The sequence below is a fragment of the Oncorhynchus mykiss genome, chromosome 3 (assembly GCF_057628025.1).
Source record: "Oncorhynchus mykiss isolate SJ-2025 chromosome 3, ASM5762802v1, whole genome shotgun sequence".
Taxonomy (NCBI): domain Eukaryota; kingdom Metazoa; phylum Chordata; class Actinopteri; order Salmoniformes; family Salmonidae; genus Oncorhynchus; species Oncorhynchus mykiss.
In genome coordinates, this window is record NC_143024.1 from 20,258,778 (window position 1) to 20,330,000 (window position 71,223).

The 71,223-nt window shown below is 45.4% G+C and overlaps 4 protein-coding genes and 1 pseudogene across 8 annotated transcripts in view; 2 read left to right on the forward strand and 3 right to left on the reverse strand.

Annotated features, from left to right (window-relative positions):
• Positions 1–588: 588 nt before the first annotated feature.
• Positions 589–13,314, forward strand: LOC149984445 (small ribosomal subunit protein mS29-like). Its single transcript, XM_090224160.1, has 12 exons — positions 589–857; positions 7,553–7,666; positions 7,755–7,856; positions 7,926–8,034; positions 9,662–9,754; positions 9,846–9,976; positions 11,394–11,474; positions 11,915–12,079; positions 12,261–12,320; positions 12,407–12,499; positions 12,709–12,823; positions 12,907–13,314. The coding sequence occupies exons 1-12, from the start codon at positions 825–827 to the stop codon at positions 12,990–12,992; spliced, it is 1,182 nt and encodes a 393-aa protein (XP_090080286.1). The 5' UTR covers positions 589–824; the 3' UTR covers positions 12,993–13,314.
• Positions 13,315–13,438: 124 nt separating this feature from the next.
• On the reverse strand, positions 13,439–23,777 carry LOC100136250 (lectin). The gene is given in 3 exon segments (NM_001124514.1): positions 13,439–13,918; positions 23,363–23,456; positions 23,745–23,777. Coding segments are annotated over 2 exon segments (336 nt in total). The 5' UTR covers positions 23,453–23,456; positions 23,745–23,777; the 3' UTR covers positions 13,439–13,672.
• A 23,592-nt stretch (positions 23,778–47,369) lies between these two features.
• On the reverse strand, positions 47,370–55,490 carry LOC110520856 (E3 ubiquitin-protein ligase RNF115). Of its 2 annotated transcripts, none has more exons than XM_021598297.3 (9): positions 55,326–55,490; positions 54,019–54,077; positions 53,812–53,866; positions 53,313–53,623; positions 53,091–53,159; positions 52,726–52,798; positions 52,338–52,431; positions 48,492–48,607; positions 47,370–48,410 (listed from the first exon to the last, which is right to left on the reverse strand). In XM_021598297.3, the coding sequence occupies exons 1-9, from the start codon at positions 55,401–55,403 to the stop codon at positions 48,291–48,293; spliced, it is 975 nt and encodes a 324-aa protein (XP_021453972.1). In that variant the 5' UTR covers positions 55,404–55,490; the 3' UTR covers positions 47,370–48,290. The 2 variants fall into 2 exon arrangements, with proteins under 2 accessions (XP_021453972.1, XP_021453971.1); XM_021598296.3 differs by having other exon boundaries at positions 53,313–53,626; positions 55,326–55,488.
• Positions 55,491–55,523: 33 nt separating this feature from the next.
• Positions 55,524–61,361, forward strand: LOC110520813 (DNA-directed RNA polymerase III subunit RPC3-like; annotated as a pseudogene). Its single transcript, XR_016494921.1, has 8 exons — positions 55,524–55,633; positions 55,819–55,957; positions 56,024–56,285; positions 56,367–56,580; positions 56,671–56,747; positions 56,902–57,038; positions 59,063–59,212; positions 61,204–61,361. The product of XR_016494921.1 is annotated as a DNA-directed RNA polymerase III subunit RPC3-like (transcript).
• A 236-nt stretch (positions 61,362–61,597) lies between these two features.
• Positions 61,598–71,223, reverse strand: part of LOC110520814 (integrin alpha-10) — a 63,335-nt gene continuing 53,709 nt past the window's right edge. Inside the window, exons 18-30 of one of the 3 annotated variants that reach the window (XM_090224170.1) lie at positions 70,615–70,725; positions 70,394–70,479; positions 69,993–70,134; positions 69,566–69,658; positions 68,226–68,302; positions 67,946–68,035; positions 67,767–67,851; positions 67,446–67,559; positions 67,250–67,357; positions 66,996–67,109; positions 66,811–66,906; positions 63,598–63,711; positions 61,598–63,472 (exon numbers count right to left, since the gene is read on the reverse strand). In XM_090224170.1, coding sequence (XP_090080296.1) covers positions 63,422–63,472; positions 63,598–63,711; positions 66,811–66,906; positions 66,996–67,109; positions 67,250–67,357; positions 67,446–67,559; positions 67,767–67,851; positions 67,946–68,035; positions 68,226–68,302; positions 69,566–69,658; positions 69,993–70,134; positions 70,394–70,479; positions 70,615–70,725 — 1,281 coding nt within the window. In that variant the 3' untranslated portion in view covers positions 61,598–63,421. Of the gene's footprint in view, positions 63,473–63,597; positions 63,712–66,810; positions 66,907–66,995; positions 67,110–67,249; positions 67,358–67,445; positions 67,560–67,766; positions 67,852–67,945; positions 68,036–68,225; positions 68,303–68,758; positions 68,910–68,996; positions 69,659–69,992; positions 70,135–70,393; positions 70,480–70,614; positions 70,726–71,223 lie in introns of those variants that run through there. The other 2 variants (XR_016492579.1, XR_016492580.1) reach the window with 2 other exon arrangements.

The window sequence follows — 71,223 nt, forward strand, 5'->3', positions numbered from 1 at the left end:
CTAGTATGAGCTATACACTATGGTGCAATGCATCAGATTATTGTTTATTAAATGTGTTAATGTGTTTGTACCTGTCCCTATTCAAATAAACCAGAAAATACCACATTCACCATTATAAAGCAGTTAAGTTCTGCCACGGTTTGAGGAAAGAAAGATAGTTGGGGAAATCCCATGTCTAGAGAATCCTGTAGTAGTCTATCAGTTTTTCTGTGATGAAAATAAATCTGTTATTGAACGTTTTCCTGCAATGGTTCCTCATTCTCAAAGTGTCACTTTCTCCTCAACGTGCCAAGGCATTACTTTAGGACTCAGGAGTGAGGAAAGGACTTGGTAAGAAAGGGCCTTAAACCTACCCTTTCTGTAACAGACGCTTAAAACTAGCGTGTGTTAATTGATAGAATGCTTCAGATTGTTTATTCAATGTGTCAATGTTGGAAGAATAGGCATGACTCCCACTCACAATGGTTCTCTGGAAGGTTTTTACTCAACACCCCTCTATGGAAGTCATTAGACATTAGAAGTTAAAGGAGGATGTTTCTCAGTAATCGCCCACATTTCTTTATCATTCCATAACATCAGGAAGTAGTCAGTACCATGGAATAACTGAAGACGAGTAGGCGGCCAGTATGTTGCAATAAGCCTTAGGGAATTATTAACAGAACGGTGTTTCTGAAGAATTTATGTGTGATTCCCCACCCATCTTAAAGTGTCAATCCGCAGTTGAAACAATAACCAAACGTCTTCCCTGGCCCTGTTTTGGTAAAAAGCTGAGGGATAGGGCTGGATAAATGTAACCACTCTTAAATTTACAGACAGAGCTATGGATGCAAGGACTGACCGTCCAGGATATCAAAATGGTAAGTTATAGTGTTTGTGTACTTTTACTATGTTTACAAACATTGGAGTAAAAACAAGCTTTTATTTTGTGTTCGGATGATTGGGTAGGACAGTTGTAAAATAGCACCGGAGAAGAAGGCCGTCGTTTTACGTGTCCCCAACCAATTGTGTTTTTTTTATTTGCGTTTTTAACTTGTTTTTTTACTTATAATGTACATAATGTTGCCGCTACCGTCTCTTATGATCGAAAATAACTTCTGGACATCAGGACTGTGATTACTCACCACAGACTGGCAGAATCCTTTTTTTCCTTTAATGAGTCTGACGAGCATAATGCAAACGATATACTGCTTTCTCGGGAACAGAAAACGTTTGACCTCTGTCATTGCCAACAAAGGGTTTATAACAAAGTATTGAGATAAACTTTTGTTTTTGACCAAATACTTATGTTTGGTCCTCCTTTTCCTGAAGTCCACAATCATCTCTTTAGTCTTGGTTACGTTGAGAGATAGGTTGTTATTCTGGCACCACCCGGCCAGGTCTCTGACCTCCTCCCTATAGGCTGTCTCGTTGTTGTCGGGGATCAGGCCTACCACTGTTGTGATGTCTGCAAACTTGATAATGGTGTTGGAGTCGTGCCTGGCCACGCAGTCGTGGGTGAACAGGGAGTACAGGAGGGGACTGAGCACGCATCCCTGAGGGGCTCGTGTTGAGGATCAGTGTGGCAGATGTGTCGTTACCTCCCTTTACCTCCTGGGGGCGGCCCGTCAGGAAGTCCAGGATCCAGTTGCAGAGGGAGGTGTTTAGCTTATTGATGAGCTCTGAAGGCACTATGGCGTTGAATGCTGAGCTATAGTCAATGAATAGCATTCTCACATACAGTGGGGCAAAAAAGTATTTAGTCAACCACCAATTGTGCAAGTTCTCCCACTTAAAAAGATGAGAGATGCCTGTAATTTTCTTCATAGGTACACTTCAACTATGACAGACAAAATGAGAAGAAAAAATACAGAAAATCACATTGTAGGATTTTTAATGAATTTATTTGCAAATTATGGTGGAAAATAAGTATTTGGTCAATAACAAAAGTTTATCTCAATACTTTGTTATATACCCTTTGTTGGCAATGACAGAGGTCAAACGTTTTCTGTAAGTCTTCACAAGGTTTTCACACACTGTTGCTGGTATTTTGGCCCATTCCTCCATGCAGATCTCCTCTAGAGCAGTGATGTTTTGGGGCTGTTGCTGGGCAACACGGACTTTCAACTCCCTCCAAAGATTTTCTATGGGGTTGAGATCTGGAGACTGACTAGGCCACTCCAGGACCTTGAAATGCTTCTTACGAAGCCACTCCTTCGTTACCCGGTGGTGTGTTTGGGATCATTGTCATGCTGAAAGACCCAGCCACGTTTCATCTTCAATGCCCTTGCTGATGGAAGGAGGTTTTCCCTCAATATCTCACGATACATGGCCCCATTCATTCTTTCCTTTACACGGATCAGTTGTCCTGGTCCCTTTGCGGAAAAACAGCCCCAAAGCATGATGTTTCCACCCCCATGCTTCACAGTAGGTATGGTGTTCTTTGGAAGCAACTCAGCATTCTTTGTCCTCCAAACACGACGAGTTGAGTTTTTACCAAAAAGTTCTTTTTTGGTTTCATCTGACCATAGGATATTCTCCCAATCTTCTTCTGGATCATCCAAATGCACTCTAGCAAACTTCAGACGGGCCTGGACATGTACTGGCTTAAGCAGGGGGACACGTCTGGCACTGCAGGATTTGAGTCCCTGTCGGCGTAGTGTGTTACTGATTGTAGGCTTTGTTACTTTGGTCCCAGCTCTCTGCAGGTCATTCACTAGGTCCCCCCGTGGGGTTCTGGGATTTTTGCTCACCGTTCTTGTGATCATTTTGACCCCACGGGGTGAGATCTTGCGTGGAGCCCCAGATCGGGGGAGATTATCAGTGGTCTTGTATGTCTTCCATTTCCTAATAACTGCTCCCACAGTTGATTTCTTCAAACCAAGCTGCTTACCTATTGCAGATTCAGTCTTCCCAGCCTGGTGCAGGTCTACAATTTTGTTTCTGGTGTCCTTTGACAGCTCTTTGGTCTTTGCCATAGTGGAGTTTGGAGTGTGAGTGTTTGAGGTTGTGGACAGGTGTCTTTTTATACTGATAACAAGTTCAAACAGGTGCCATTAATACAGGTAACGAGTGGAGAACAGAGGAGCCTCTTAAAGAAGAAGTTACAGGTCTGTGAGAGCCAGAAATCGTGCATTTTCCACCATAATTTGCAAATAATTTCATTAAAAATTCTACAATGTGATTTTCTGGATTTTTTTCCCCTAATTTTGTCTGTCATAGTTGAAGTGTACCTATGATGAAAATTACAGGCCTCTCATCTTTTTAAGTGGGAGAACTTGCACAATTGGTGGCTGACTAAATACTTTTTTAGCCCCACTGTATGAGATGAGTAATGTAGGGTATGTAAACATGATATTAAGTAGCATTGTTTAAAGTGGTTAGTGATATATTTTACATCAATTTCCATTATTAAAGTGGCTGTAGTTGAGTCAGTGTGTTGGCAGCAGCCACTCAATGTTAGTGGTGGCTGTTTAACAGTCTGATGGCCTTGAAATAGAAGCTGTTTTTCAGTCTCTCGGTCCCTGCTTTGATGCACCTGTACTGACCTCGCCTTCTGGATGATAGCGGGGTGAACAGGCAGTGGCTCGGGTGGTTGTTGTCCTTGATGATCTTTATGGCCTTCCTGTGACATCGGGTGGTTTAGGTGTCCTGGAGGGCAGGTAGTTTGCCCCCGGTGATGCGTTGTGCAGACCTCACTACCCACTGGAGAGCCTTATGGTTGTGGGCGGAGCAGTTGCCGTACCAGGCGGTGATACAGCCCGACAGGATGCTCTCGATTGTGCATCTGTAGAAGTTTGTGAGTGCTTTTGTTGACAAGCCAAATTTCTTCAGCCTCCTGAGGTTGAAGAGGCGCCTTCTTCACGACGCTGTCTCTGTGGGTGGACCAAATCAGTTTGTCCGTGATGTGTACGCCGAGGAACTTAACTTACTAACCTCTCCACTACTGTCCCGTCGATGTGGATAGGGGGGTGCTCCCTCTGCTATTTCCTGAAGTCCACAATCATCTCCTTTGTTTTGTTGACGTTGAGTGTGAGGTTATTTTCCTGACACCACACTCCGAGGGCCCTCACCTCCTCCCTGTAGGCCGTCTCGTCGTTGTTGGTAATCAAGCATACCACTGTAGTGTCGTCCGCAAACTTGATGATTGAGTTGGAGGCATGCATGGCCACACAGTCGTGGGTGAACAGGGAGTACAGGAGAGGTCTCAGAGCGCACCCTTGTGGGGCCCCAGTGTTGAGGATCAGCGGGGTGGAGATGTTACCTACCCTCACCACCTGTTGGTGGCCCGTCAGGAAGTCGAGTACCCAGTTGCGCAGGGTCTCGAGCTTGATGACGAGTTTGGAGGGTACTATGGTGTTAAATGCTGAGCTGTAGTCGATGAACAGCATTCTCACATAGGTATTCCTCTTGTCCAGATGGGTTAGGGCAGTGTGGTTGCGATTGCATCGTCTGTGGACCTATTTGGGCGGTAAGCAAATTGGAGTGGGTCTAGGGTGTCAGGTAGGGTGGAGGTGATATGGTCCTTGACTAGTCTCTCAAAGCACTTCATGATGACGGAACTGAGTCATTTAGCTCAGTTACCTTAGTTTTCTTGAGAACAGGGACAATGGTGGCCCTCTTGAAGCATGTGGGAACAGCAGACTGGGATAAGGCTCGATTAAATATGTCCGTAAACACACCAGCCAACTGGTCTGCGCATGTTCTGAGGACGTGGCTGGGGATGCCGTCTGTTCCTACAGCCTTGCGAGGGTTAACACGTTTAATGTTTAACTCACATCGGCTGCAGTGAAGGAGATTCCGCAGGTTTTGGTTGCGGGCTGTGTCAGTAGCACTGTATTGTCCTCAAAGCGGGCAAAAAAGTGATTTAGTCTGTCTGGGAGCAAGACATCCTGGTCTGCGACGGGGCTGGTTTTCTTTTTGTAATCCGTGATTGACTGTAGACCCTGCCACATACCTCTTGTGTCTGAGCCGTTGAATTGCGACTCTACTTTGACTCTATACTGGCGCTTAGCTTGTTTGATTGCCTTGTGGAGGGAATAGCTACACTGTTTGTATTCGGTCATGTTTCCGGTCACCTTGCCCTGGTTAAAAGCAGTGGTTCGCGCTTTCAGTTTCACGCGAATACTGCCATCAATCCACGGTTTCTTTTTTGGGAATGTTTTAATCGTTGCTATGGGTACGACATCGTCAATGCACTTTCTAATGAACTCGCTCACCGAACCGGCGTATTCGTCAATGTTGTTGTTGGACGCAATACGGAACATATCCCAATCCACGTGATCGAAGCAGTCTTGAAGCGTGGAATCAGATTGGTCGGACCAGCGTTGAACAGACCTGAGCGCGGGAGCTTCTTGTTTTAGTTTCTGTCTGTAGGCAGGGAGCAACAAAATGGAGTAGTGGTCAGCTTTTCCGAAAGGAGGTGGGGGGAGGGCCTTATATGCGTTGCGGAAGTTAGAATAACAATGATCCAGGGTTTTACCAGCCTTGGTTGCGCAATCGATATGCTGATACAATTTAGGGAGTCTTTTCAGATTAGCCTTGTTAAAATCCCCAGCTACAATGAATGCAGCCTCAGGATATGTGGTTTCCAGTTTGCATAGAGTCAAATAAAGTTTGTTCAGGGCCATCGATGTGTCTGCTTGGGGGGGAATACGGCTGTGATTATAATCGAAGAGAATTCCCTTGGTAGGTAATGCGGTCGACATTTGATTGTGAGGAATTCTAAGTCAGGTGAACGGAAGGACTTGAGTTCCTGTATGTTGTTATGATCACACTCGTTAATCATAAGGCATACCCCTCTTCTTACCAGAAAGATGCTTATTTCTATCGGCGCGATGTCTGAAGAAACCAGCTAGGTTCACCGACTCCGTTAGCGTCTCTCGAGTGAGCCATGTTTCTGTGAAGCAAAGAACGTTAGTCTCTGATGTCTCTCTGGAATGCTACCCTTGCTCGGATTTCATCAACCTTGTTGTCAAGAGACTGGACATTGGCGAGTAGTATGCTAGGGAGTGGTGAGTGATTTGCCCGTTTCCGGAGCCTGACCAGAAGACCGCCTCGTTTGCCTCTTTTACGACGTCGTTGTTTTGGGTCGCCGGCTGGCATCCAATCCATTGTCCTGGGTGGAAGGCAGAACACAGGATACGCTTCGGGAAAGTCATATTCCTGGTTGTAATGATGGTGAGTTGCTCTTATATTTAGTAGTTCCTCCCGACTGTATGTAATAAAACCTAAGATTACCTGGGGTACCAATACCAATACTGCATAGTTTCCTAGGAACGCGAAACAAGGCGGCCATCTCTGTCGGCACCGGTAAAGCACCGCCTTATCTCAGCTCACTGGTCACCATAGCAGCACCCACCCATAGCACGCGCTCCAGCAGGTATATCTCACTGGTCATCCCCAAAGCTAATTCCTCCTTTGGCCGCCTTTCCTTACAGTTTTCTGCTGCCAATGACTGGAATGAACTGCAAAAATCACTGAAGCTGGAGACCCATATCTCCCTCACTAACTTTAAGCACCAGCTATCAGAGCAGATCACTGCATCTGTAAATAGCCCATCCAGCTACCTCATCCCCAATACTGTTATTTATTTTGCTCCTTTGTACCCCAGTATCTCTACTTGCACACTCATTTTCTGCACATTTATCACTCCAGTGTTTAATTTCTATATTGTAATTATTTCTCCACCATAGCCTATTTATTGCCTTACCTCCCTTATCCTACCTCGTTTGCACACACTGTATATATACTTTTTTCTATTGTATAATTGACTGCATGTTTGTTTATTCCATGTGTAACTCTGTTGTTTGTGTCGCACTGCTTGGCTTTATCTTGGCCAGGTCACAGTTGAAAATGAGAACTTCTTCTCAACTAGCCTAACTGGTTAAATAAAAATATACAGCAGTGGAGGCCGCTGAGGGGAGGCCGGTTCATAATAATGACTGGAAAGGAGCTAATGGAATGGCATTAAACACATGGAAACCATGTTTTATTTATTTGATACCATTCCACTTATTCCATTCCAGCCATTACCACGAGCCTGTCCTCCCCAATTAAGGTGCCACCATCCTCCTGTGGTGTACAGTATGTGTATATTTTGCATTTGTTAAATTATTTTGATGTGATATAAAAGTAAAGGGCTTTATTTTTCTAGTATCGCATTTGAGAATCGATTGGCGCTTAGAGGTTTTGACTGCCAGAGCCAGTCTACCTCTGAAAATAACAGAAGGTCCTTGGACCTTAAGGAGTAACGGGGAGGTTAGGCTCCTTAAGAGGACATCTTGAGCTAGTGCTAGCTATGAATATTTATTAACATTTAAGATGCATTGGGATGTCAGTTTCCATGTGATCAATGCATTTTGAAAAGTCAGCGCTACATATACAGTACATGTCTTTCTGGAGATGTCTTTCTGGTACTAGTAAAAATGTGTTTTGTGCTTCACCACTGTACTGTAGTTCATTCTAACGGTCCTAAATTCTAGAACACTGCTGTGCTTAGGCGTACACGTTTTGGACTATGATAGACGCTCTACACCTGCCTCTTACCTGTGGAATGTGATGATGTCACGGACAGGTAGCGCAGGTGCGGCCGCTCCATGGCAGTGGGTGTGGCCAGCAGCAGGTGGCGGTTGGCATGGAGATGAGACCGGAGACATTCTCCATCTTCAGAACACAGGAGAACGACCCGGTAGGTGGAATAATCAACCACACTTTATTCTGTAGCATGTGGTAATAAGTGTGGAGGGTACTGATGTTTCATCTCCCTCTGTCCCCAGGCCTGTCAGTCAGAACAGCACCTAGGGCAGTACTACACTGTGCCCCCCTCCCACTTCCACACTGTCTTCCCCCATGGCCTGCCTCCACGATACCAACAACAGGTAGTGTGTGTGTGTGTGTGTGTGTGTGTGTGTGTTACAGTATGACTGACTGTCTGTACCCATGTCCAGGTGAAGACGTTTAACGAGGGCTGTGTGATGGTGAGGCAGCCAGCTCTGGAGCTGATATCTCACCTGAAAAGAGCTGACTACAGCAAGCCCACCCTGCGCTACCTACTCTGTATCCTACCCTACCTAATATACCTGATCACACCTCAGTGTACCTTTACACATTTAATATACAGTCGTGGCCAAAACATTTGAGAATGACACAGATATTAATTTCCACAAAGTTTGCTGCTTCAGTGTCTTCAGATATTTTTGTCATATGTTGCTATGGAATACTGAAGTATAATTACAAGCATTTCATAAGTGTCAAACGCTTTTATTGACAATTACCAGAAGTTGATGCAAAGAGTCAATATTTGCAGTGTTGACCCTTCTTTTTCAAGACCTCTGAAATCTGCCCTGGCTTGCTGTCAATTAACTTCTGGGCCACATCCTGACTGATGGCAGCCCATTCTTGCATAATCAATGCTTGGAGTTTGTCCGAATTTGTGGGGTTTTGTTTGTCCACCTGCCTCTTGAGGATTGACCACAAGTTCTCAATGGGATTAAGGTCTGGGGAGTTTCCTGGCAATGGACCCAAAATATCAATGTTTTGTTCCCTGAGCCACTTAGTTATCACTTTTGCCTTATGGCAAGGTGCTCCATCATGTTGGAAAAGGCATTGTTCATCACCAAACTGTTCCTGGATGGTTGGGAGAAGTTGCTCTCGGAGGATGTGTTGGTACCATTCTTCATTCATAGCTGTGTTCTTAGGCAAAATTGTGAGTGAGCCCACTCCCTTGGCTGAGAAGCAACCCCACACATGAATGGTCTCAGGATGCTTTACGGTTGGCATGACACAGGACTGATGGTAGCGCTCACCTTGTCTTCTCCGGACAAGCTTTTTTTCCGGATGTCCCAAACAATCGGAAAGGGGATTCATCAGAGAAAATGACCTTTTGCAGAATATCAGTCTGTCCATGATGTTTTTCCTGAAGAGAAGTGGCTTCTTTGCTGCCCTTCTTGACACCAGGCCATCCTCCAAAAGTCTTCGCCTCACTGTGCGTGCAGATACACACACGCCTGCTGCCATTCCTGAGCAAGCTCTGTACTGGTGGTGCCCCGATCCCGCAGCTGAATCAACTTTAGGAGATGGTCCGGGCGCTTGCTGGACTTTCTTGGGTGCCCAGAAGCCTTCTTCACAACAATTGAACCGCTCTCCTTGAAGTTCTTGATGATCCGATAAATGGTTGATTTAGGTGCAATATTACTGGCAGCAATATCCTTGCCTGTGAAGCCCTTTTTGTGCAAAGCAATGATGACGGCACGTGTTTCCTTGCAGGTAAGCATCTGTTATTTGAACTCAATCAACATAACAGAGTGATCTTCAGCCTTGTCCTCGTCAACACTCACACCTGTGTTAACGAGAGAATCACTAACATTATGTCAGCTGGTCCTTTTGTGGCAGGGCTGAAATGCAGTGGAAATGTTTTTTTGGGGATTCATTTAATTTGCATTGCAAAGAGGGACTTTGCAATTAATTGCAGTTCATCTGATCACTCTTCATAACATTCTGGAGTATATGCAAATTGCCATGCCATCATACAAACTGAGGCAGCAAACTTTGTGGAAATGAATGTGTCATTCTCAAAACTTTTGGCCACGACTGTACACAGTCATCCCTGTACCTCTCTATGACCTGTGTTGTCTACCTGTATTGTGTTGAATTATGTTGGTGTTGACCTTGACTGGTTGTGTAGATGGGGTGAAGGGCAGAGGGAAGACCATGTCTCTCTGTCAAACTGTCCACTACTGCTCCACACAAGGATGGCTAGTACTACACATACCAGATGGTGAGTAACACACACACACCCCGACGTGGCATACACACAGACACACAAAATAATGATGATGATGATGATGATAATAATCTCCTCTCTATAGCCCACCTGTGGGTGAAGAACTGTAAGGAGCTGTTGCCCTCCTCCTACCACGCCTCCCGCTTTGACCAGCCAATACAGGCCTCCAACTGGCTACGCAACTTCAGAACCACCAATGAACACTTCCTCTCCAAGGTAGCCCCTCCTCCTCAGATAGATAGTGGGCGCCAGGTACAGTGCCTGTCAAAAGTTTGGACACACGGTGTGCAAAACTGTCAAGGCTTTGCACACCGTACAAACCCAAAAAGCTGTAATCACTTTTTGGGTTACTACATGATTCCATATGTTATTACATAGTTTTGATGTCTTCACTATTATTCTACAATGTGGAAAATAGTAAAATAAAGAAAGAAAGAAACCCTGGAATGAGTAGGTGTGTCCAAACCTTTGACTGGCACTGTATGTGTTGCCTGTAGGAACACATCTAGGATCAGTTTACCATCCCCTAATCCTAACATTAGAAGTAAGATACAGTGCCTTCAGAAACTATTCACACACCTAGACTTTTTCCACATTTTGTTGTTACAAAGCCGGATTAAAATTGATTTAATTGTTGTTTTTTGTCAACGATCTACACAAGTTCTCAAAGTGGAAGAAACATTTTATTTTTTTAATTCATGGAAAATAAAAAAATTAATATTTTGATTTGAGTTAATACATGTCAATCACATTTGGCAGCAATTACAGCTGTGAGTCTTTCTGGGTAAGTCTCAGAGCTTTGCATACCTGGATTGTACCATATTTGCCTAATATTTAAAAAAGGAACATTCAACGTCATCTTTGTAAGCAATTCCAGTGTATATGAAACTTTGTTTGTTTCACAGTGTCGGTTTCTTTTTATCCTAAAAAAACTCCAGAGGCCTTGCCGATGACAAGTATACCCATAACATGATGCAGCCACCACCACTCTTGAAAATATGACATGATACTCAGTGATGTGTTTGTTGTGTTGGATTTACCCCAAACAACACTTTGCATTCAGGACAAAAAGTTAATTTCATACCACATTTTTTCAGTATTACTTTAGTGCCTTATTGCAAACAGGATGGCTTCCTTCTTTTCACTCTATCAATTATGTTAGTATTGTGAAATAACTACTATGTTGATCCATCCTCCGTTATCTCCTATCACAGCCTTTAAACTCAAACTTTATTTAAATCACGATTCGCCTCATGGTGAAATCCCTGAGCGGTTCCTGCCTCTCCGGAAACTATGTTAGGATTGCCGCCTGTATCGTTGTGGGTTTAATTTTACACTTTGGATGGTGCATCAATAATAGCTCCACCATACTCAAAGGGATATTCAATGTCTGTTTTATTTGTATATTTACCCAACTACCAATAGGTGCCCTTTGTGAACCACAGGAAAAGCACCATGGCCTTTGGTTGAATCTGTGCTTGAAATTCATTGTTTGACTTAGGAACCTTACTGATAATTGTGTGTGTGGGGTACAGAGATGTCATTTTAAATACTATTGCACACAGTTGTTAAGCATATTTTTACTCCTTGAGGCATCCTGTATTCGTGACTGTGTCTCCCCTTGTTGTTTTAGATCAAGTTGAGGCAGCGGTACGTGTGGACTAAAAGAGAGAGCACTGAGGAGGGACGGCCACTAGGGGAGCTGGTGGACATGGTGAGTCCAGTGTCAACGTGCCCTTTATTAAGGCGTCAGCATCCTTCAGTTTGGCCGAACGAGTGTGCTCGCATGCTCCCTTAAGACCTTCACTTGAAAAATGAGTGTTAATAGTGCTGTTTGTCCATTTTTGAGATGCCGTAGTCAGAATTAATCTAAAATAACTTAATCTGTTATGACGTTTTTGCCAAGGCGATCTTAGTCATGCAATTTTATATTTAACTAAGATGTATTGTGCAGTATTTTTCAATAAAAAAATGTGCATGAAAACAAGTAATCTCTTGTTGAATGACAACAAAGACTTTATTGCAGAATCCCTACTGTTTTCATGTGGAAGCCTTGCGTCTGGGCTCCAGTTCTGAAACATAATTGGTTCAGTGCACTTCTCTTAAGAATCTCATACCACGTATCATTGTTAAGCTGTGCTTTTTTCTCCCCAGGGAGTGTCTCGTGTGAAGAGCAGCAGTGATGTGGTGGGGGCAGTTCTAAAGGAGCTGAGGCTACAGGCTGGGGGGACAGAGGGGGGCTTCAGGCTGGCTGTGGCTGTTGATGGAGTCAACGGTCTCTGGGGAAGGACCACGCTCAAGAAGGAGGACAAGAGCCCTGTACTAATACACCTATACATTCATTCACCTCACTGTGGATCTATAAAAAATGTTGATTTCTATTGCTTCCATTTTTGCCTTTGTAATTTCTGTGTAAAGATTGCTTACTTGACTGACCTTTCTCTCCCCTGTCACTTTTCCCTTCTCTCTCTACTTTTTCTGTGTCTCTCCTCTCTGCCAGGTGGCTCCAGAGGAGTTGACGTTGGTTCATAACTTGAGGAAGATGATCAACAATGACTGGGTGAGAACTGCATGGTGGTTATCCTCTGTGTAATAGACATTAGACAATTGTGATTTACACCTCTGTTCCTCTCTCTCTCTCCTCAGTGTGGAGGGGCGGTCATCGCCACGCTGTCTCAGACAGGATCTCTCTACGCTCCAAGCTCTGCCTACCTGCCCCAGGAGCTGCTGGGAGAGGCAGTGGTCATGATTACACCCTGGTTAATGTTGTTGTATGTCCAGTCCAAAAACTACCTCTAACCCTTGGTGTCTATTGATCTGGGCTAACAAGGGAATGATGTAGATGTTTTTGGACAAGACCCTTCTGATGTGTTTATTTGACTGATGATGCATATAGAAACAGAAGTTCACATATTAAAAACATCTATCCTCTGTTCCTCCTACAGGAGGGCTTTGACAGCATGGACCCATTTATCCCAGTACCAGTCTCCCTCTACAGTGAGAAGGAGTTTGAGAGCTGTTACCTCTACTACCTGGACCGCCACTGGCTACAACACCCACACAGTAAGAGATATTCACTTTCACCACTGTTTGTGATGGTTTAGATTATGACATGTTGAACTGATTGAGAGATTTCTCTCTATAAGGTCAGACAGAGGAAGGGAAGAAAGAACTGATCTTCCTCAGCAACAGAAACCCTTCTGTACTGGAGAGACTGTGTGCCTTCCTGTAACATCACACATGGGCCCACACCCTCCCACTCACCCATAGAGATAGGACTCATCTTTATATCTGTGACAGCATGGGCAGTGCCATTGAGGCTATAACCCATAGGAATCCCCACTCAGTTGACTACTTTGACCACTTTAAAATGGCGGAAGCCCTCGATGGTGCTGCCCATGCGACATCAAGGCCACTAGCATTCTCTATGGGACAAACGCCAACAGACTCATACATGGATTATAACGTTGCAGTTGTGTATGTGTCCCTCCATAAATGATTCTGTTGTGATGCATGATAGTGTCTTTCATAATAAAAATATACATAAACAGTCAGATCTCATGTTCTCTTTTATATGAGCCAATACAGCCATTTTCTTCATGAAAAGTTAGTGATATTTGTCTTTTGAATATAGAGAGTACCTGACACAATGCACATAATTACAACACAAATGACTACTTTAAGTCAATACAGTTTTATTTGACCAAATCAAAGGGTTAAAAAGCCTCAAGGCTTTTGAATACAGTTTAGTGGTAGATGTAGACAGGTATGGTCAAGTGAAGCTGTTACTCTGCCTCATTACTAGTGTCCTCACGAGAGCACCAGACCATATTTCTGGGACTGTAGAGCATCAGGGCACCTTCGTCAGGGAGGGTGAGGTGACCTCTTTGTGCATTGTTGGGCTGGTCGATGTTACGATGTCCAGATCACCTCTCGGTCTCTATAGAGCTCCAGGGTACCTTTGTCAGTGAGGGTGAGGTGGCCTCTTTGTGTATTGTTGCAACGGCCAGTGTTACTTGCCCAAATGGGATGGTCCTGTTTGGTGTAGATGACCAGGTTTCCATCCTGTTGGAGGATGAGCCTCTGAGCATCTTTGTTCACAGTGTTTGATGCCCAGACAACCCGACCCCAACCGTAGAGCACAAAGTTGCCATCGGTCTGCAAAGAGAAAATTAATTTGCATATAAACATGTTAGACAGATGACCACTGTACTGCTGTGCATTCCTTTCATCCACTTAAATGATTACTTAAAGTTTAGGGTGAAAAATATTTGCCAAATTATTTTTCAATATTCGCGGCAAGTGTTCGTCAGCTAAAACAAAATATTAGGGGTGTGCATTTATTCCATTCGATACGTATCTAGATACTTGGTCTGCGATATGATACAGGAATGATACGTTTTCATTTGAATCAATTCGATGCGGTTTTGATTAGAGAATGAATCAATGCGATTTGGTTTGATGCGATGTAAATCGATGCACTAAGATTTTAATTTCCCATTCTAAATTAAAATCTGCAATTCGTAACATATCAGAATGTATAATGGACATCCACAAATGAATACACACATTAGGAAACGTAACATATCAATGGTGACCCGTCAGAGGGCAGAGCCTGTTTTGCATGTTATTTTGGCATTAATACGTGTCACATATCAGTTTGCAAACAATGTCAAAAATAAAATTAAGTTAATAAATCCGCATACAAACATGGTCTCTTTTTTTGCTTTCTTGAGTAAGGCAGCTTCAAAATGCAGGTGCTTCAGCATAGCTCATTGCTTTCTGTGGTGGTGGGACAGCCATTGGAAAATACAGAGCTTAGGGATTGGTAATGTATTCTAGTTGTGCAGTGATTGGCTCAATGTTCTGTCACTCATTGGGACACCACATAAACGCAAAATATACATTGAGACCTCAAATTCAAGTCCCATGGGTGCTGCCATAGTTACATTAGAAGTGCCCATCCAAGAAGGCTCAAGGTCGTTGGCCACAGATAAATAGTTAAATCACGTTATATCTACCGTAGATTTGATTGGACTGATCATGTCAACAAGCATGACAAGCAGTCATTTTCATGAATCATGGTGACAGTCTGCTGGCAAATCCTTTTCAATCCTTGTCATATGAAGAGAAATTATAGATAAAATGTATTGCTGCTCATCGACCATAAACATTACAAGTTGGAAAATGCAAATTCAACAATGAGTGGTTGCAAAGCAATCATTAGCCTGCTATTCAGTAGAGAGGGTGTTTGGTCCAAGTCTGGGTTTAAGGGTCTCTATTCCAGGCTTAAAAGGATAAACATTCAACACCATGGGCCAGAAAAGTTTGAATATATTGGCCATGATGTCAATCCAGCATGCCTTCTGCCGCATTCAAAACAACTGGAAACTTGGAAATCTCAGACTTTAATGAGTTCAAGACAACAGGGAACTCTGGAAAAAAAAAACAAGCTCAGACTGGGAAAATACATTTTTGAAGTTGTGAACTCTGGCCTCTTTCTAGAGCTCCGACCTGAAGATCACTGACGTCATGATTCAACCTTGTTTCCCCCCCCCCCCCCCCCCCCGAGTTCCCAATTGTCTTGAAAGCACCATAAATCCAGGAAATGCCAGACTGATGAAAAATTTGCCCACAAGGACCGCCGCGCCACCTTCCTGTTCAAGTGAGCACGGCACAACAAGGGGAGTCCAAAAATGTCTTGTTTGCAGCTGCATAAATTATGTAATATGACAGGGAGATATGTATACTGTAGCTAAGAAAGTACTACTATGTGTATTTTGTGTAGTAAGCTGTTAGTAGCCTATGTGCCTCACCCTAATAATTTGGTCCCTTCCCCCCCTACTGTTCTGACTTGGTGGTGCCCATGTAGCCTATTTTAGAGTAATGTAATCATTGAATATTGTAAGAGCTTTCATTGTCTGCTTATATGCCCCCTTTATCCTATGGTACTGACTTGGTGTACAGGGAGAATGCTGTAAGAACGGCCCATGTTCTGAATTCTGTCGCTGTACATTTCAAAAGTGCTGAACAAATAGCTATTGAGTGGGGTGGTAGATGCCTAGTCTCTATTGCTCAGCTCAGGTGCCTATATAGACATACATCATTTACACACACGCACACACACAGAACCCAGGTCCTGCGTGTCCTCAGGCACTCATTTGTTGACTTCGAAAAAGCCTTGGTTTCATGCATGTTATCAGAAGCCGCCTCCCTACATTTGTTTTACTCACTGCTTTAGCACACTCCACCAACCCTGATGTCCTTGCCGTGTCTGAATTCTGAGATTTCCATACCAAACTACAACATTTTCCATCAAGATAGAACTGCCAAAGGGGGAGGAGTTGCAATCTACTGCAGAGATAGCTTGCAAAGTTCTGTCATACTTTCCAGGTCTACGCCCAAACAGTTTGAACTTCTAATTCTAAAAATGAATCCCTCCAGAATTAAGTCTCTCACTGTTGCCTCCTGTTATAGACCCCCCTCAGCTCCCAGCTGTGCTCTGGACACCATATGTGAATTGATTGCCCCTCCTCTTCAGAGTTCGTTCTGTTATGTGACCTAAACTGGGATATGCTTAACATCCCATCAGTCCTACAATCTAAGCTAGATGCCCTCAATCTCACAAATTATCAAGGAACCCACTAGGTACAACCCTAAATCCAAAAACATGTGCACCCTCATAGACATTATCCTGACCAACTTGCCCTCCAAATACACCTCTGCTGTTTTCAATCAGGATCTCAGCTATCACTGCCTCATTGCCTGTATCCGCTATGGGTCCACAGTCAAACGACCACCCCTCATCACTGTCAAACGCTCCCTAAAACACTTCTACGAGCAGGCCTTTCTAATCGACCTGGCCAAGGTATCCTGGAAGGATATTGACCTCATCCCGTCAGTCGAGGATGCCTGGTCGTTCTTTAAAAGTAATTTCCTCACCATCTTAAATAAGCATGCCCCTTTCAAAAAAAGGTAGAACTCCAGACTTGACTGCCCTCGACCAGCACAAAAACATCCTGTGGCGGACTGCACTAGCATCGAATAGTCCACGCAATATGCAACTGTTCAGGGAAGTCAGGAACCAATACACGCAGTCAGTCAGGAAAGCAAAGGCTAGCTTTTTCAAACAGAAACTCCAAAAAGTTTTGGGACACTAAAGTCCATGGAAAACGAGAGCACCTCCTCCCAGCTGCCCACTGCACTGAGGCTAGGTAACACGGTCACCACCGATAAATCCATGATAATAGAAAATTTAAATAAGCATTTCTCTACAGCTGGCCACGCTTTCCTCCTGGCTACCAGCTCCGCAACCCCCGCAGCTACTTGCCCGAGCCTCCCCAGCTTGTCCTTCACCCAAATCCAGATAACAGATGTTCTGAAAGAGCTGCTAAACCTGGACCCGTACAAATCAGCTGGGCTAGACAATCTGGACCCTCTTTCTAAAATGATCTGCCGCCATTGTTGCAACCCCTATTACCAGTCTGTTCAACCACTCTTTCGTATCGTCCGAGATCCCTAAATATTGGAAAGCTGCCGTGGTCCGAGATCCCTAAATATTGGAAAGCTGCCGTGGTCCTCCCCCTCTTCAAAGGAGGTGACACTCTAGACCAAAACTGTTATAGACCTATATCCATCCTGCCCTGCCTGTTGTCCGGAACTCTGGCAGTCTCTATGGGGGTGCCACAGGGTTCAATTCTCGGGCCGACTCTTTTCTCTGTATATATCAACGATGACGCTCTTGCTGCGGGTGATTCCCTGATCCACCTCTACGCAGACGACTCCATTCTGTATACATCTGGCCCTTCTTTGGACACTTAACTAACCTCCAAACGAGCTTCAATGCCAGACAACACTCCTTCCGTGGCCTCCAACTGCTCTTAAACGCTAGTAAATCAAAATGCATGCTTTTCAAACGTTCGCTGCCCGCACCCACCCGCACGACTAGCATCACTACTCTGGGCGGTTCTGACTTAGGAATTTGTAGTTGTCCACATTCTAGGTGTCTGGCTAGACTGTAAACTCTCCTTCCAGACGTATATCAAACATCTCCAATCTAAAATGAAATCTAGAATCAGCTTTATATTTCGCAACAAAGCCGCCTTCACTCACACCGCCAAACTTACCCTCGTAAAACTGACTATCCAATACTCTACTCAGCAAACTGGATGCAGTCTATCACAGTGCCATCCGTTTTGTTACCAAGGCCCCATATACCACCCACCACTGCAACCTGTATGCTCTAGTCGGCTGGCCCTCGCTACATATTCGTCGCCTGACCCACTGGCTCTGGCTCGTCGCCTGACCCATCACAGTGCCACTTTATTTAACTCTTTGCAAACTGGAAACCATTCATCCGGAGGCTGCATTCATTGTAGCTGGGGATTTTAACAAGGCTAATCTGAAAACAAGACTCCCTAAATTTTATCAGCATATCGATTGCGCAACCAGGGGTGGAAAGACCTTGGATCATTGTTACTCTAACTTCCGCGACGCATATAAGGCCCTGCCCCGCCCCCCTTTCGGAAAAGCTGACCACGACTCCATTTTGTTGATCCCTGCCTACAGACAGAAACTAAAACAAGAGGCTCCCATGCTGAGGTCTGTCCAACGCTGGTCCGACCAAGCTGACTCCACACTCCAAGACTGCTTCCACCACGTGGACTGGGACATGTTTCGTATTGCGTCAGACAACAACATTGACGAATACGCTGATTCGGTGTGTGAGTTCATTAGAACGTGCATTGAAGATGTCGTTCCCATAGCAACGATTAAAACATTCCCTAACCAGAAACCGTGGATTGATGGCAGCATTCGCGTGAAACTGAAAGCGCAAACCACTGCTTTTAATCAGGGCAAGGTGTCTGGTAACATGACCGAATACAAACAGTGCAGCTATTCCCTCCGCAAGGCTATCAAACAAGCTAAGCGTCAGTACAGAGACAAAGTAGAATCTCAATTCAACGGCTCAGACACAAGAGGCATGTGGCAGGGTCTACAGTCAATCACGGACTACAGGAAGAAATCCAGCCCAGTCACGGACCAGGATGTCCTGCTCCCAGGCAGACTAAATAACTTTTTTGCCCGCTTTGAGGACAATACAGTGCCACTGACACGGCCTGCAACGAAAACATGCGGTCTCTCCTTCACTGCAGCCGAGGTGAGTAAGACATTTAAACGGGTTAACCCTCGCAAGGCTGCAGGCCCAGACGGCATCCCCAGACGCGCCCTCAGAGCATGCGCAGACCAGCTGGCCGGTGTGTTTACGGACATATTCAATCAATCCCTATACCAGTCTGCTGTTCCCACATGCTTCAAGAGGGCCACCATTGTTCCTGTTCCCAAGAAAGCTAAGGTAACTGAGCTAAACGACTACCGCCCCGTAGCACTCACTTCCGTCATCATGAAGTGCTTTGAGAGACTAGTCAAGGACCATATCACCTCCACCCTACCTGACACCCTAGACCCACTCCAATTTGCTTACCGCCCAAATAGGTCCACAGACGATGCAATCTCAACCACACTGCACACCGCCCTAACCCATCTGGACAAGAGGAATACCTATGTGAGAATGCTGTTCATTGACTACAGCTCGGCATTCAACACCATAGTACCCTCCAAGCTCGTCATCAAGCTCGAGACCCTGGGTCTCGACCCCGCCCTGTGCAACTGGGTACTGGACTTCCTGACGGGCCGCCCCCAGGTGGTGAGGGTAGGCAACAACATCTCCTCCCCGCTGATCCTCAACACTGGGGCCCCACAAGGGTGCGTTCTGAGCCCTCTCCTGTACTCCCTGTTCACCCACGACTGCGTGGCCACGCACGCCTCCAACTCAATCATCAAGTTTGCGGACGACACAACAGTGGTAGGCTTGATTACCAACAACGACGAGACGGCCTACAGGGAGGAGGTGAGGGCCCTCGGAGTGTGGTGTCAGGAAAATAACCTCACACTCAACGTCAACAAAACTAAGGAGATGATTGTGGACTTCAGGAAACAGCAGAGAAACACCCCCCTATCCACATCGATGGAACAGTAGTGGAGAGGGTAGCAAGTTTTAAGTTCCTCGGCATACACATCACAAACAAACTGAATTGGTCCACTCACACAGACAGCATTGTGAAGAAGGCGCAGCAGCGCCTCTTCAGCCTCAGGAGGCTGAAGAAATTCGGCTTGTCACCAAAAGCACTCACAAACTTCTACAGATGCACAATCGAGAGCATCCTGGCGGGCTGTATCACCGCCTGGTACGGCAACTGCTCCGCCCTCAACCGTAAGGCTCTCCAGAGGGTGGTGAGGTCTGCACAACGCATCACCGGGGGCAAACTACCTGCCCTCCAGGACACCTACACCACCCGATGTCACAGGAAGGCCATAAAGATCATCAAGAACATCAACCACCCGAGCCACTGCCTGTTCACCCCGCTATCATCCAGAAGGCGAGGTCAGTACAGGTGCATCAAAGCTGGGACCGAGAGACTGAAAAACAGCTTCTATCTCAAGGCCATCAGACTGTTAAACAGCCACCACTAACATTGAGTGGCTGCTGCCAACACACTGACACTGACTCAACTCCAGCCACTTTAATAATGGGAATTGATGGGAAATGATGTAAATATATCACTAGCCACTTTAAACAATGCTACCTTATATAATGTTACTTACCCTACATTATTCATCTCATATGCATACGTATATACTGTACTCTATATCATCGACTGTATCCTTATGTAATACATGTATCACTAGCCACTTTAACTATGCCACTTTGTTTACATACTCATCTCATATGTATATACTGTACTCGATACCATCTACTGTATCTTGCCTATGCTGCTCTGTACCATCACTCATTCATATATCCTTATGTACATATTCTTTATCCCCTTACACTGTGTACAAGACAGTAGTTTTGGAATTGTTAGTTAGATTACTTGTTGGTTATTACTGCATTGTCGGAACTAGAAGCACAAGCATTTCGCTACACTCGCATTAACATATGCTAACCATGTGTATGTGACAAATAAAATTTGATTTGATTTGATTTGTTACCAAGGCCCCATATACCACCCACCACTGCAACCTGTATGCTCTAGTCGGCTGGCCCTCGCTACATATTCGTCGCCAGACCCACTGGCTCCAGGTCATCTATAAGTCTATGCTAGGTAAAGCTCTGCCTTATCTCAGCTTACTGGTCACGATAACACCCATCCGTAGCACGCGCTCCAGCAGGTATATCTCACTGGTCATCCCCAAAGCCAACACCTACTTTGGCCACTTTTCCTTCCAGTTCTCTGCTGCCAGTGACTGGAATGAATTGCAAAATAAATAAATCATTTAAAATAATAATTTAAAAGTCGCTGAAGCTGGAGACTTATTTCCCTCACTAACTTTAGTTGCTTTAGTTAATAAATATATATTTTGTTACTCCTTATCTCCACGTTGTCTCCCTTTTGTTACCGGCTTTGAGCCGGTTCGTGACAGTTCTAAACTAGCCTACCTGGTTAAATAAAGGTGAAATAAAAACATCTATCTCATGATCTACATCAGCAGCAGATATTCATTTAGAATGGGAAATTAATGTGTTCATGCAACAGTGCATAGAATCATATCGCATCGAACTGAATCTCAATTCGTTCTCTAATCAAACCATATCGTTTCCTACTAAAACATCATTTGTGTCTCATATCGGAGCCCATGTATCTAGTATACCCCGATTGTTTAAAGAAAAACTACCAAAACTATTTCTGATCGTGAACCTGGACAATAAAAATGAAATCTATTTTAAGTCCATTCAGCAGGTAATTCGATGATAAAGCTAGCCATTCCTGGTGCTTTTTCTCCACGCGAATGTTTTAAAAGCATCTAATATTTCTTTTTTAGTGGTGCCTGTTGAGTGATTTATTTTTCGTCTGCTGATAATTGCTTCAGGGTTGTTGAGTCTAAGGCTATAGGATTCGTCCAACTGTTTAATTCGGATTTATATCAATTTCCATAAAGCTTTTAAAATTGTCATTAATTGCGTTGTTTCTAATTAACATGAATTTGTATATTTTACAATTATAACTGGTTTAGCGTGTATTCGTTTTGTGAGATATTTACCAGGGTTATCTTCCATTAAGTAATATGCTTTATTTGAGTTTAACCTGTAGTTGTTGGCTCTCTTCAAAAGTAAAAGATCGTATTCCTGCGTAAATTTAGAAAATGTTATTTTCTTCTTTATCTTGTAAAGATTTGTTATGGGCTTTCTAAGATTGTGATTTATTTATCTTGCATTTTAATTTCTAAATCAGATGTAACTTTTTGCAGAGTATGAGATTATCATTCCCCTAATGTTTTTAAAAATTGTAATTTAACTAGGTAAGTCAGAACACATTCTTATTTACAATGACGGCCTAGGAACAGTTGGTTAACTGCCTCGTTTGGGGGCAGAAGGACAGATTTTTTTCCTTGTCAGTTCAGGGATTCAATCTAGCAACCTTTCGGTTACTGGCCCAACGCTTTAACCACTGGGCTACTTGCCGCCCCAATGTACACCTTAAATGCATACCAAATTATATCAGCTTTTCTCTGTCCTCTGTCTACATTTGTAATGGTAAATATTTTAATTTACGTATTTAATACTTTTCGGATCCAGAAGATGCTCGCTGATGATTATCCTACTACAGTTGCTGTGTAGGGGAAACAAATTAAATAAGTGTATTTTTCTGTTGGTGTAATTAATCAGAATGATCATTATAATTTTTTTTATCCAGTAAGTTGTTGAATGCATTTTTGGAGAGAAAGAAATGTAGTCAATTCTTGAATAGCTTTTCTTACTTAGAGAAAAAACAGATGCCTCGATCTTTAGTTTCTTGGCAATTTCTCACATGGAATAGCCTTCATTTCTCAGAATAATAATAGACTGACGAGTTTCAGAAGAAAGTTCTTTGTTGCTGGTCACTTTGAGCCTGTAATCGAACCTATTTCTGATCAATTTGATGTTATTTTAATTGACAAAAAATGTGCTTATCTTTCAAAAACAATGACATTTCTAAGTGGCCCCAAACTTTTGAACGTTTTTTATATATATTAGAGAATAAAAATAATGTTTCAAGATGAAGGTTCAGCTGAAGGCACCAGAGTTAAATCCTCTCACTTTGCCAGTAACTTTTTCTGCTACCATTGATGTCAAGCCGTCTACACATACAGTTTGATGCATACGTTTGATAAATCCAACATATGCAACATCATTTCCAATTGAACGCTGCGTTTGCCTTGCAGCATTGCGTTGCAGAGTCAGTTGCAGTGAGTTCTGTGTGGTGCATATGTTGGATTTATCGAATGCATCAAACTGTATGCTAGATGGCTTGACGTTAATGGAAGCAGAAGGTGAATGTTGAACTTTTGTTGTACACATATCCATTAAACATTTTTTAAATATATAATTAAAGTTTGACTACATAATTTATTACACAGCATTGATTTAATGACACGGTCTGTCTGATCACAGCATGAATCGTTACATCCCTACAAAAACCATTTCTAAGGTCAAAATAAGTTGCAGACCAGATATCTAATGTTAATATAATTGAAATGTAAGTGTTTCACTAACTATTGTACCTGAAAGATAGCTTTAAATTGTCCATTGTTGGAGAGGAGGTAGTCCTCTTTCAGCAGAATCCTCTCGGTGCTCATGTAGTTCATACTCATGATTCTGAAAGAGAGAATTTATATTGTTTATTTGCTGCTGTTTATTAATTATAGTAAACACCCACACAAACAGGAAGGAGCGAAACACATTTAGACAAAAGGAAGAAAGAGAAAATGTGCCTAAACTAGCCCTTTTATAATGAGAATGTATCATTTCAGTTCTAAATGACAAATGTAAAAAAAACAACTAAATAATACACAAAAGTAATAGAAATGCATCTCATTAAGACCTAATTTAACTGGCCATTCCATGTACATAAATTTAAAAAACACACGTTAAAATAGGAGTTACCTCAAATTCTTAAATGAACTTCCAAGTATTTAGGAGCAGTAGATTGAAGAGGCAGTTGTGCGGTGATGAAGCAGCTCTGGCCTTATATCCCTGCTCAGGTGAAGGGGGTGGAGTAATAAGGATGAGGAAATGGGTGGTGTCCACTGTACATTCAATTTGACCAAATGCGGCAGAAATGTACATGATAGATACAATGACCAGTGGTGGAAAAAGTACCCAAATGTCATTTGAGTAAAAGGAAAGAAACCTTAATAAAAAAATGACTAAAGTAAAAGTCACCCAGTATAATTATATTTGAATAAAAAAACAAATACATATATATATTTGGTTTTAAATATACTTACGTATCAAAAGTAAAAGTTGAATAATTGAATAATTTCAAATTCCTTATATTACGCAGACCACACTGCACCATTTTCTATTTTTTTAAAATATATATTTACAGATAGCCAGGGGCACGCTCAAACACGAAGACATCATTTACAAACAAAGCTAGGGTTTAGTGAGTCCGCTAGATCAGAGGCAGTAGAAATGACCAGGATGATTGTTACGGAGTGTAATTGATAGGTAATCGACTAGACGGACTGTTTCCTGGACTCCGTGTGTAGGGATTTGTACAATGCTTGAACAAGGCTATTGTGTCAATCCGCATTGCAATGTGAAGGCCCAGCTGGACAAGGCCCAGATGGCCACATGACATCTGTGACTAAACCAACTGACTGGATCAGCAATATGGTCATAGTGAAAAAAACAGAGAAGCTGAGGGTCTGCATCGACCCAAAGCAACTGAACCAAGCACTGAAACGATCCCACTACATCATGCCGACACTAGAGGATGTCCTCTATAAGCTTCCCAAGGCCAGGATTTTCACCTTGGTGGATGCCCGAGATGCATTCCTTCAATGCAAGCTGGACGAAGAAAGCAGCTTCATGACTACCTTCTGGACCCCTGGGGTGGGAAACGCTGGCTCAAGCTCCCGTTTGGTGTCTCAGTGGCGCCTGAGGTATACCAACGCAAGCAGCACGAGTTACTGGCTGGGCTCAAGGGCATTGAACCCATAGCCGGTGATGTCCTGATCGTAGGCTGTAGTGACACAGACGAAGAAGCAGAACGTATTCATGATGTGAAGCTCCTGGCACTGATGGAGCGCTGCCGATCAGTTAAGCTTGGCCTTGGCCAGAAGAAGCTGCAGTTCAAGGTGAAAGATGTCCACTTCCATGGTCGCATTCTCTCGGCCAAAGGCCCGAAGCCGGACCTAGACAAAGACAGAGTGATCCTCGACAAGCCAAACCCGTCTGATGCAAAAGGAGTACAGCTTCTCATCGGCTTTGCAAACTATCTTGCAAAGTTCATAGTTGGTGAAATCCCATGTCTAGAGAATCCTGTAGTAGCCTATCAGTTTTTCTGTGATGAAAATAAATCTGTTATTGAACGTTTTCCTGCAATGGTTCCTCATTCTCAAAGTGTCACTTTCTCCTCAACGTGCCAAGGCATTACTTTAGGACTCAGGAGTGAGGAAAGGACTTGGTAAGAAAGGGCCTTAAACCTACCCTTTCTGTAACAGACGCTTAACACTAGCGTGTGTTAATTGATAGAATGCTTCAGATTGTTTATTCAATGTGTCAATGTTGGAAGAATAGGCATGACTCCCACTCACAATGGTTCTCTGGAAGGTTTTTACTCAACACCCCTCTATGGAAGTCATTAGAATTCTGTGACAAGTTAAAGGAGGATGTTTCTCAGTAATCGCCCACATTTCTTTATCATTCCATAACATCAGGAAGTAGTCAGTACCATGGAATAACTGAAGACGAGTAGGCGGCCAGTATGTTGCAATAAACCTTAGGGAATTATTAACAGAACAGTGTTTCTGAAGAATTTATGTGTTATTCCCCACCCATCTTAAAGTGTCAATCCGCAGTTGAAACAATAACCAAACGTCATCCCTGGCCCTGTTTTGGTAAAAAGCTGAGGGATAGGGCTGGATAAATGTAACCACTCTTACATTTATAGACAGAGCTATGGATGCAAGGACTGACCATCCAGGATATCAAAATGGTAAGTTATAGTGTTTGTGTACTTTTACTATGTTTACAAACATTGGAGTAAAAACAAGCTTTTATTTTGTGTTCGGATGATTGGGTATGACAGTTGTAAAATAGCACCGGAGAAGAAGGCCGTCGTTTTACGTGTCCCCAACCAATTGTTTTTTTTTGTTTGTTTATTTGCGTTGTTTGTAACTATTTTTTAAAAACGTATTTTGTACATAATGTTGCCGCTACCGTCTCTTATGATCGAAAATAACTTCTGGACATCAGGACTGTGATTACTCACCACAGACTGGCAGAATCCTTTTTTTCCTTTAATGAGTCTGACGAGCACAATGCAAACGATATACTGCTTTCTCGGGAACAGAAAACGTTTGACCTCTGTCATTGCCAACAAAGGGTTTATAACAAAGTATTGAGATAAACTTTTGTTTTTGACCAAATACTTATGTTTGGTCCTCCTTTTCCTGAAGTCCACAATCATCTCTTTAGTCTTGGTTACGTTGAGAGATAGGTTGTTATTCTGGCACCACCCGGCCATGTCTCTGACCTCCTCCCTATAGGCTGTCTCATTGTTGTCGGGGATCAGGCCTACCACTGTTGTGATGTCTGCAAACTTGATGATGGTGTTGGAGTTGTGCCTGGACACGCAGTTGTGGGTGAACAGGGAGTACAGGAGGGGACTGAGCACGCACCCCTGAGGGGCTCGTGTTGAGGATCAGTGTGGCAGATGTGTCGTTACCTCCCTTTACCTCCTGGTGGCGGCCCGTCAGGAAGTCCAGTATCCAGTTGCAGAGGGAGGTGTTTAGTCCCAAAGTCCTTCGCTTATTGATGAGCTCTGAAGGCACTATGGTGTTGAATGCTGAGCTATAGTCAATGAATAGCATTCTCACATACAGTGGGGCAAAAAAGTATTTAGTCAGCCACCAATTGTGCAAGTTCTCCCACTTAAAAAGATGAGAGAGGCCTGTAATTTTCATCATAGGTACACTTCAACTATGACAGATAAAATGAGAAAAAAAATCCAGAAAATCACATTGTAGGATTTTTAATGAATTTATTTGCAAATTATGGTGGAAAATAAGTATTTGGTCACCTACAAACAGGCAATATTTCTGGCTCTCACAGACCTGTAACTTCTTCTTTAAAAGGCTCCTCTGTCCTCCACTCGTTACCTGTATTAATGGCACCTGTTTGAACTTGTTATCAGTATAAAAAAGACACCTGTCCACAACCTCAAACAGTCACACTCCAATGCTCACAAGTTATAGGGACCAGCCCCCAGAGCACCCATGACAAAATCTATCACGGGCTGCCATTTTGAAAGGATAGCTGTAGAATGAATGGGTCCTTTACAGAGACTGGATGAGGCAACACAAACATTATAGTTACTGTACTAGGTACACTCTCAGAAAAAAAAGAGTGCTATGTAAAACCCTTTATCTCTGTAGGAGAACCCTCTGAAAAGAAAGGTTCCAGATAAAACTCTTTCAGTTAAGATAAAACCCTTTTTGTCTACAAATAGCACTGTTTCTGATCAATATGAAGTCATTTTTTGTTGTTGACAAAGAGAAAAGTTTGGATGAGATTCGACATAAAATATGATGGCATACAGGAGTACTATTCCATTTTCCACTGGGTTCACACCGTACAATTAGTTATTTTATTGAACCTTTATTTAACCAGGTTAGTCTTGTTTTAAGGGGAGACCTGGACTCGAGAGTGTGGTGAAATATTCTAATCAAGTGAGAGAGACTTTGTCATTTCTTCAAACAATAATCTTTATTCAATATCGATTAATTATTGCAATAATGAAACTACTCAACCCAACAGCCTAACTGAAAATGATCAAACAGATTATATAGGACATCAAAATGCTTAGTCAGGCTGGTCCGTCTTACTGACTGGTCTGGCTGGTCCGTCTCCTGGTTATCTGCATGGGATGTTGTTTTACCCCAACCCGGCTTAGTTTCCCAGATGCCAGGAAGATGAGACAATGAGGCATTGTTCTGAACTCTTCCAGGCTATCCCTATCTCGGGTCACACACACCACATCTTGTCTATGGAATGCCATCTTTAGGTTTTAAATCACCAAGTCATTGTCAGCTCAATCTATCTCTAGCTAAATCTAATTTCCTTGAACATATGCCCAGACAAACTGCAGGAAGCTAGAGTGGAAACCATCTCTTTACAGAAACACATAATTAAACAGTATATACACCTTAACCTGGACTAAATACTATGTCAGGATTCATACAGTATACACACCTTAACCTGGGCTAAATACTATGTCAGGTATCATACAGTATACACACCTTAACCTGGGCTAAATACTATGTCAGGTATCATACTGGGCACATGAAGCCTTACAGAGGAGTTGGACTTTTCCCCCTCTCTCTGAGTATTCATTCTACTTCCTCTCCCTCAGGTTCCTGGAGGAGTATGCCAAATACAACCTATCATTCTGGGCCGTGACCACAGGCAACGAGCCCTCTGCTGGACAGATGACCAACTACAGGCCACATCTCACTTTATATTACATGTGTATCTAAGGCAGGTGCATAATTGACAACAGGAAAAAGTGATATTTAGTTAGTAGTTGCATTCTGGTAATGAAGTTGGTTATAGAGGAAGTCCATGTTACAGGTTCTTTTATCTCAGTTGGTAATGTATGGAGCTTGTAACGCAGGGTAGTGGGTGAGATTCCCGGAACCACCAAAATACCTCAAATCTATGCACGCTTTGGATAAAAGTGTCTGCTAAATGGCATATATTATAACAGTAATCTGTTTTCTCTGCTCCAGTTTCCAGGCTCTGGGCTTCACAGCCCAGGCTCTGGGCTTCACCTTGGCCCCGCCCTGCACACCTCCAAATCAAATCAAATGTATTTATATAGCCCTTCGTACATCAGCTGATATCTCAAAGTGCTGTACAGAAACCCAGCCTAAAACCCCAAACAGCAAGCAATGCAGGTGTAGAAGCACGGTGGCTAGGAAAAACTCCCTAGAAAGGCCAAAACCTAGGAAGAAACCTAGAGAGGAACCAGGCTATGTGGGGTGGCCAGTCCTCTTCTGGTTGTGCCGGGTGGAGATTATAACAGAACATGGCCAAGATGTTCAAATGTTCATAAATGACCAGCATGGTCGAATAATAATAAGGCAGAACAGTTGAAACTGGAAAGGCAGCATGGCCAGGTGGACTGGGGACAGCAAGGAGTCATCATGTCAGGTAGTCCTGAGGCATGGTACTAGGGCTCAGGTCCTCCGAGAGAGAGAAAGAGAGAATTAGAGAGAGCACACTTAAATTCACACAGGACACCGAAATAGGACAGGAGAAGTACTCCAGATATAACAAACTGAACCTAGCCCCCCGACACATAAACTACTGCAGCATAAATACTGGAGGCTGAGACAGGAGGGGTCAGGAGACACTGTGGCCCCATCCGAGGACACCCCCGGACAGGGCCAAACAGGAAGGATATAACCCCACCCACTTTTCCAAAGCACAGCCCCCACACCACTAGAGGGATATCTTCAACCACCAACTTACCATCCTGAGACAAGGCTGAGTATAGCCCACAAAGATCTCCGCCACGGCACAACCCAAGGGGGGGGGGGGGGCGCCAACCCAGACAGGATGACCACATCAGTGAATCAACCCACTCAGGTGACGCACCCCCTCCAGGGACGGTATGAGAGAGCCCCAGTAAGCCAGTGACTCAGCCCCTGTAATAGGGTTAGAGGCAGAGAATCCCAGTGGAAAGAGGGGAACCGGCCAGGCAGAGACAGCAAGGGAGGTTCGTTGCTCCAGACCCTTTCCGTTCACCTTCCCACTCCTGGGCCAGACTACACTCAATCATATGACCCACTGAAGAGATGAGTCTTCAGTAAGGACTTAAAGGTTGAGACCGAGTTTGCGTCTCTGACATGGGTAGGCAGACCGTTCCATAAAAATGGAGCTCTATAGGAGAAGGCCCTGCCTCCAGCTGTTTGCTTAGAAATTCACACACACCTCTGCTACTGCCACACTGGGCTAGAGTGGTGAGAGAGAGGCACTCTGAAAGAAGAGGGGGGGGGCTTTGAGAGAGGGAGGAAATGAATTAGAGATGATGGGGTAAGGTAGGGTCAAGGACAGAGAGAGAGAGAGAGAGTCAAAAAAAGAAGGATGCATGGGAAAAGGGGAGAAGTCCATAAAGAAATAGTGAAATGTTGAAAGTGTACATTTGGACAATAGTGAAGTATGCTCCTCCTCCCCCCCAGGTCCTCAGTGATGTGCGTGCTGGCAGGTATATCCATGGTGTTGGAGTCCACTGGTACCTGGACACCCTGGTGCCGGCAGAGCTCTCCCTGGGCACTACCCACCACCTGTACCCAGAATACTACCTGTTTGGAACGGAGGCCTGCGCTGGCTGGAGCCCCTCAGACAGAGGAGTACGGCTGGGCAGCTGGGAGAGAGCTGAGCAGTACGCACACAGCATCATACAGGTAACACATATGACCTAGAATGAGGATCGTCAATACGTACTCCTTCTTAGTCGTATGGCTAACGGGTGAGAATAACATCGTACAGGTGTACAAGTGAATGTGTTACTGTAGCAGGTAATTGAACAGGTCAGCATGACGTCAGACAAAAATAAGTTGAGTGTGATCTCAGTGTTTTGTCAGATTCCTGTGTATGATCAAGTTAGTAGCTTAGGTGCTGGTGGTGAAATGTTACAGGGGCCAACTGATGAATTGAAGGTGTGTCTGTGAGCTTTCATAGCATGGCCCACTTTAGGTACTGTACTGTCCTTCCTTATTTAGCATTGCCAACTTTAGGTACTGTACTGTCCCATCTTCTATAGCATGGCCCACTTCAGGTACTGACCCACCTTCTATAGCATGGCCCATTTCAGGTACTGTACCGCCTTCTATAGCATGGCCCATTTCAGGTACTGTACCGCCTTCTATAGCATGGCTCATTTCAGGTACTGTACCGCCTTCTATAGCATGGCCCATTTCAGGTACTGTACCACCTTCTATAGCATGGTCCACTTCAGGTACTGTACCACCTTCTATAGCCTTGCCCACTTCAGGTACTGTACTGTCCCACCTTCTATTGCATGGCCCATTTCAGCTACTGTACCACCTTCTATAGCATGGCCCACTTCAGGTACTGTACTGTCCCACCTTCTATAGCATGGCCCACTTCAGGTATTGCACCGTCCCACCTTCTATAGTATGGCCCACTTCAGGTACTTCACCACCTTCTATAGCATGGCCCACTTCAGGTACTGTACCACCTTCAATAGCATGGCCCAATTAAGGTACTGTACCACCTTCTATAGCATGGCCCACTTCAGGTACTGTACCACCTTCAATAGCATGGCCCAATTAAGGTACTGTACCACCTTCAATAGCATGGCCCATTTCAGGTACTGTACCGCCTTCTATAGCATGGCCCATTTCAGGTACTGTACCACCTTCTATAGCATGTTCCACTTCAGGTACTGTACCACCTTCTATAGCATGGCCCACTTCAGGTACTGCCCCACCTTCTATAGCATGGCCCACTTCAGGTACTGTCCCACCTTCTATAGCATTGCCCACTTCAGGTACTGTCCCACCTTCTATAGTATGGCCCACTTCAGGTACTGTATCACATTCTATAGCATGGCCCATTTCAGGTACTGTACCGCCTTCCATAGCATGGCCCATTTCAGGTACTGTACCACCTTCTGTAGCATGGTTCACTTCAGGTACTGTACCACCTTCTATAGCATGGCCCACTTCAGGTACTGTCCCACCTTCTATAGCATGGCCCACTTCAGGTACTGTCCCACCTTCTATAGCACGTCTCCACTTCAGATACTGTCCCACCTTCTATAGTATGGCCCACTTCAGGTACTGTCCCACCTTCTATAGCATGGCCCATTTCAGCTACTGTACCACCTTCTATAGCATGGTCCACTTCAGGTACTGTACCACCTTCTATAGCATGGCCCACTTCGGGTACTGTACCACCTTCTATAGCATGGCCCATTTCAGGTACTGTACCACCTTCTGTAGCATGGTCCACTTCAGGTACTGTACCACCTTCTATAGCATGGCCCACTTCAGGTACTGTCCCACCTTCTATAGCATGTCTCCACTTCAGATACTGTCCCACCTTCTATAGTACGGCCAACTTCAGGTACTGTACCACCTTCTATAGCATTGCCCATTTCAGGTACTGTACCACCTTCTGTAGCATGGTCCACTTCAGGTACTGTACCACCTTCTATAGCATGGCCCACTTCAGGTACTGTACCACCTTCTATAGCATGGCCCATTTCAGGTACTGTACCACCTTCTGTAGCATGGTCCACTTCAGGTACTGTACCACCTTCTATAGCATGGCCCACTTCAGGTACTGTCCCACCTTCTATAGCATGGCCCATTTCAGGTACTGTCCCACCTTCTATAGCATTGCCCACTTCAGGTACTGTACCGTCCCACCTTCTATAGCATGGCCCACTTCAGGTACAGCACCGTCCCAACCTTCTATAGCATGGCCCATTTCAGGTCTTGTACCACCTTCTATAGCATGGCCCATTTCAGGTACTGTACCACCTTCTATAGCATGGCCCATTTCAGGTACTGTACCACCTTCTATAGCATGGCCCACTTCAGGTACTGTACCACCTTCTATAGCATGGCCCACTTCAGGTACTGTACCACCTTCTATAGCATGGCCCACTTCAGGTACTGTCCCACCTTCTATAGCATGGCCCACTTCAGGTACTGTCCCACCTTCTATAGCATGGCCCACTTCAGGTACTGTACTGTCCCACTTTCTATAGTATGGCCCACTTCAGGTACTTTCCCACCTTCTATAGCATGGCCCACTTCAGGTACTGTACCACCTTCTATAGCATGGCCCACTTCAGGTACTGTACCACCTTCTTTAGCATGGCCCACTTCAGGTACTTTCCCACCTTCTATAGCATTGCCCACTTCAGGTACTGTACTGTCCCACCTTCTATAGCATGGCCCACTTCAGGTACTGTACCTCCTTCTATAGCATGGCCCACTTCAGGTACTGTCCCACCTTCTATAGCATGGCCCACTTCAGGTACTGTCCAACCTTCTATAGCATGGCCCACTTCAGGTACTGTCCCACCTTCTATAGCATGGCCCACTTCAGGTACTGTACCACCTTTTATAGCATGGCCCACTTCAAGTACTGTACCACCTTCTATAGCATGGCCCATTTCAGGTACTGTCCCACCTTCTATAGCATGGCCCACTTCAGGTACTGTACCACCTTCTATAGCATGGCCCATTTCAGGTACTGTCCCAGCTTCTATAGCATTGCCCACTTCAGGTACTGTACTGTCCCACTTTCTATAGTATGCCCCACTCCAGGTACTGTCCCACCTTCTATAGCATTGCTCACTTCAGGTACTGTACTGTCCCACCTTCTATAGCATGGCCCATGTCAGGTACTGTCCCACCTTCTATTGCATTGCCCACTTCAAGTACCGTCCCACCTTCTATTGCATGGCCCACTTCAGGTACTGTCCCACCTTCTATAGCATGGCCCACTTCAGGTACTGTACTGTCCCACTTTCTATAGTATGGCCCACTTCAGGTACTTTCCCACCTTCTATAGCATGGCCCATTTTAGGTACTGTACCGCCTTCTATAGCATGGTCCACTTCAGGTACTGTCCCACCTTCTATAGCATGGCCCACTTCAGGTACTGTACCACCTTTTATAGCATGGCCCACTTCAAGTACTGTACGACCTTCTATAGCATGGCCCATTTCAGGTACTGTACCACCTTCTATAGCATGGCCCACTTCAGGTACTGTCCCACCTTCTATAGCATTGCCCACTTCAGGTACTGTACTGTCCCACCTTCTATAGCATGGCCCACTTCAGGTACTGTACCACCTTCTATAGCATGGCCCATTTCAGGTACTGTACTACCTTCTTTAGCATGGCCCACTTCAGGTACTGTACCACTTTCTTTAGCATGGTCCACTTCAGGTACTTTCCCATCTTCTATAGCATGGCCCACTTCAGGTACTGTCCCACCTTCTATAGCATGGCCCACTTCAGGTACTGTACCACCTTCTAAAACATGGCCCATTTCAGGTACTGTACCACCTTCTATAGTATGGCCCACTTCAGGTACTGTCCCACCTTCTATAGCATGGCCCACTTCAGGTACTGTACCACCTTCTAAAGCATGGCCCATTTCAGGTACTGTACCACCTTCTATAGCATGGCCCACTTCAGGTACTGTACCACCTTCTAAAGCATGGCCCATTTCAGGTACTGTACCACCTTCTATAGTATGGCCCACTTCAGGTACTGTCCCACCTTCTATAGCATGGCCCACTTCAGGTACTGTACCACCTTCTATAGCATGGTCCACTTCAGGTACTGTACCACCTTCTATAGCCTTGCCCACTTCAGGTACTGTACTGTCCCACCTTCTATAGCATGGCCCATTTCAGCTACTGTACCACCTTCTATAGCATGGCCCACTTCAGGTACTGTACCACCTTCAATAGCATGGCCCAATTAAGGTACTGTACCACCTTCTATAGCATGGCCCACTTCAGGTACTGTACCATCTTCAATAGCATGGCCCAATTAAGGTACTGTACCACCTTCAATAGCATGGCCCATTTCAGGTACTGTACCGCCTTCTATAGCATGGCCCATTTCAGGTACTGTACCACCTTCTATAGCATGTTCCACTTCAGGTACTGTACCACCTTCTATAGCATGGCCCACTTCAGGTACTGTCCCACCTTCTATAGCATGGCCCACTTCAGGAACTGTCCCACCTTCTATAGCATTGCCCACTTCAGGTACTGTCCCACCTTCTATAGTATGGCCCACTTCAGGTACTGTATCACCTTCTATAGCATGGCCCATTTCAGGTACTGTACCGCCTTCTATAGCATGGCCCATTTCAGGTACTGTACCACCTTCTGTAGCATGGTTCACTTCAGGTACTGTACCACCTTCTATAGCATGGCCCACTTCAGGTACTGTCCCACCTTCTATAGCATGGCCCACTTCAGGTACTGTACTGTCCCACCTTCTATAGCATGGCCCATTTCAGGTACTGTACCACCTTCTATAGCATGGCCCATTTCAGGTACTGTCCCACCTTCTATAGCATGGTCCACTTCAGGTACTGTCCCACCTTCTATAGCATGGCCCACTTCAGGTACTGTATTGTTCCACCTTCTTTTGCATGGCCCACTTCAGGTACTGTCCCACCTTCTATAGCATTGCCCACTTCAGGTACTGTACTGTCCCACCTTCTATAGCATGGCCCATTTCAGGTACTGTCCCACCTTCTATAGCATGGCCCACTTCAGGTACTGTCCCACCTTCTATAGCATGTCTCCACTTCAGATACTGTCCCACCTTCTATAGTATGGCCCACTTCAGGTACTGTCCCACCTTCTATAGTATGGCCCACTACAGGTACTGTACCACCTTCTATAGCATGGCCCACTTCAGGTACTGTACCACCTTCTATAGCATGGCCCACTTCAGGTACTGTACCACCTTCTATAGCATGGCCCATTTCAGCTACTGTACCACCTTCTATAGCATGGTCCACTTCAGGTACTGTACCACCTTCTATAGCATGGTCCATTTCAGCTACTGTACCACCTTCTATAGCATGGTCCACTTCAGGTACTGTACCACCTTCTATAGCATGGTCCACTTCAGGTACTGTACCACCTTCTATAGCTTGGCCCACTTCAGGTACTGTACCACCTTCTATAGCATGGCCCATTCCAGGTACTGTACCACCTTCTGTAGCATGGTCCACTTCAGGTACTGTACCACCTTCTATAGCATGGCCCACTTCAGGTACTGTCCCACCTTCTATAGCATGGCCCATTTCAGGTACTGTCCCACCTTCTATAGCATTGCCCACTTCAGGTACTGTACCGTCCCACCTTCTATAGCATGGCCCACTTCAGGTACTGCACCGTCCCACCTTCTATAGCATGGCCCATTTCAGGTCTTGTACCACCTTCTATAGCATGGCCCATTTCAGGTACTGTACCACCTTCTATAGCATGGCCCATTTCAGGTACTGTACCACCTTCTATAGCATGGCCCACTTCAGGTACTGTACCACCTTCTATAGCATGGCCCACTTCAGGTACTGTACCACCTTCTATAGCATGGCCCACTTCAGGTACTGTCCCACCTTCTATAGTATGGCCCACTTCAGGTACTGTCCCACCTTCTATAGCATGTCTTTACTTCAGATACTGTCCCACCTTCTATAGTACGGCCCACTTCAGGTACTGTACCACCTTATATAGCATGGTCCACTTCAGGTACTGTACTGTCCCACTTTCTATAGTATGGCCCACTTCAGGTACTTTCCCACCTTCTAAAGCATTGCCCACTTCAGGTACTGTACTGTCCCACTTTCTATAGTATGGCCCACTTCAGGTACTTTCCCACCTTCTATAGCATGGCCCACTTCAGGTACTGTACCACCTTCTGTAGCATGGCCCACTTCAGGTACTGTACCACCTTCTATAGCATGGCCCACTTCAGGTACTTTCCCACCTTCTATAGCATTGCCCACTTCAGGTACTGTACTGTCCCACCTTCTATAGCATGGCCCATTTCAGGTACTGTACCACCTTCTATAGCATGGCCCATTTCAGGTACTGTCCCACCTTCTATAGCATGGCCCATTTCAGGTACTGTACCTCCTTCTATAGCATGGCCCACTTCAGGTACTGTCCCACCTTCTATAGCATGGCCCACTTCAGGTACTGTCCCACCTTCTATAGCATGGCCCATTTCAGGTACTGTCCCACCTTCTATAGCATGGCCCATTTCAGGTACTGTCCCACCTTCTATAGCATGGCCCACTTCAGGTACTGTACCACCTTCTATAGCATGGCCCATTTCAGGTACTGTCCCACCTTCTATAGCATTGCCCACGTCAGGTACTGTACTGTCCCTCTTTCTATAGTATGCCCCACTCCAGGTACTGTCCCACCTTCTATAGCATTGCTCACTTCAGGTACTGTACTGGCCCACCTTCTATAGCATGGCCCACTTCAGGTACTGTCCCACCTTCTATTGCATTGTCCACTTCAAGTACCGTCCCACCTTCTATTGCATGGCCCACTTCAGGTACTGTCCCAACTTCTATAGTATGGCCCACTTCAGGGTACTGTACCACCTTCTATAGCATTGCCCACTTCAGGTACTGTACCACCTTCTATAGCATGGCCCACTTTAGGTACTGTCCCACCTTCTATAGTATGGCCCACTTCAGGGTACTGTACCACCTTCTATAGCATGGCCCATTTCAGGTACTGTACTGTCCCACTTTCTATAGTATGGCCCACTTCAGGTACTGTCCCACCTTCTATAGCATGGCCCATTTCAGGTACTGTACCACCTTTTATAGCATGGCCCACTTCAAGTACTGTACCACCTTCTATAGCATGGCCCACTTCAGGTACTGTACTGTCCCACTTTATATAGTATGGCCCACTTCAGGTACTCTCCCACCTTCTATAGCATGGCCCATTTCAGGTACTGTACCGCCTTCTATAGCATGGTCCACTTCAGGTACTGTCCCACCTTCTATAGCATGGCCCACTTCAGGTACTGTACCACCTTTTATAGCATGGCCCACTTCAAGTACTGTACGACCTTCTATAGCATGGCCCATTTCAGGTACTGTACCACCTTCTATAGCATGGCCCACTTCAGGTACTGTCCCACCTTCTATAGCATTGCCCACTTCAGGTACTGTACTGTCCCACCTTCTATAGCATGGCCCACTTCAGGTACTGTACCACCTTCTATAGCATGGCCCATTTCAGGTACTGTACTACCTTCTTTAGCATGGCCCACTTCAGGTACTGTACCACCTTCTTTAGCATGGTCCACTTCAGGTACTTTCCCATCTTCTATAGCATAGCCCACTTCAGGTACTGTCCCACCTTCTATAGCATGGCCCACTTCAGGTACTGTACCACCCTCTAAAGCATGGCCCATTTCAGGTACTGTACCACCTTCTATAGTATGGCCCACTTCAGGTACTTTCCCACCTTCTATAGCATTGCCCACTTCAGGTACTGTACTGTACCACCTTCTATAGCATGGCCCACTTCGGGTACTGTACCACCTTCTATAGCATGGCCCATTTCAGGTACTGTACCACCTTCTGTAGCATGGTCCACTTCAGGTACTGTACCACCTTCTATAGCATGGCCCACTTCAGGTACTGTCCCACCTTCTATAGCATGTCTCCACTTCAGATACTGTCCCACCTTCTATAGTACGGCCAACTTCAGGTACTGTACCACCTTCTATAGCATTGCCCATTTCAGGTACTGTACCACCTTCTGTAGCATGGTCCACTTCAGGTACTGTACCACCTTCTATAGCATGGCCCACTTCAGGTACTGTACCACCTTCTATAGCATGGCCCATTTCAGGTACTGTACCACCTTCTGTAGCATGGTCCACTTCAGGTACTGTACCACCTTCTATAGCATGGCCCACTTCAGGTACTGTCCCACCTTCTATAGCATGGCCCATTTCAGGTACTGTCCCACCTTCTATAGCATTGCCCACTTCAGGTACTGTACCGTCCCACCTTCTATAGCATGGCCCACTTCAGCTACTGCACCGTCCCACCTTCTATAGCATGGCCCATTTCAGGTCTTGTACCACCTTCTATAGCATGGCCCATTTCAGGTACTGTACCACCTTCTATAGCATGGCCCATTTCAGGTACTGTACCACCTTCTATAGCATGGCCCACTTCAGGTACTGTACCACCTTCTATAGCATGGCCCACTTAGGGTACTGTACCACCTTCTATAGCATTGCCCATTCCAGGTACTGTACCACCTTCTGTAGCATGGTCCACTTCAGGTAATGTACCACCTTCTATAGCATGGCCCACTTCAGGTACTGTCCCACCTTCTATAGTACGGCCAACTTCAGGTACTGTACCACCTTATATAGCATGGTCCACTTCAGGTACTGTACTGTCCCACTTTCTATAGTATGGCCCACTTCAGGTACTTTCCCACCTTCTATATTATTGCCCACTTCAGGTACTGTACTGTCCCACTTTCTATAGTATGGCCCACTTCAGGTACTTTCCCACCTTCTATAGCATGGCCCACTTCAGGTACTGTACCACCTTCTATAGCATGGCCCACTTCAGGTACTGTACCACCTTCTATAGCATGGCCCACTTCAGGTACTTTCCCACCTTCTATAGCATTGCCCACTTCAGGTACTGTACTGTCCAACCTTCTATAGCATGGCCCACTTCAGGTACTGTACCTCCTTCTATAGCATGGCCCACTTCAGGTACTGTCCCACCTTCTATAGCATGGCCCACTTCAGGTACTGTCCCACCTTCTATAGCATGGCCCACTTCAGGTACTGTCCCACCTTCTATAGCATGGCCCACTTCAGGTACTGTACCACCTTTTATAGCATGGCCCACTTCAAGTACTGTACCACCTTCTATAGCATGGCCCATTTCAGGTACTGTCCCACCTTCTATAGCATGGCCCACTTCAGGTACTGTACCACCTTCTATAGCATGGCCCATTTCAGGTACTGTCCCAGCTTCTATAGCATTGCCCACTTCAGGTACTGTACTGTCCCACTTTCTATAGTATGCCCTACTCCAGGTACTGTCCCACCTTCTATAGCATTGCTCACTTCAGGTACTGTACTGTCCCACCTTCTATAGCATGGCCCATTTCAGGTACTGTCCCACCTTCTATTGCATTGCCCACTTCAAGTACCGTCCCACCTTCTATTGCATGGCCCACTTCAGGTACTGTCCCACCTTCTATAGTATGGCCCACTTCAGGGTACTGTACCACCTTCTATAGCATTGCCCACTTCAGGTACTGTACCACCTTTTATAGCATGGCCCACTTCAAGTACTGTACCACCTTCTATAGCATGGCCCACTTCAGGTACTGTACTGTCCCACCTTCTATAGTATGGCCCACTTCAGGTACTTTCCCACCTTCTATAGCATGGCCCATTTTAGGTACTGTACCGCCTTCTATAGCATGGTCCACTTCAAGTACTGTACGACCTTCTATAGCATGGCCCATTTCAGGTACTGTACCACCTTCTATAGCATGGCCCACTTCAGGTACTGTCCCACCTTCTATAGCATTGCCCACTTCAGGTACTGTACTGTCCCACCTTCTATAGCATGGCCCACTTCAGGTACTGTACCACCTTCTATAGCATGGCCCATTTCAGGTACTGTACTACCTTCTTTAGCATGGCCCACTTCAGGTACTGTACCACCTTCTTTAGCATGGTCCACTTCAGGTACTTTCCCATCTTCTATAGCATGGCCCACTTCAGGTACTGTCCCACCTTCTATAGCATGGCCCACTTCAGGTACTGTACCACCTTCTAAAGCATGGCCCATTTCAGGTACTGTACCACCTTCTATAGTATGGCCCACTTCAGGTACTGTCCCACCTTCTATAGCATGGCCCACTTCAGGTACTGTACCACCTTCTAAAGCATGGCCCATTTCAGGTACTGTACCACCTTCTATAGCATGGCCCACTTCAGGTACTGTACCACCTTCTAAAGCATGGCCCATTTCAGGTACTGTACCACCTTCTATAGTATGGCCCACTTCAGGTACTGTACCACCTTCTATAGCATGGCCCACTACAGGTACTGTACCACCTTCTATAGCATGGTCCACTTCAGGTACTGTACTGTCCCACCTTCTATAGCATGGCCCATTTCAGCTACTGTACCACCTTCTATAGCATGGCCCACTTCAGGTACTGTACTGTCCCACCTTCTATAGCATGGCCCACTTCAGGTATTGCACCGTCCAACCTTCTATAGTATGGCCCACTTCAGGTACTGTACCACCTTCTATAGCATGGCCCACTTCAGGTATTGCACCGTCCAACCTTCTATAGTATGGCCCACTTCAGGTACTGTACCACCTTCTATAGCATGGTCCACTTCAGGTACTGTACCACCTTCAATAGCATGGCCCAATTAAGGTACTGTACCACCTTCTATAGCATGGCCCACTTCAGGTACTGTACCACCTTCAATAGCATGGCCCAATTAAGGTACTGTACCAACTTCAATAGCATGGCCCATTTCAGGTACTGTACCGCCTTCTATAGCATGGCCCATTTCAGGTACTGTACCACCTTCTATAGCATGTTCCACTTCAGGTACTGTACCACATTCCAGAGCATGGCCCACTTCAGGTACTGTCCCACCTTCTATAGCATTGCCCACTTCAGGTACTGTACCACCTTCTATAGCATGTTCCACTTCAGGTACTGTACCACCTTCTATAGCATGGCCCACTTCAGGTACTGTCCCACCTTCTATAGCATTGCCCACTTCAGGTACTGTCCCACCTTCTATAGTATGGCCCACTTCAGGTACTGTATCACCTTCTATAGCATGGCCCATTTCAGGTACTGTACCGCCTTCTATAGCATGGCCCATTTCAGGTACTGTACCACCTTCTGTAGCATGGTTCACTTCAGGTACTGTACCACCTTCTATAGCATGGCCCACTTCAGGTATTGTCCCACCTTCTATAGCATGGTCCACTTCAGGTACTGTACTGTCCCACCTTCTATAGCATGGCCCATTTTAGGTACTGTACCGCCTTCTATAGCATGGTCCACTTCAAGTACTGTACGACCTTCTATAGCATTGCCCATTTCAGGTACTGTACCACCTTCTATAGCATGGCCCACTTCAGGTACTGTCCCACATTCTATAGCATTGCCCACTTCAGGTACTGTACTGTCCCACCTTCTATAGCATGGCCCACTTCAGGTACTGTACCACCTTCTATAGCATGGCCCATTTCAGGTACTGTACAACCTTCTTTAGCATGGCCCACTTCAGGTACTGTACCACTTTCTTTAGCATGGTCCACTTCAGGTACTTTCCCATCTTCTATAGCATGGCCCACTTCAGGTACTGTCCCACCTTCTATAGCATGGCCCACTTCAGGTACTGTACCACCTTCTAAAGCATGGCCCATTTCAGGTACTGTACCACCTTCTATAGTATGGCCCACTTCAGGTACTGTCCCACCTTCTATAGCATGGCCCACTTCAGGTACTGTACCACCTTCTAAAGCATGGCCCATTTCAGGTACTGTACCACCTTCTATAGCATGGCCCACTTCAGGTACTGTACCACCTTCTAAAGCATGGCCCATTTCAGGTACTGTACCACCTTCTATAGTATGGCCCACTTCAGGTACTGTCCCACCTTCTATAGCATGGCCCACTTCAGGTACTGTACCACCTTCTATAGCATGGTCCACTTCAGGTACTGTACTGTCCCACCTTCTATAGCATGGCCCATTTCAGCTACTGTACCACCTTCTATAGCATGGCCCACTTCAGGTACTGTACTGTCCCACCTTCTATAGCATGGCCCACTTCAGGTATTGCACCGTCCAACCTTCTATAGTATGGCCCACTTCAGGTACTGTACCACCTTCTATAGCATGGCCCACTTCAGGTATTGCACCGTCCAACCTTCTATAGTATGGCCCACTTCAGGTACTGTACCACCTTCTATAGCATGGCCCACTTCAGGTACTGTACCACCTTCAATAGCATGGCCCAATTAAGGTACTGTACCACCTTCTATAGCATGGCCCACTTCAGGTACTGTACCACCTTCAATAGCATGGCCCAATTAAGGTACTGTACCAACTTCAATAGCATGGCCCATTTCAGGTACTGTACCGCCTTCTATAGCATGGCCCATTTCAGGTACTGTACCACCTTCTATAGCATGTTCAACTTCAGGTACTGTACCACATTCCAGAGCATGGCCCACTTCAGGTACTGTCCCACCTTCTATAGCATGGCCCACTTCAGGTACTGTACCACCTTCTATAGCATGTTCCACTTCAGGTACTGTACCACCTTCTATAGCATGGCCCACTTCAGGTACTGTCCCACCTTCTATAGCATTGCCCACTTCAGGTACTGTCCCACCTTCTATAGTATGGCCCACTTCAGGTACTGTATCACCTTCTATAGCATGGCCCATTTCAGGTACTGTACCGCCTTCTATAGCATGGCCCATTTCAGGTACTGTACCACCTTCTGTAGCATGGTTCACTTCAGGTACTGTACCACCTTCTATAGCATGGCCCACTTCAGGTACTGTCCCACCTTCTATAGCATGGCCCACTTCAGGTACTGTACTGTCCCACCTTCTATAGCATGGCCCATTTCAGGTACTGTACCACCTTCTATAGCATGGCCCATTTCAGGTACTGTCCCACCTTCTATAGCATGGTCCACTTCAGGTACTGTACCACCTTCTATAGCATTGCCCACTTCAGGTACTGTATTGTTCCACCTTCTATAGCATGGCCCACTTCAGGTACTGTACCACCTTTTATAGCATGGCCCACTTCAAGTACTGTACGACCTTCTATAGCATGGCCCATTTCAGGTACTGTACCACCTTCTATAGCATGGCCCACTTCAGGTACTGTCCCACCTTCTATAGCATTGCCCACTTCAGGTACTGTACTGTCCCACCTTCTATAGCATGGCCCACTTCAGGTACTGTACCACCTTCTATAGCATGGCCCATTTCAGGTACTGTACTACCTTCTTTAGCATGGCCCACTTCAGGTACTGTACCACCTTCTTTAGCATGGTCCACTTCAGGTACTTTCCCATCTTCTATAGCATGGCCCACTTCAGGTACTGTCCCACCTTCTATAGCACGGCCCACTTCAGGTACTGTACCACCTTCTAAAGCATGGCCCATTTCAGGTACTGTACCACCTTCTATAGTATGGCCCACTTCAGGTACTGTCCCACCTTCTATAGCATGGCCCACTTCTGGTACTGTACCACCTTCTAAAGCATGGCCCATTTCAGGTACTGTACCACCTTCTATAGCATGGCCCACTTCAGGTACTGTACCACCTTCTAAAGCATGGCCCATTTCAGGTACTGTACCACCTTCTATAGTATGGCCCACTTCAGGTACTGTCCCACCTTCTATAGCATGGCCCACTTCAGGTACTGTACCACCTTCTATAGCATGGCCCACTTCAGGTACTGTCCCACCTTCTATAGCATGGCCCACTTCAGGTACTGTACTGTCCCACCTTCTATAGCATGGCCCATTTCAGGTACTGTACCACCTTCTATAGCATGGCCCATTTCAGGTACTGTCCCACCTTCTATAGCATGGTCCACTTCAGGTACTGTACCACCTTCTATAGCATTGCCCACTTCAGGTACTGTATTGTTCCACCTTCTATAGCATGGCCCACTTCAGGTACTGTACCACCTTTTATAGCATGGCCCACTTCAAGTACTGTACGACCTTCTATAGCATGGCCCATTTCAGGTACTGTACCACCTTCTATAGCATGGCCCACTTCAGGTACTGTCCCACCTTCTATAGCATTGCCCACTTCAGGTACTGTACTGTCCCACCTTCTATAGCATGGCCCACTTCAGGTACTGTACCACCTTCTATAGCATGGCCCATTTCAGGTACTGTACTACCTTCTTTAGCATGGCCCACTTCAGGTACTGTACCACCTTCTTTAGCATGGTCCACTTCAGGTACTTTCCCATCTTCTATAGCATGGCCCACTTCAGGTACTGTCCCACCTTCTATAGCACGGCCCACTTCAGGTACTGTACCACCTTCTAAAGCATGGCCCATTTCAGGTACTGTACCACCTTCTATAGTATGGCCCACTTCAGGTACTGTCCCACCTTCTATAGCATGGCCCACTTCTGGTACTGTACCACCTTCTAAAGCATGGCCCATTTCAGGTACTGTACCACCTTCTATAGCATGGCCCACTTCAGGTACTGTACCACCTTCTAAAGCATGGCCCATTTCAGGTACTGTACCACCTTCTATAGTATGGCCCACTTCAGGTACTGTCCCACCTTCTATAGCATGGCCCACTTCAGGTACTGTACCACCTTCTATAGCATGGCCCACTTCAGGTACTGTACCACCTTCTAAAGCATGGCCCATTTCAGGTACTGTACCACCTTTTATAGCATTGCCCACTTCAGGTACTGTACTGTCCCTCTTTCTATAGTATGCCCCACTCCAGGTACTGTCCCACCTTCTATAGCATTGCTCACTTCAGGTACTGTACTGGCCCACCTTCTATAGCATGGCCCACTTCAGGTACTGTCCCACCTTCTATTGCATTGCCCACTTCAAGTACCGTCCCACCTTCTATTGCATGGCCCACTTCAGGTACTGTCCCAACTTCTATAGTATGGCCCACTTCAGGGTACTGTACCACCTTCTATAGCATTGCCCACTTCAGGTACTGTACCACCTTCTATAGCATGGCCCACTTTAGGTACTGTCCCACCTTCTATAGTATGGCCCACTTCAGGGTTCTGTACCACCTTCTATAGCATGGCCCATTTCAGGTACTGTACTGTCCCACTTTCTATAGTATGGCCCACTTCAGGTACTGTCCCACCTTCTATAGCATGGCCCACTTCAGGTACTGTACCACCTTCTGTAGCATGGCCCACTTCAGGTACTGTACCACCTTCTATAGCATGGCCCACTTCAGGTACTGTACCACCTTCTAAAGCATGGCCCATTTCAGGTACTGTACCACCTTCTATAGCATGGCCCATTTCAGGTACTGTACCACCTTTTATAGCATGGCCCACTTCAGGGTTCTGTACCACCTTCTATAGCATGGCCCATTTCAGGTACTGTACTATCCCACTTTCTATAGTATGGCCCACTTCAGGTACTTTCCCACCTTCTATAGCATGGCCCATTTCAGGTACTGTCCCACCTTCTATAGCATGGCCCACTTCAGGTACTGTACCACCTTTTATAGCATGGCCCATTTCAAGTACTGTACGACCTTCTATAGCATGGCCCATTTCAGGTACTGTACTACCTTCTTTAGCATGGCCCACTTCAGGTACTGTCCCACCTTCTATAGCATTGCCCACTTCAGGTACTGTACTGTCCCACCTTCTATAGCATGGCCCACTTCAGGTACTGTACCACCTTCTATAGCATGGCCCATTTCAGGTACTGTACTACCTTCTTTAGCATGGCCCACTTCAGGTACTGTAACACCTTCTTTAGCATGGTCCACTTCAGGTACTTTCCCATCTTCTATAGCATGGCCCACTTCAGGTACTGTCCCACCTTCTATAGCACGGCCCACTTCAGGTACTGTACGACCTTCTAAAGCATGGCCCATTTCAGGTACTGTACCACCTTCTATAGTATGGCCCACTTCAGGTACTGTCCCACCTTCTATAGCATGGCCCACTTCAGGTACTGTACCACCTTCTAAAGCATGGCCCATTTCAGGTACTGTACCACCTTTTATAGCATGGCCCACTTCAAGTACTGTACCACCTTCTATAGCATGGCCCACTTCAGGTACTGTACCACCTTCTATAGCATGGCCCACTTCAGGTACTGTACCACCTTCTATAGCATGGCCCACTTCAGGTACTGTACCACCTTCTAAAGCATGGCCCATTTCAGGTACTGTACCACCTTCTATAGCATGGCCCATTTCAGGTACTGTACTGTCCCACCTGGACAGGTCTGACACCCTATACCAATACTTTATAAAGTAAACCCTTCTTTCCTAAATTACTTGTTGATCACTCATCTTTATGTGTTTTGAAGTTAATTAACTCTGCTACACAGTAAGTTCCTGTGGGAGGGGTCTCAGAGAGTGGGTGTGTCCTTCAGTCAGGAAACAAAACTGGAAAGCTCTGCCTTCATCGGGCCAGACGGGTCAGTGGTGCTTACCATCCTCAACAGGTGGGTGAAAGTGTGTGTGTTAACTTGATGTGAGACTGTGTGTGTGTGTTGCAGGTCGTCGTCAGAGGTCCAGTTTGAGGTGTATGATCCTGCTGTGGGTTTCATCTCCTCCAGTGCTCCAGCCCACTCCCTGCTCACACACTCTGACCGCACTGGAATGGAACACACACCTTTACTGCCAGGGCCAAAGCATTGTCACAATCCCCACTAGCAGGTCTGCTACATTTCCACCACTACACACTCAACTCCCACCACCATCCGAAGCCCAATGTGCTGCCTCCTCAGAACAGCATATCTAATAGATAACCTGCAGCATCGTGGGCTCTGGCATTAGAGCTTGGAATGTGTGTGTGGTTTAGCCAATACAGCCAAATATGTTGCGTGTTCCTATGCTGTGACTATCTGCACTGATCTTTATCACGCTGGGAGAAGCTCTGGAATGTGTGAATATAGCATGTGATCAAACCAGGACCAGGTACACTATCTACTATGATCAGACACTGCTGCTGCTTGAGACGGTCGGACCATTACACTGCTAACAACCGTTTCTAAACTGAAATCTGGTTTAGAAAAGAGATCATGTACCGAATCTATTAATGCTGTTTAAACCATTTGCCTTTTGAATAAATGATGTCTCTCTATTACGTCGTCACACAAGTATCTGGACGTTTTAATGGACAGACAGACCCGATAAAAATCAATGTTAATGGTTTTTAATATTTTTGAATTATTAATACATCATACATGTTATCATATATATAATAATATACAGACTAATACCCAGGGATTCACATTTGTCTCCATTCTCAATATGCTTTGTTGTTCTCTTCTCAAACCAGAAGTTGTTGGACTAAAAGTATTTACATTAAAAAAATAGTGATAGAAATGTGAAACAAAAGACAAGTCATCAACGGAGGAGTAAAATGACAGAGCGATGCAATCTGTTTAATATATACACCAGAATGACAGCGAAAGACAGATTGTGGAGGGCCCCGTCTCAATAGTCAAAATGATGAAAGGCAAAATCAAATTCCTGGTGAGCATCTGCCATGTTCAGTGCAGATGATGAGGAGAGGAAGCCACTAGACTATTGAGATGCATCCCAGGAGTAGAGAGGTAGGGAGAGACAACATTGTTTTACAGCAGTGCTTTTCAGAAGGATGGAAAAAGAGGAATATGGAGAAAAGAGTAGAAAAAGCGAGATGTGGTTGATGTTTGAAGCGAGGTAAAGGCAAGTGCTTGGTCATGATGAGGCAGAGGACAGCTAATGGATCATGACGTGTGTGTGTGGGGGTCTACCGAATCATGATGTATGTGTGTGTGTGTGTGTACTCTGTGTGAACATGGTTCCAGGGGCATTGAGACAGGAACAGCCAAACTGAGATGACCATCCTATGACTGTAGATGAAGAGATGATTCAGAGAGGAGGAGTGAGATGAAGGAATGACACGGAGGAATGAGGCAGAGATGGAGGAGGTCTATCCTTCAGAAAGTCCTTATCTCCCGTGTGCAGTAGAGAAGGGGGGGATGAGGGTAAAAAAAGTGGAATAAAGGACGGATGAGAGAGATTAAAAGGAGGTCAGAGAGGTGCGATAAGGGGATGAGGGGGGGGTGTATTTCAGAAGGACCATCTCTCCTGTGTGCGGGGGTCCGTATTTAGAGAGGGGGATTCTGGGGGGTTCTGGGTGTTGCTGTCTTCTCCATTCAACCCCTTCCTACACACAGGACATGTATCATGCTGCAGAAAGAGAGAGGAGAAAATCAGTTACAAATGTCTTCAAAACATTCCTCTTACTAAATATTACCCCACCCTCCTCACCATTTCCAGCCAGGGTACTATACAGTCTGAGTGGAAGAAGTGGTTGCAGGGTAGCTGTCTGACGGGCTCTCCCACTGCAAAGTCCTCCTTGCACACCGGACACTCCATACTGCAGTCTGGAGACACACACACACCCCTTTTTATTATCTAGTATTACATTCCTGTTAGAAATGATCATAACTATCTGACACGCAGGAGAAATACTCCATATTACAGTATACAGAGAACGGGGGAGGAGAGGGAGAGATGGGAAGACTGAAGGGATGATGAAGCTGGGGTTACATTAGATGTTTTTATTGAACCTTTTTTTAACTAGGCAAGTCTGTTAAGAACAAATTCTTATTTACAATGACGGCCTATCAGACATTAAAATAACTGAAGCCTAGCATCTGATGCCAAATTCCTGAGTGGCTCGTTGAGATGATTTAAGAGTAATAAGTAGCACTCTTAATGACAAGAGATAGTGAGACAACAGCTATGTGGGGCCGGGGGGGGGAGAGAGAGAGACAACAGCTATGTGGGCCCTGAGCCAGGGGGGACAGAGAGAGACAACAGCTATGTGGGCCCTGAGCCAGGGGGGACAGAGAGAGACAACAGCTATGTGGGCCCTGAGCCAGGGGGGACAGAGAGAGACAACAGCTATGTGGGCCCTGAGCCAGGGGGGACAGAGAGAGACAACGGCTATGTGGGCCCTGAGCCAGGGGAGACAGAGAGAGACAACAGCTATGTGGGCCCTGAGCCAGGGGAGACAGAGAGAGACAACAGCTATGTGGGCCCTGGGCCAGGGGAGACAGAGAGAGACAACAGCTATGTGGGCCCTGAGCCAGGGGAGACAGAGAGAGACAACAGCTATGTGGGCCCTGGGCCAGGGGAGACAGAGAGATAGTGAGACAACAGCTATGTGGGCCCTGGGCCAGGGGAGACAGAGAGATAGTGAGACAACAGCTATGTGGGCCCTGGGCCAGGGGGGACAGAGAGAGACAACAGCTATGTGGGCCCTGGGCCAGGGGGGACAGAGAGAGACAACAGCTATTTGGGCCCTGGGCCAGGGGGGACAGAGAGAGACAACAGCTATGTGGGCCCTGGGCCAGGGGGGACAGAGAGAGACAACAGCTATTTGGGCCCTGGGCCAGGGGGGACAGAGAGAGACAACAGCTATGTGGGCCCTGGGCCAGGGGGGACAGAGAGAGACAACAGCTATGTGGGCCCTGGGCCAGGGGGGACAGAGAGAGACAACAGCTATTTGGGCCCTGGGCCAGGGGGGACAGAGAGAGACAACAGCTATGTGGGCCCTGGGCCAGGGGGGACAGAGAGAGACAACAGCTATGTGGGCCCTGGGCCAGGGGGGACAGAGAGAGACAACAGCTATTTGGGCCCTGAGCCAGGGGGGACAGAGAGAGAGAGAGAGAGACAACAGCTATGTGGGCCCTGAGCCAGGGGAGACAACAGCTATATGTGCCCTGAGCCAGGGGAGACAGAGAGAGGGAGGGAGAGAGAGACAACAGCTATGTGGGCCCTGAGCCAGGGGAGACCGAGACAACAGCTATATGTGCCCTGAGCCAGGGGAGACAGAGAGAGACAATAGCTATGTGGGCCCTGAGCCAGGGGAGACCGAGAGAGGGAGGGAGAGAGAGACAACAGCTATGTGGGCCCTGAGCCAGGGGAGACCGAGACAACAGCTATGTGGGCCCTGAGCCAGGAGAGACCGAGAGAGGGAGACAACAGCTATGTGGGCCCTGAGCCATGGGAGACCGAGAGAGGGAGGGAGAGAGAGACAACAGCTATGTGGGCCCTGAGCCAGGGGAGACAAAGAGAGACAGCTGTTGTCTCACCCTCTCTATGTGGGCCCTGGGCCAGGGGGAATAGAGAGTGACAGACAGAGAGGGAGAGAGACAACAGCTATGTGGGTCTTGGGCCAGGGGGAGACAGAGACAGAGTGAGGCCGAGAGGTAGAGAGGAGAGAGAGTGAAACAGAGGACAGATGTGTGTATGTGAGAAAGACGAGGACAGGAGACAGCAGCTAGGAGTCCTCATTTACCCCAATGAGTCAACTGTCAGCAGCACAGCTATACTAGCTTATTTACAGTACCAGTCAAAAGTTTGGACACCTACTCATTCAAGGGTTTTTCTTTATCTTTACAATTGTCTACATTGTAGAATAATAGTGAAGACATCAACACTATGAAATAACACATATGGAATCATGTAGTAATCAAAATATATATTTTATATGAGATTCTTCAAAGTAGTCACCCTTTGCCTTGATGACAGCTTTGCACACTTTTGGCATTCTCTCAACCAGCTTCATGAGGTAGTGACCTGGAATGCATTTCAATTAACAGCTGTGCCTTGTTAAAAGTTAATTTGTGGAATTTATTTCCTTAATGTGTTTGAGCCAATCAGTTGTTGTGACAAGGTAGGGGTGGTATTCAGAAGATAGCCCTATTTAGTTAAAGACCAAGTCCATATTATGGCAAGAAAAGCTCAAATAAGCAAAGAGAAACAACATTCTATCATTACTTTAAGACATGAAGGTCAGTCAATCCAGAAAATGTGCTGTGCTGTGATGAAACTGGCTCTGATGAGGACTGCCATAATGCCACTTTCATTATGTTTACATATCTTGCCTCACTCATACGTATATACTGTATTTTATACCATCTATTGCATCTTGCCTATGCCGCTCTGTCGTTGCTCATCCATATATTACTAGGTATTAGGTATTATTAGGTATGAAATTGTTAGATTACTTGTTCGATATTGCTGCACTGTCGGAACTAGAAGCACAAACATTTCGCTACACTCACATTAACATCTGCTAACCATGTGTATGTGACCAATACAATGTAATTTGATAGGAAAGGAAGACCCAGAGTTACCTGCTGCAGAGGATACATTCATTAGAGTTAACTGCACCTCAGATTGCAGCCCATATAAATGCTTCAGAGTTCAAGTAACAGACATCTCAACATCAGCTGTTCAGAGGAGACTGTGTGAATCAGGCCTTCATGGTCGAATTGCTGCAAAAGAAACCACTACTAGAGGACACCAATAAGAAGAAGAGGCTTGCTTAGGCCAAGAAACACGAGCAATGGACAAATCTGATTTTTGTATCCAACCGCCGTGTCTTTGTGAGACGCTGAGTAGGTGATGGGATAATCTCAGCATGTGTGGTTCCCATCTTGAAGCATGGAGGAGGTGTGATGGTGCTTTGTTGGTGACACTGTCTGATTTATTTAGAATTCCAAGGCACAGTTAACCAGCATGGCTACCACAGCATTCTGCAGCGATACGCGATGGTTTGGGCTTAGTGGGACTATCATTTGTTTTTAAACAGAACAATGGCTATTTGACCAAGAAGGAGTGATGAAGGGTGACCTGGCCTCCACAATTATTTTTATTTTATTTAGTTAAGAACAAATTCTTATTTTACAGTGACGGCCTACCCCGGGCGACGCAGGGCCAATTGTGCACCGCCCGATGGGAATCCCAATCACGGCTGAGTTGGATCGCAGAGCAAAGGAAAATCAGCCAACAAGTACTCAGCATATGTGGGAACTCAAGATTGTTGGAAAAGCATTCCAGGTAAAGCTGGTTGAGAGAATGCCAAGAGTATGCAAAGCTGTCAAGGCAAAGGGTGGCTACTTAGAATCTAAAACTTTAAATATGTTTTGGTTGTAACCAAAAAAAGTGTTATTTCATAGTTTTGATGTTTTCACTATTTTTCTACAATGTATAACATTTAAAAAAAAAAAGAAAAACCCTTGAATGAATAAGCGTGTCCAAACGTTTGACTGGTAGTGTATAGGCACTATGGAGAAACTGGAGAGGAGCTAAAGGACTGACCTGCTTGATCCTGAGACACGTTGACTGTAGGTATGGAGGAGATCTTCTCTTTCTCTGCAGGAGGAGGGCCCGTGTTCTCAAACTGACCTAACAACTACACACAGGTAGACAGAGAAGATACATCACAATGGTTGCTGCAGGAACTATAAGAACAGCTTTACAATTCAGCTTTGTGCTGTAAACTGTGTGCTAACCTAGCATGATACAACAAGCGTAAAACCATCAGAAACACCCTGGAAAAGATAGAGAAAATAACAAGAGAACTGCTAAACCTTCATTAGCATTCTGGGTCTACCAACATCCATATAGCATACTACGTAGTATGAAGTAATAGTTGGTTAGTGGCCATCCATACCAAATCAAGTGAATGGGGTTTGTGCGTGCGTACCTGTGTGATGACTGCGTCCAGTCCCCCCTGTCCCCAAGCATAGTCCCCTGGGTTAGAGTGTAGCATCCCCGTCCTAACACACAGAGAGAGGAGGTCAATTACAGTTAAAGATGAAACATTCAGGAAATATCCTGTTTCACACATGATGAACAGCAACAATATGGGTTGTGATTTAGTTTGGGTTTAAATGACAGGGTCCCAGGGGTGCTGGCTGAGGCACACCCATAACAAGTCAGGGAACCTTCAAATATTCATGTTGATCCACCTCACTATTTGTACAGAATCCACAAGAGAAAGTGTGTAAGTCAAACTATGGACTTACATACTGTATAACCACTGCTACATGGCAGTAAGAAGGTTCTTACCAAGAGAGGGGAGGTGAGCCAGGAACTCCAGAGTTGGCAAATAGACCAGCCAGAAACTGTTGTACTATCCTACAGAGAGAGAAGGCACACACATCAGTCAGGAATGAGATCAGCAGAACACTGAAAACTTTTTAAAAAGACAACATTTAGAACCTGCAAATCCTGACTGATCAAAACAGCCATATGAATATCAACATGGCATCGTAAGGAGAGGAGTCTCACCCCTCTACGGCAGGTGAGCGGTCAGGTCTGCTGCTCCCTCTGGAGCGGTACCTCCGCTGACTGTGCAGGCGAGGGGGGCGACCGGGCCCCCAGTGTTCCCCCCCTCCCAGAGGACCCCCCAGGGGTCCTCCTAGCCCAGCAGGGACTGACCCTCCGATAGGACCTCCTCCCAGGCCTCCTAGCCCTCCCAGACCCCCCAGACCTAACCCCCCTGATCCTACCCCAACCCCTCCACCAGGGACCCGGGGCTCTGAGTCTGGACTGTCACCATCCACTGTGAAAGGCCTCTCTACAAACAACAGGTGCCACAGCTGCTGAGAGAGAAATGCGGGGTGAGGGTGAAAACAGGGAGGGTGGGAGGAGGGGGAATGGAGAGAGGGACAGTGGAAGGGAGAGAGAGATAGAGAAAGCATGTGAAAGAAAGATGAGATCACAGTACACATTTGCATCCCCCCCCCACCCCTGTACCCTCCAGGCCACAGTGCACTGCATATCATACCTCTGCAAACTGTGTGGCTGTGTCATCTGTCCCGTTAGTGCCACCCTCTAGCAGACTGAGGGAAACAGCACACAGGAGGCAGAACACAGCATTAGTAACATCCAACATCTATACACAGTCATTCTCCACCACCTTCTATTCACTCTGCCTAGCCTATGTCTGGTAGATTCATTAAAGCTACAGACATAAGAAACAAGATATTCTCACCTGGAATCTTCTGTTACCTCCTCTATAAAGCCAGACTCACACCTGGGACAGATGTACTCCTGCAAAAACACACAACACCACAAACTCAGAGAGTACATGAGTCACACCGGGTTCTATACAGGGCTGCTGAGGCAGCTATGCAGGGGTTTCTGTCTGTAGAATGGGGAATGGGGAAATGTCTAGTAGAGATCTGTGGCAGAGTCAGGATATAGCCTAGGCAGGAACATCAACATGTAAAGTGGAAGTTGTCACCGAGAAGTATTCTTCCCTGGCACCCGTGTCGAGTTCACTCACAATGGGATTAGGCCTATGACACAGACATGTTCTTTATTCCACAAAACAAAAGGACACTTGAACATGAAGTGAACCTCATTCCAAAATAGTTCAAAACTTGTATTGCTGTATGCAATATTGTGTGCAGGCTTAGGATATGCCTCACTGAGATGCAGTGCCTTAGACCGCTGCGCCACTCTGGAGCCCAATCTTGATGATGGGGGGGCAGGACCGAGTTTGGGAAACCCTGGGCTAGATGGATCAGACCCATAGGCACAGATCTATTTCCCAATAAGAGGGAAATCTCAAAACTGGCCTTAGGTCCGTTTCTAGGCCTACTTCAGCCTCCTCCCAGATGTAGCTTCAATGGCAGGAAGGGAATAAACGGGATTACCAGCCTGCCTCTCACTGACCAGCCTAACATTCACAAATGTATCCTAGCGAACGTTGGTTTAGACAGGCAGACTGAATGACTTACTGACATATTGACTGACTGCCAGAGACTGCGAGTCAATAACAAAGAGATAGCTACACGACTGGCTAGCTAAATGCAAACGTTAACGTTAAGTGTCATAACTTTGTAGGCCAAGGAGTAGCCAGACTGGCCTAACGTTGAAATATCCATCAGATTTCCATATAGCTACCTCCTCGAGGAATTCAGGAAAAGCACACAAAACCCACCTCGAATAAGGTTAACATCAAATCAAATAACACCAGCTACTCAGTAACTACAGGTACGGTTATTCAACCATGCCAGTATAATCTTTAACAATTACTGTACATAATGTCTTTGTTTAAAGAAATGAGTTGACAAACCCTATTGTTAAAGCGAGCAACAACAAATAGCAACATTGTATGCTAGCTAGTTAGAGCCAGTGCCGAGGGCCCTACTGGCTAGCCGTCTACAGTTAGCAGCTAGCTAGTTAAACAACTTCTGCTATTTGCTGGACTCAGATTCGGTTGTCAACCGACGGAAAAGAACAAGACCTGCTTTGAACAGACATGATCGGGGCACGGTGAAACGACTGACTTACCGGGAGCTTGGGGCTTACTTCTCCCTTACAACAATGACAGAAGAACCGATGCGGGGGAACCGCCGCAGCTTCCGCCATCTTCCCCAGGATAGCACAAACAGTGACGTCGGTCCTCCTGCATACCAAAGAGGGTGGTCCGCCAACATCCCTTCGTGCAATGCGCAACTCTTTGGGAAAATTAGCTTACTTGTGAGGGCTGAAATTCGTTGTGTTGTGGCGCTGGCAATCACGTGTTTGGGATTCTGAAGTTGTTTTGCGAGGATTCTCCCGAAACTCATTTCATGATCTGAAAAGGGTGTTTTGCAAAGGTTTGTGAGCATGGCAGTTAAGTTATAAAATTAAAGTTGTTAGTAAACGTTGTTGAATAGCCGTGATTTGGTTACTGGTTGTGAGTGTCATCATACTTCTCAGCATAAGTATGATGAACAGTCCAAAAACGATGAACAGTCCAAAAACGTGTTGTTGACCTGTTCCCCGGTTCCTCCTGTTTCAGCATATGACTGCCCAGGAGGTGAGGCTGTGTGGCCTGCTGCTACAGGAGCACTTTGGAGAGGATAGGCACTCACCTGCTCAGAGGAGGGGCACAGAACCTCAGGACCATCGCCAATGAGACCAACACACCACTGGACCTGGTACTAAACAAACGCACACACATAAAACATTTTCCAACCTAGGTGGTGACCCTGTCTCTTCTGCAGGTGAAGAAGTCTCTGTGTGTGTTGGTACAGCACGGTGCTTGTGAGTTCGGGCCGGCGAGGCCCCGGGAGTCCAGTGGAGTACCGGGCCAGCTGTGAGTGGGTTCTAAGTGTTCTGCTGTACCCGCGGTACATCTACACAGCTAAGACCCTGTATGGAGACGCAGGAGAACTCATCGTGGAGGAGGTCCAACAACGAGGCCATATGACCTTGAGCAACACAGTCAAGACTGTAGCTGACCGACTCACTCATAACATGGAGGATGTGTGAGAGAGCGATTACAAGATGTATGATTGTTCTATATTTTCTTCTCCTTCTGTCCTCATGATTTTTCTCTCTGTAGAGGGTCGTAGTATGGAGTACAGTGAGGTGGTCTCAGCCTTCTCTAAGCTGGTGGAGACTCACTTCCTGCAGTGCTGTCCTCCGGTGGCCGAGATGGGAACTGCAGCCTTCTCTACCCCGGCGACCCCCAGCACCCCTGCCGCCCCCGCCTCCACTGCCCCCCCAACAGCAGAGAGCAACCCCGACTGCTACAAGCTGCCCCATGTCACACTCATAGGTACCGTAAACACTTTGTCTCATATAACACGTAGTACCTTTTCACCTGCGTGCATACCCACATGTAAACCTCCTGCTATATGTAATTCAGGTCGTGGGAAGCGCAGACGCTCCAGTGACGATAGTGAGGAGCAGAGAGGAGGGAAGAAAGTCAAGATGAACTCAGAGGTCAGACCCTCTACTCTTGACACTCAGAGATAATGGGCTGCTATAGAGAATCAGATAACCTTGTTCTGTTTTTCTTTTACTCCTCTCAATAAGGAATGGAACCGTTTTGAATGACTTGTGCCTCTTTCTATCTCCTCCCCCCCTCTCTTTCCAGTCGTGTGGTGATGAGGGGATCTACTGGCAGGTGAACTTTGAGAGGTTCCATCAGCACTTCAGAGACCAGTCCGTCATTAGTGCTGTGGCCAGCAAACTGGACCAGGTCAGTGTCACAGACCCCTACAGACCACCTCCGTATGCTTGTAGACCAGGAGAGATTTAATGGGGGTGGTCTAAGTCAGTGATTCCCAAACTGAGGGCTTAGCAGGGAGGGCGTGGCCTAGTTAAATAAATAAAAAATGTCAACATTTTCTCTGCACTTCAAGACAACATGTGTAGAATTGCAGGAAAGCTTTAAACCTACCAGATGTTTTCTCCACCAACAAGACGGGTGTGAACTAGAGGTCGACCGATTATGATTTTTCAACGGCGATACCGATTATTGGAGGACCAAAAAAGCCGATACCGATTTCAAAATAAATAAATACAAATAAAAAATGTATTTGTAATGATGACAATTACAACAATACTGAATTAACACTTATTTTAACTTGATATAATACATCAATAAAATCAATTTAGCCTCAAGTAGATAATGAAACATGTTCAATTTGGTTTAAATAATGCAAAAACAGTGTTGGAGAAGAACGTAAAAGTGCAATATGTGCCATGTAAGAAAGCTAACGTTTAAGTTCCTTGCTCAGAACATGAGAACATATGAAAGCTGGTGGTTCCTTTTAACATGAGTCTTCAATATTCCCAGGTAAGAAGTTTTAGGTTGTAGTTATTATAGGACTATTTCCCTCTATACCATTTGTATTTCATTAACCTTTGACTAGTAGATGTTCTTATAGGCACTTTAATATTGCCAGTGTAACAGTATAGCTTCCGTCCCTCTCCTCGCTCCTCCCTGGGCTCGAACCAGCAACACAACGACAACAGCCACCACATCGAAGCAGCGTTACCCATGCAGAGCAAGGGAAACAACCACCCCAAGGCTCAGAGAGACTGAAGTTTGAAACGCTATTAGCGCGCGCTAACTAGCCAGCCATTTCACTTCGGTCACACCAGCCTCATCTCGGGAGTTGATAGGTTTGAAGTCATAAACAGCGCAATGCTTGACGCACAACGAAGAGCTGCTGGCAAAACGCACGAAAGTGCTGTTTGAATGAATGTTTACGCACCTGCTTCTGCCTACCACCGCTCAGTCAGATACTTAGATACTTGTATGCTCAGTCAGATTATATGCAACACAGGACACGCTAGATAATATCTAGTAATATCATCAACCATGTGTAGTTAACAAGTGATTATGACTGATTGTTTTTTACAAGATAAGTTTAATGCTAGCTAGCAACTTACCTTGGCTTACTGCATTTGCGTAACAGGCAGTCTCCTTGTGGAGTGCAACGAGAGAGAGGCAGGTCGTTATTGCGTTGGACTAGTTAACTGTAAGGTTGCAAGATTGGATCCCCCGAGCTGACAATGTGAAAATCTGTCTTTCTGCCCCTGAACGAGGCAGTTAACCCACCGTTCCTAGGCCGTCATTGAAAATTCACACTCCATTGTTGCGGAAGCCCGCCTGATATGGCTTCTACATCTGTATTGCTTGCTGTTTGGGGTTTCAGGCTGCGTTTCTGTACAAGCCCTCTGTGACATCAGCTGATGTAAAAAGGGCTTTATAAATACATTTGATTTGATTGTTGTTTACTTTGTGCATCGCTGACTTGACAATTAATGGTGGACGTCTGACTTGCAGATAGGGCTGGATAGGGCTGGATAGGGCTGGATAGGGCTGGGAATTGTCAAGGACCTCATGATATTATTACAATACTTAGGTGCTGATACGATATGTATTGCGATTCTCACGTTTCTATATGCAATGCGGTTTGATGTTCCAAACATATTGCTCGCTATATGTCTGCTGCAGAGAGACGAGAGAGCATGAGAACGTTTGTTTTGATCAGTCATGGAAATAAAAGTGCAGAAAATCTGTTGGCTTACTATTATAAAAAGAAGATGGAGAACAAGTGAGTTTATTGATTGATTCCTAAGTGGATGGATGGATAGATTTGGTCTCCTGCTAAGGTCTCTTTAGGTCTGCATGTTGACTTTTAGAGGACAATAGAGGACCACAATGGAAACAAGTCTGACTTTTTGTGTATATAATCCTCAGCAATTTTGGTACATGTACAATACTTCCTGTGTTTGATTGACAGGCGTCTGCTGGAGAAGTCCCAGCGAATTGTGGCGATCCTGGCATTGCTGCAGGCCAGTGGGGCGGAGCCTGAACAGCTGACAGAGGTGGAGGAGATGATCACTGCCCCCGAGAGACAGCAGCTAGAAGCCCTGCGACATCACATCAACAAGTACTGCATTACCACTGCGCCTTAATTACCACGGCACCTTAATTACCACGGCACCTTAATTACCACTGCACCTAAATTACCACTGCACCTAAATTACCACTGCGCCTTAATTACCACGGCACCTTAATTACCACGGCACCTTAATTACCACTGCACCTAAATTACCACTGCGCCTAAATTACCACTGCGCCTTAATTACCACGGCACCTTAATTACCACGGCACCTTAATTACCACGGCACCTTAATTACCACTGCACCTAAATTACCACTGCACCTAAATTACCACTGCGCCTTAATTACCACGGCACCTTAATTACCACGGCACCTTAATTACCACGGCACCTTAATTACCACGGCACCTTAATTACCACGGCACCTTAATTACCACGGCACCTTAATTACCACGGCACCTTAATTACCACTGCACCTAAATTACCACTGCGCCTAAATTACCACTGCGCCTTAATTACCACGGCACCTTAATTACCACGGCACCTTAATTACCACGGCACCTTAATTACCATTACATCTTAATTACCACTACATCCATACCATAGATCTATAGAGACAGCAGGTAGGGGCCCTGCAACATCACATCAACAAATACTGCATTACTACTACTACACACATTCTATAGATCAGGGGTGGGCAACTTTGATGGGGATGGGGGGGGGCCACAAAAAATATGAGCATCGCGGGTCTGCGCACCACATCCATACCCACTCATGCAGTCGGAGCCGACCCTTTTAGGGGCCCTAAGCTAGGAGACAATACATTTACTTTTTAGAGTACATTTCCTGCAATTCTACACATTTTGCCATAAGGTGGAGAGAAATGTTTTCTGCTTTTAATATGCTATCTGAGTGAGAGGGATTAATTCAACCATGATTACTGCTAGTTTAGATAAGACTAACAATCTAGAAAATGTTAGCTGACATGGCTGAGTGACTGTCAGTGACTGACATAACAAGAGAAACTGCTGATGCACAACAAATGTCAAAATTACAACTTGTGTATTCTACTATTGTAACTCTCAACAGTAAGTTGAGACCTCCAACTAGAAGACCTACGACGTCACATCAACAAGTACTACTACTAAATCAAATCAAAGTTTATTTGTCACGTGTGCCGAATACAACAGGTATTACAGTGAAATGCTTACTTACCAACGGTGTGATTTTTAGGTAAACAATGGATAAGTAAAAACAACAGTAAAAAGAGTGAAAAATATCAGTAGCGAGGCTATATACAGGCACAGGTTAGTCAGGCTGATTGAGGTAGTATGTACATGTAGATATGGTTAAAGTGACTATGCATATATGATAAACGGAGAGTAGCAGTAGCGTAAAAGAGGGGTTGGTGGGTGGCGGGACACAATGCAGATAGTCCTGGTAGCCAATGTCTGGGGGCACCGGTTAGTCGGGCTAATTGAGGTAGTATGTACATGAATGTATAGTTTGAAGTGACTATGCATTATTGATAAACAGAGAGTAGCAGCAGCGTAAAAGAGAAGTTGGGGGGGTGGAACAATGCAAATAGTCCGGGTAGCCATTTGTTTACCTGTTCAGGAGTCGTATGGGGGTAAAAGCTGTTGAGAAGCCTTTTGGTCCTAGACTTGGTGCTCCGGTGCCGCTTGCCATGCGGTAGTAGAGAGAACAGTCTATGACTGGGGTGGCTGGGGTCTTTGACAATTTTTAGGTCCTTCCTCTGACACCGCCTGGTGTAGAGGTCCTGGATGGCAGAAAGCTTGGCCCCAGTGATGTACTGGGCCGTACGCACTACCCTCTGTAGTGCCTGACGGTCGGAGGCCGAGCACTTGCCTTACCAGGCAGTGATGCAACCAGTCAGGATGCTACTGCTACGACACCCATACTATATATCTATAGACAACAGCTAGAGGCCTACGACATCACATCAACAAGTACTAATACTGCTACATTACTGTAGCTTTATTACCTCTTTCTTTTACTTGTTTCCTTTCTCCCTGAAGGTTGGACTCTACAGAGAACCAGGTGGATGAGACTGTCTTTCTTCTGGAGTCCTACATCTTCTCTACCAAGACCAAGTGAGAGGGAGGGAGAGAGAGAGAGGGAGGGGAGAAACTCAATGGACATAAAGTTGCATCAATAAAATGTTTGCGTTTTCATATACCTGACTCACTTGGTGCTTTTTCTGCCTGACGTACAGGCGTCGTTATTTCAGTTATATGTTCAACAATGTCTGCTAGTGTGAAAGTGTTTTTTCTTTTATAGAATGAAGTAGTCTGAAATGCCAGATTTAAAAATATTTTTTTTTAATGTAATAAGATATTTGGTTTAAGTGTATTTAGTTAATGTGTATGAATGATCCTATGTATGTATAAAAGAACATGAAAGAAACTAAAATAACATTTACAAAAACTTTAATTATCAACAGTTTTAATTTGACTCAAAAAATGAACTGTACTGTAGAGAAAATGGGTGGAAAATCTAAAGTCATGATGACTTCTGAATATTAAATAGACAGTTTGGTTTGTAACAGCGTTTCATAGAAATCCAAATATATTCACATGATTATAAGTGGCCCCCATTATCAGGTAGTGCATTTTCATTCAAGCTTCCTTGAAGGATGGAATTGCTTTCCATATAGCATAACATGGTACTAATTACAGGTCGATACCTGTACGGTATCTACTTATACAACATGGTACTAATTACAGGTCGATACCTGTATGGTATCTACTTATACAACATGGTACTAATTACAGGTTGATGCCTGTACTGTATCTACTTATACAACATGGTACTAATTACAGGTTGATACCTGTACGGTATCTACTTATACAACATGGTACTAATTACAGGTCGATGCCTGTACTATATCTACTTATACAACATGGTACTAATTACAGGTTGATACCTGTACGGTATCTACTTATACAACATGGTACTAATTACAGGTTGATACCTGTATGGTATCTACTTATACAACATGGTACTAATTACAGGTCGATGCCTGTACTATATCTACTTATACAACATGGTACTAATTACAGGTTGATACCTGTACGGTATCTACTTATACAACATGGTACTAATTACAGGTTGATACCTGTACGGTATCTACTTATACAACATGGTACTAATTACAGGTCGATGCCTGTACGGTATCTACTTATACAACATGGTACTAATTACAGGTCGATGCCTGTACTATATCTACTTATACAACATGGTACTAATTACAGGTTGATACCTGTATGGTATCTACTTATACAACATGGTACTAATTACAGGTCAATGCCTGTACGGTATCTACTTATACAACATGGTACTAATTACAGGTCGATGCCTGTACGGTATCTACTTATACAACATGGTACTAATTACAGGTCGATGCCTGTACTATATCTACTTATACAACATGGTACTAATTACAGGTTGATACCTGTATGGTATCTACTTATACAACATGGTACTAATTACAGGTCGATGCCTGTACGGTATCTACTTATACAACATGGTACTAATTACAGGTCGATGCCTGTACTATATCTACTTATACAGATCTACGCTGTTTGAAGTCTGCAGTCATTGAACATCATACCAAGTCACATTGCACCAGGAGTGTCAAACTCATTCCACAGAGGGCTGTGTGTCTGTAGGTTTTTGTTTTGTCCATTCAATTAAGACCTAGACAACCAGTTGAGGGGAGTCCCTCACTAAGTCGTGACCTTAATTCATCCATCAAGTACAAGGGTGGAGTGAACCTGCAGACACTCGGCCCTCCGTGGAATGAGTTTGACACGTAGTGTACAGCATTATTTCCTGTCTGGGACATCTCTGAAGAAAACTCATGTACACATCCTTCCTGCTGTATATTTCTAAACATGTGTGTAACTACAGCCCTACAGCCATGGGTTCACCTGTAGAAACAGACAAGATGTTGGGGTGTCTGACGATAGATGCAGTCTGTGCCATGTGGTGTTAGGTGTTTTGACAGTTCAGACACACACTGGGCAACGCTCATCTATACCGGCTGTGCATTCTTTATGGGGGTGGGCATGATTTAGAAGAGGGAAGGCATCTGTTTTTATTGCTGGGGGGGCGGAGCAGTCTCTGTGCAGGTCGTTGCCATGGGGATGGGCACGAAGTGGACTGTTTCTGTGGTTCTCTGGTTGTCACAGATACTGTATCCATTGACTGACATCATGGCGGCGAGGGACGGGCTCAGTCCTCGAGTTCCTCGTCCTTTATCTGTTTACGAGTGAAGAACCCCAGCTGGAGAAAGGAGGGATGAGAAGGAAGGAGTGAAATCCAAAGTGTTGATCTTTACCATAAAGGCAGAGGAGAAACAAGTTGTTGCAGAGTGTGAGGTACTGTATGGTGAGGTGTGATTGGTGTACCTTCCACATTGCGAAGATGATGAGGGCCAATAGCAGAAGCCCTCCAATGATGCTACCTATCAGAATCCAGAGAGAAATAGGGATGGCCCGCCCCTTTAGTACCTCCAACACCGTCTGACGGAGAGAAAGAGAAAAAAGGCTGATAGTAGAGACAGTCAGAGATATTCATCACCCTATACCAGCTTCCTACTCTATCTGGATGTAAACGACAGACAGACAGACAGATATCATCACCCTATACCAGCTTCCTACTCTATCTGGATGTAAACGACAGACAGACAGATATCATTACCCTATACCAGCTTCCTACTCTATCTGGATGTAAACAACAGACAGACAGACAGATATCATCACCCTATACCAGCTTCCTACTCTATCTGGATGTAAACGACAGACAGACAGACAGATATCATCACCCTATACCAGCTTCCTACTCTATCTGGATGTAAACGACAGACAGATATCATCACCCTATACCAGCTTCCTACTCTATCTGGATGTAAACGACAGACAGACAGATATCATTACCCTATACCAGCTTCCTACTCTATCTGGATGTAAACAACAGACAGACAGATATCATCACCCTATACCAGCTTCCTACTCTATCTGGGTGTAAACAACAGACAGACAGATATCATCACCCTATACCAGCTTCCTACTCTATCTGGATGTAAACAACAGACAGACAGACAGATATCATCACCCTATACCAGCTTCCTACTCTATCTGGGTGTAAACAACAGACAGACAGATATCATCACCCTATACCAGCTTCCTACTCTATCTGGGTGTAAACAACAGACAGACATCATCACCCTATACCAGCTTCCTACTCTATCTGGATGTAAACAACAGACAGACAGATATTAATCACCCTATACCAGCTTCCTACTCTATCTGGATGTAAACAACAGACAGACAGATATCATAACCCTATACCAGCTTCCTACTCTATCTGGATGTAAACAACAGACAGACAGATATCATTACCCTATACCAGCTTCCTTCTCTATCTGGATGTAAACAACAGACAGACAGATATCATCACCCTATACCAGCTTCCTACTCTATCTGGGTGTAAACAACAGACAGACAGACAGATATCATTACCCTATACCAGCTTCCTACTCTATCTGGATGTAAACAACAGACAGACAGACAGACATCATCACCCTATACCAGCTTCCTACTCTATCTGGATGTAAACAACAGACAGACAGATATCATCACCCTATACCAGCTTACTACTCTATCTGGATGTAAACAACAGACAGACAGACAGATATCATCACCCTATACCAGCTTCCTACTCTATCTGGATGTAAACAACAGACAGACAGACAGATATCATCACCCTATACCAGCTTCCTACTCTATCTGGATGTAAACAACAGACAGACAGACAGATATCATTACCCTATACCAGCTTCCTACTCTATCTGGATGTAAACAACAGACAGACAGACAGACATCATCACCCTATACCAGCTTCCTACTCTATCTGGGTGTAAACAACACAGACAGACAGATATCATCACCCTATACCAGCTTCCTACTCTATCTGGATGTAAACAACAGACAGACATCATCACCCTATACCAGCTTCCTACTCTATCTGGATGTAAACGACAGACAGACAGACAGATATCATCACCCTATACCAGCTTCCTACTCTATCTGGATGTAAACGACAGACAGATATCATCACCCTATACCAGCTTCCTACTCTATCTGGATGTAAACGACAGACAGACAGATATCATTACCCTATACCAGCTTCCTACTCTATCTGGATGTAAACAACAGACAGACAGATATCATCACCCTATACCAGCTTCCTACTCTATCTGGGTGTAAACAACAGACAGACAGATATCATCACCCTATACCAGCTTCCTACTCTATCTGGATGTAAACAACAGACAGACAGACAGATATCATCACCCTATACCAGCTTCCTACTCTATCTGGGTGTAAACAACAGACAGACAGATATCATCACCCTATACCAGCTTCCTACTCTATCTGGGTGTAAACAACAGACAGACATCATCACCCTATACCAGCTTCCTACTCTATCTGGATGTAAACAACAGACAGACAGATATTAATCACCCTATACCAGCTTCCTACTCTATCTGGATGTAAACAACAGACAGACAGATATCATAACCCTATACCAGCTTCATACTCTATCTGGATGTAAACAACAGACAGACAGATATCATTACCCTATACCAGCTTCCTTCTCTATCTGGATGTAAACAACAGACAGACAGATATCATCACCCTATACCAGCTTCCTACTCTATCTGGGTGTAAACAACAGACAGACAGACAGATATCATTACCCTATACCAGCTTCCTACTCTATCTGGATGTAAACAACAGACAGACAGACAGACATCATCACCCTATACCAGCTTCCTACTCTATCTGGATGTAAACAACAGACAGACAGATATCATCACCCTATACCAGCTTACTACTCTATCTGGATGTAAACAACAGACAGACAGACAGATATCATCACCCTATACCAGCTTCCTACTCTATCTGGATGTAAACAACAGACAGACAGACAGATATCATCACCCTATACCAGTTTCCTACTCTATCTGGATGTAAACAACAGACAGACAGACAGATATCATTACCCTATACCAGCTTCCTACTCTATCTGGATGTAAACAACAGACAGACAGACAGACATCATCACCCTATACCAGCTTCCTACTCTATCTGGATGTAAACAACAGACAGACATCATCACCCTATACCAGCTTCCTACTCTATCTGGGTGTAAACAACACAGACAGACAGATATCATCACCCTATACCAGCTTCCTACTCTATCTGGATGTAAACAACAGACAGACATCATCACCCTATACCAGCTTCCTACTCTATCTGGATGTAAACAACAGACAGACATCATCACCCTATACCAGCTTCCTACTCTATCTGGATGTAAACAACAGACAGACAGATATTAATCACCCTATACCAGCTTCCTACTCTATCTGGATGTAAACAACAGACAGATATTAATCACCCTATACCAGCTTCCTACTCTATCTGGATGTAAACAACAGACAGATATTAATCACCCTATACCAGCTTCCTACTCTTTCTGGATGTAAACGAGTCAGGCACAGACAAGGCTAAACCAGTCCTCCACTATTAGTGTTAATCCTGCTGTTCTCTCACCTCCCTCCAGATGGCGCCACTCCCCAGAGTGACCAGGTTAGATTCCTGAGCAGCCAGACGATAGGCACTCACTATCCTCACCACCTTAAACTTAGCCTGGTGACAGAGACACAAAGTCAGAGTGGGTGTTTTTATAGTTAGAGCTGTTTGTGTGTGTGTGTGTGAGAGAGAGAGAAACTTCGTACCTGTCTGAAGAAGTTGTCGTGGACCCTGCGGCTGACTCGTATGAGAGCGGTCTGTCCTCGATGCAGCTGCTGTACCTCACACACCACCTCCACACACCACGACCTGCTGCAGTTCTACACACCGCACACAGAGACATGTTACAACTGTAAATACACTATATAGCTAGTTAGGATTGTGAATGTGATCATCTTGTGTGTGGGTATTTGTGTGTGTGTGCGTGCATCAGTGTATATGTGTGTGTGTCTGTTCTCACCAGTAGGTCAGTCTGTTGCATGTCTTCAGGATGTAGTGGTCGTACATCTCTCTGTCTGTCCTTCTGCTGGGACACGTCACTGTCTACACTGCAGTTCACCCCTGTCACCTGACATCATAAAGGTCACAGTTCAGAACCAGAGAGAAATGACAATAACTGTTTATTCCAACAGTAGTGGGAGAGGGTTAGTACTCACGTTGTAAGAGAAGACCTCAGTAACAGCCATGAAGACTCTGTCTCCAGCTGCTACAGAGGGCAGGCTCAGCCTCAACTCCAGGTTACTCACACTGTAACAGCCCAGGTTCTGCAGCTACACACAGAACACATTAGTCTGACGTGTGTGTGTGTGTGTGTGTGTGTGTGTGTGTGTGTGTGTGTGTGTGTGTGTGTGTGTGTGTGTGTGTGTGTGTGTGTGTGTGTGTGTGTGTGTGTGTGTAAAGACAGTATGTATGGTTATGTGTGTGATTGTGCAGTAAGGATATTAAGGAAACAGATATATTGTGTGTGCACTGCTTACCCTGAAGTGTGTGTAGAACTCTGGTCCTATTGCCTCTGATATGGTTCTGGTTGGGTGGACCTCATAACGATTCAGATTGGAGTCACTACAAAGAAAGGTAGAGATACAGGGAATGAGAGAGAGAGAGAGAGAGAGAGAGAGAGACCGAGAGACCGAGAGAGAGATAGAGAGAGACTAACCTGGTGATGAAGAGGTCAGGTTCGTACTGAACCACAGTCTGGAGCTGAACACTGTTGTCTCCCAGCGTAGCCTCTCTCTCCACACTGTCACTATGGGAACCAGGAACACAGAGATGTATGTGACAGACACATGAGAAGACAAACACACAGTACTTCTGTCTCTACTGTAGGATTATGACTAGGGTTAGACGGAATCAGTGGAGGCTGAATTTCAGGTTAATTTCTAGAAGCTCCCAATAGGAATCCCTTTACATTCCTCCATAGGATTATAATGAGTTACCTGGCAACTGTGAGTTTCATCTGGACTTTACTGAGCAGAGACGTACAGCTGAACTCAAACTCTAACATGAAGTTCACCTGACAGAGAGAAGATAAGAGGTGGGGGGAGATTGAGTTTGTGGTATCTGAACTACACTGATCCTTGTGACATAGGGCTGTGCATTATCATGCTGAAACATGAGGTGGGGGAGATTGAGTTTGTGGTATCAGAACTACACAGATCCTTGTGACATAGGGCTGTGCATTATCATGCTGAAACATGAGGTGGTGGGGATTGAGTTTGTGGTATCAGAACTACACTGATACTTGCGACATAGGGCCGTGCATTATCATGCTGAAACATGAGGTGATGGCGGCGGATGGCAAGACAATGGGCCTCAGGATCTCGTCACAGTATATCTGTGCATTCAAATTATCATCCATAAAATGCAATTGTATTTGTTGTCCGTAGATTATGCCTGCCCATACCATGACCCTACCCCCACTATGGGGCACTCTGTTCACAACGTTGACGTCAGCAAACCGCTCACCCACCCGACGCCATATGTCTGACATCTGCCCAGTACAGCTGAAACAGGGATTCATCCGTGAAGAGCACACTTCTCCAGCGTGCCAGTGGCCAGCGAAGGTGAGCATTTGCCCACTGAAGTCAATTACAATGTCGAACTGCAGTCAAGTCAAGACCCTGGTGAGGACGGCGAGCACACAAATGAGCTTCCCTGAGATGGTTTCTAACAGTTTGTGTAGAAAATCTTCAGTTGTGCAAACCCACAGTTTCATCAGCTGTCTGGGTGGCTGGTCTCAGACGATCCCGCTGGTGAAGAGGCCGGATGTGGAGGTCCTGAGCTGGTGTGGTTACACGTGGTCTGTGATTGTGAGGCCAGTTGGACATACTGCCAAATTCTCTAAAACGACGTTGGAGGCAGCTTATGGTAGAGAAATGAACATTCAATTCTTTGGCAACAGCACTGGTGACATTCCTGCAGTCATCATGCCAACGCTCCCTCAAAACCTGAGACATCTGTGGCATTGTGTTGTTTGACAAAACTGCACATTTTAGAGTGGCCTTTTATTGTCCCCAGCACCTGTGTAATGATCATTCTGTTTAATCAGCTTCTTGATATGCCACACCTGTCCAGTGGATGGATTATCTTGGCAAAGGAGAAATGCTCACTAACAGGGATGTAAACAAATTTGTGCACAACATTTGAGAAAAATATGATTTTTGTGTGTATGGAACATTTCTGGGATCTTATAAATAAGCTCATGAAACATGGGACCAACACTTAACATGTTGTGTTTATATTTCTGTTCATTGTATTTGATGCCAGACAGACAGACCTTGGAGTGGGAGCGGAACACAGGATAGCTGACATTACAGGAATGACTGTTGGAACTGAGAGATGTACACTCAATTTTCAACTGGGTATCCTCCTAGAGAGAGAGAAGGAGAGAGAGAGAAAGATAGGGATGGAGACATCGAAAGGGAGGGAGGAAGAGAGAGAAGGGGGAGGAGACAGAATAAAATTGTCAGGTCCATGTTGTAAATCTGTGTGTGTGTGTGTGTGTGTGTGTGTGTGTGTGTGTGTGTGTGTGTGTGTGTGTGTGTGTGTGTGTGTGTGTGTGTGTGTGTGTGTGTGTGTGTGTGTGTGTGTGTGTGCGTGCGTGCGTGCGTGCGTGCGTGCGTGCGTGCGTGCGTGCGTGCGTGCGTGCGTGCGTGTGTGTGTGTGTCTGTGTGGTGTGTGGTGTGTGTGTGTGTGTTTCGTACCCGTATACTGAGACTAGAGAAGTGGAGGTTGCGTGAGTAGTGCAGTGTCAGGCTGGTGTTGTAGGCGTTCTCCAGTCTGTTCTGCAGCTGGACTTCTACAGCCAGACGTCTGCGAGGGCTACGGATCACATAGGGCTGCTGTCTGCAGAGAGGAGTTACATTCAGACATTCATACAACTACTACACAACTACTACACAACATTAATACAACAACTACAAACATTAATACATGAATACAACAGGAACGCTTGACTTAGTAATTGTTTGGCTGATTGAGTGTTGACTGGACACAAAAAAGAGAGGAACATTTTTGATCAGATGTGTGTGTGTGTCTATACGTGTGTGTCCATGCATGTGTGTGTGCACATGTGTTCGTGTGTGTTTGTGTGTGTGAGATGTACCTTGTCCCAGAGATGTCCATATGAGCCTGCAGCACCAGATCAGTGACACACACATCATCCTCACCACAGTCTTTGAAGAAGGCAATCTGGAGACATCAAGGTACAGTATTTGAAATGGAGGTGCCAGAGTAATACTGTAGATAACGTACAGTAACAGTACATTACATCATACAATGTGGCCAGGATGCTACGAGCACCCCACACACACCCCACACACTGACCGATCTCTTGAAGGTGGTGGGCCAGCCTTCGTCCAGCACTGGGCCACTCTCTGTGTCGTTGATCTTAAAGCGCAGGGAGAAGCTGATTGGACGGATGTAGTCTGCTGTGTCCTATCACAGACAGAGACAAAGGGTTAGAGGTCAATATCATGTTTCAGCATGTAGATTGTGTGTGTCGGTCGGGGTGAAGGATGTGTGCAAATGTGTGTTTTGGCATTGTGTGTGACATATGGAAGGGCAGGTTGTGGCAGTAGCGTGTACATGTTGGTTGTGTGTTTGTGTCACGGCATGTGTGTATGTTAGTTGTGTAGTGTGTGTGTATGTTAGTTGTGTAGTGTGTGTGTGTGTGTGTATGTTAGTTGTGTAGTTTGTGTGTGTGTTTGTGTGTGTGTGTGTGTGTGTGTGTGTGTGTGTGTATGTGTGTGTGTGTGTGTGTGTGTGTGTGTGTGTGTGTGTGTGTGTGTATATGCCATTTAGCAGAGGCTTTTATCCAAAGCGGCCCTACAGTCATGCGTGCATACTTTCTTTTAAAAGTATGTATGGTCGCTGTTTGGTCCTAGGAATTGAACCCACTATCCTGGTGTTGCAAGTACCATACCAGCTGAGCTC

What these genes read in the sequence shown, in the direction of transcription:
- LOC149984445 (XM_090224160.1), top strand. Translation starts at nt 825, where the DNA reads ATGCAAGGACTGACCGTCCAGGATATCAAAATG. An exon ending in CCGTCCAGGATATCAAAATG is followed by an intron (nt 858 to 7,552) that starts GTAAGTTATAGT and finishes TGTCACGGACAG; the next exon opens with GTAGCGCAGGTGCGGCCGCT. An exon ending in AGGAGCTGCTGGGAGAGGCA is followed by an intron (nt 12,500 to 12,708) that starts GTGGTCATGATT and finishes CTCCTACAGGAG; the next exon opens with GGCTTTGACAGCATGGACCC.
- LOC110520856 (XM_021598296.3), bottom strand. Translation starts at nt 55,403, where the DNA reads ATGGCGGAAGCTGCGGCGGTTCCCCCGCATCGGTTCTTCTGTCATTGT. An exon ending in TGGACGCAGTCATCACACAG is followed by an intron (nt 52,432 to 52,725) that starts GTACGCACGCAC and finishes ACCTGTGTGTAG; the next exon opens with TTGTTAGGTCAGTTTGAGAA. An exon ending in CGTGTCTCAGGATCAAGCAG is followed by an intron (nt 48,608 to 52,337) that starts GTCAGTCCTTTA and finishes GTGTGTCTCCAG; the next exon opens with ACTGCAGTATGGAGTGTCCG.